A 72,089-nucleotide genomic window follows, 5' to 3' on the forward strand; every position below is an offset into this window, starting at 1 on the left:
CTCTACCTTTAAGAGTACCCCATAGTATCCTGGCAGATATGCTCCTCATGTACATATATACATATATATATATATATATACCCTTGTATATGTAGCTTATCTTGGGTCCCATCTCCATCACCTTTCTGCCACTGTTCTTTAATGTATAGAAAAAAGTACATAGAACTCATATTGCTCCATAGCAAAAGTATAATGCACACTCCATAGTCCTCTGTATAGTATAATGCATGTTGTGAATTCCGTTCTTGGGCTCCCTCCGGTGGTTGTAAATGGCACTTTTGTGAATTCTGCCCTTGGGCTCCCTCTGGTGGTTTTGAGTGGAACTGCCGCTCCTTGGGTTTAGCTTTAGCAGCTGCTTTCACTAATCGTCTCTCCTGGCTCTGCTATTTAACCTGGCTCTAGTCTTCAGCCTATGCCACTTGTCAATGTTCTCTGCTGGATTCACATCTCTGCCTGGATTCTCCTGGTTTTCCTGACCAGTTCTGCAAAGATAAGTTCTGGCTTTGCTCATTTCAGTCCACATGTTGTGGACTTATTGTTCTGTGCATTCTATTTTTGTCCAGCTTGTCATTATGGATTTTTTCTGTTAGCTGGAAGCTCTGGGAAGCAGATTTACCCTCCACACCTTTAGTCAGGTGTGGAGATTTTGTAAACTCTGTGTGGATTGTTTTGTAGTTTTTATACTGACCGTACAGTATCCTTTCCTGTCCTATCTATCAAGCTAGATTGGCCTCCTATGCTAAAATCTGATTTCATCTCTGCGTATGTTATTTCCCTCTCCTCTCACAGTCAATATTTGTGGGGGGCTATCTTTCCTTTGGGGATTTTCTCTGAGGCAAGATAGGTTTCCTGTTTCCATCTTTAGGGGAAGTTAGATCTTAGGCTGTGCCGAGGGGTCTAGGGAGCGTCAGGTACCCCCCACGGCTATTTCTAGTTGCGCTGCTAGGTTCAGGGTCTGCGGTCAGTACAGATACCACCTCCTTCAGAGCTTGTCTCATGTTGTTCTTAAACCACCAGATCATAACAAATGCACTCCCCATACTCAATACAGTATAATAAACCCTATAGTCCTCCATACAGTAGAATGAACAGCCCATAGCCCTCCCTATAGTATAGTGCACCCCCCTAGTCCTCCATAAAGTATAATGCACTCCCCATACTCCTCCATTTAGGATAATGCGCCCCCCATAATCCTCCATATGATATAATGCAGCTTCCATAATCCTCCATAAAGTATAATGTGCCCCTGAATCGCCCACCAGGGCCGTGGGGTACTCGGTACCGGGTCCAGTACTTTAACACTAGAAGTCCCAGAGAGAGGTCATTTAACATTTCTACCTTTGGAACCTTTGGAGCTCGAAATTTCTGGGACTTTTAGTGTTAAGGGGATGTCACTGTGAATGTGACCCGGTCTGTGGCCCTGGGCAGCCAAGCAAAAGGGATAGGTCTTTAAAGGGGTTTTGGAATAAAGTTTGTGTTCGTGACGCCTCCTGTGGTATTCGGTCACAGATAATCGACGCTGCTTAAAGGGGTCCTCTGGGGTGATGTTATGGCAGCTAGGATGGAATAACTTCCCACAGGTGAAGTATATCCCCAGGGCTCCCGGTGTGTAGATGGAGATGGTGAGTGGTGCAGTAAAAAACGGAGGACACAGGCTTGCAGTCTCTTTACCTGGTTTACTGAAGACTTCAGGCAGCCACAGTCCAGGGCACCAGATCACAGGCAGAGGCAGGTTCTGACCAGCTTGCGAGTTCAGAGTCTCCTTTACCAGGTGGAGTTAGAAGCCTTCCTACAAGTGGTGTGGTGTAGTCCTTTGCTTCCTTACGCCTCACACAAAGTCCTCACTGTTCTCTCTGTCCCCCTTAAAGGCTAGGACAATACTTGTAATGACAGGTAAGAAGAGTCTTTTTACAGGATCTCGATCACGACCCGGGCTCTATGCGTTACTGTGTCTTCAGGCATGTGGTGGACAGGTAACTTGCAATCAGCTGTCCCGCTGGTTTCTGCTGTGAGATGTAGAATACTGCACTACCTCGGTCTTCCAGCTACCGGTTTCAGGCGCTCTACAGGGAGGTAGCTCAGTTGCAGCTATTGTCCCCAGTTGTTCCCTCTCCTTTGCCTCGTTCTCCTACACGCTCACTACAAATCTGTTCGTCTTTCTGTGTTCCCTCTTTCTCCAGGAGCTGCAGCACTTCTTGGCTACATGGCCCCTTCAGTCCTTCCGACATTCAATGTCTGACTGCTTTCTCCTTCCTCTGTCGTCTGACAGGAACTAACTAAGTTTCCCTCCAGACCAGAATATATAGGGAAGCCACCCACAAACTGGATCACAGCTCCCCCATCTGGCCTGGAGTATGAACATGTTGTATGCTTGTGGTACCTGATAAAAGATCTTACCTCGCCTCCAAGCGTGACATCACTCTCCCTGTGAGGAAAGCAATGCCACTGTAACAACCAGGACCCTGGGGTGTTACACCCCCATAGTCCTCCATACAGTATAATGCATAGCTCATAGTCCTACATGTAGTATAATGCACAGCCCATCCTGGTATATATTCCCCAACCTGGTATACGTCCCCCATCCTGGTATATGGCCTTCATACAGGGATCCCATCCTGGTAATATGTCTCTTATCCTAGTGCATGTGCCTTCCCTAAATGACGCATCTCGCATGCACTAGTGCGGCTGTGTGCAGGTTCCTCTTCTAACCTCCGACAATCAGTTCTGATGAAGGTCTGAATAAAAGACCGAAAACATTCAACATTTCGATTGCAATAATAAAAGGAACTTTATTTCACCGTTCTTCAACTGGAATGCCAAGTTTGTTTGGTGTTATATACGGGCTGGATACCCTACTTGTGCACCATTTCCTCCTACTAGTAGTGTCGTATATTACTCCTCACCATCCTGGTAATATGTTGGAATCTGTCTGAAACATCTGGATAAGCAAAGTTGTAAAGAAAAATAAAAAAGACCTAACATAGTAAGGCGACTTGAAAAGTGGCACAAAAATTGTATGGAGAGTAAAGCACAAACACTAAAGCCAATAAAGGAGTTAAATTACTCCAGAAAACTAGAGGAGCAGCAATGGTGACTTTCAGAGGTTGGGAGATGACTTGCCCCATCCGTGGATGACACCATTGTTCGCTAGAATACCCCATGTTGTCATGTTCTTTCAAGAAGAGATGTATGTGTGGTTAGACCACCCTTCTGCCTCTGCCCCCCCACTGTTCTCATGAACTCAGTGATGGACAGGATTGTTTTTATGGATTTACCAAAAACATTCATTGTCTCAGTGATGCTATTGGTGGGCTCAGGTCAGGTTCCGGCACCAGAAGGTCTGATAGTTTTGTCTTTGGACTCATTTTTTATGTCCCATATTCTGCAGGTTGTTCAGCCAGCGATGTAGGATCAAAATGAAGACGAGGCGGAGGAGATCTCATGTCTCATTATGACCTCAGAATATATTTTTCTGTGTGTTAATAATTATGGGATTGTTTTCCTGCATTCCAGCTCTTTCCGAGGAGCTGCCAATGATGTTATTGTACTCACAAGGACGATGATTCTCACAGTGATACAATGTATCCAGCGCATTCCTAAAACAGAATAATCCTAATTTTGTATCTCTCTGAAGAAGTGTATAATTATACATATCTCATCACGACAAGGTGACACTTCTCTGATGGGTCCTATCATCTAATAAATGCCTCTCTTGTGCTATAAAGGTCTACAGTTATGTCACAGTACAGAGATAATACACACAGTGATGTCACAGTACAGAGATAATACACACAGTTATGTCACAGTACAGAGATAATATACACAGCGATGTCACAGTACAGAGATAATACACAGTGATGTCACAGTACAAAGATAATACACACAGTGATGTCACAGTACAGGGATAATACACACAGTGATGTCACAGTACAAAGATAATACACATAGTGATGTCACAGTACAAAGATAATACACACAGTGATGTCACAGTGCAGAGATAATACACAGTGATGTCACAGTACAAAGATAATACACACAGTGATGTCACAGTACAGGGATAATACACACAGTGATGTCACAGTACAAAGATAATACACATAGTGATGTCACAGTACAAAGATAATACACACAGTGATGTCACAGTACAGAGATAATACACAGTGATGTCACAGTACAAAGATAATACACACAGTGATGTCACAGTGCAGAGATAATACACACAGTGATGTCACAGTACAGAGATAATACACACAGTGATGTCACAGTACAGAGATAATACACATAGTAATCTGGATCACTGCGTTGAGAAACACATGATGGTGTCTCCGCGGTGTTGGATGTTTTTGATCTCCCCGATGTCATTCATCCTTATGTTTACAGTCCTTTTACTAGGCACTGCTCCTAACAGCCAGTTTCCTACTCCACACTGATGAGGGGCAAATACCCCGAAACAGCTGTCTGTGGATGGATACCATGTTTTGGCATAGGTGGTTTTCCTTTTTGGATGCTGCCCTTCCCGTGGTTGTTCCTTCCCGGTGAAAGACCTGGCTATTTATTGCTTGCATCGAGAAACACGTGATGGTGTCTCCGTGGCTTTTCTACATGCATTTGCATATTTCCCATAAGGGATGGGGGCAGTGTTCTGGATCACTGCGTTGAGAAACACGTGATGGTGTCTCCGCGGTGTTGGATGTTTTGATCTCCCCGAGGTCATTCATCCTTATGTTTATAATACACATAGTGATGTCACAGTACAAAGATAATACACACAGTGATGTCACAGTACAAAGATAATACACACAGTGATGTCACAGTACAGAGATAATACACACAGTGATGTCACAGTACAGAGATAATACACACAGTGATGTCACAGTACAAAGATAATGCACACAGTGATGTCACAGTACAGAGATAATACACACAGTGATGTCACAGTACAAAGATAATACACACAGTGATGTCACAGTACAGAGATAATACACACAGTGATGTCACAGTACAAAGATAATACACACAGTGATGTCACAGTACAGAGATAATACACACAGTGATGTCACAGTACAAAGATAATGCACACAGTGATGTCACAGTACAGAGATAATACACACAGTGATGTCACAGTACAAAGATAATACACACAGTGATGTCACAGTACAGAGATAATAAGCACAGTGATGCTACAATGATGGGATAATACACACAGTGATGTCACAGTACAGAGATAATACACACAGTGATGTCACAGTACAAAGATAATACACACAGTGATGTCACAGTACAGAGATAATACACACAGTGATGTCACAGTACAAAGATAATGCACACAGTGATGTCACAGTACAGAGATAATACACACAGTGATGTCACAGTACAAAGATAATACACACAGTGATGTCACAGTACAGAGATAATAAGCACAGTGATGCTACAATGATGGGATAATACACACAGTGATGTCACAGTACAGAGATAATAAGCACAGTGATGTCACAGTACAAAGATAATACACACAGTGATGTCACTTTACAGAGATAATACACACAGTGATGTCACAGTGCAGAGATAATAAGCACAGTGATGCTACAATGATGGGATAATACACACAGTGATGTCACAGTACAGAGATAATACACACAGTGATGTCACAGTACAAAGATAATACACACAGTGATGTCACAGTACAGAGATAATACACACAGTGATGTCACAGTACAGAGATAATACACACAGTGATGTCACAGTACAAAGATAATACACACAGTGATGTCACAGTACAAAGATAATGCACACAGTGATGTCACAGTACAGAGATAATACACACAGTGATGTCACAGTACAGAGATAATACACACAGTGATGTCACAGTACAAAGATAATGCACACAGTGATGTCACAGTACAGAGATAATACACACAGTGATGTCACAGTACAAAGATAATACACACAGTGATGTCACAGTACAGAGATAATAAGCACAGTGATGCTACAATGATGGGATAATACACACAGTGATGTCACAGTACAGAGATAATACACACAGTGATGTCACAGTACAAAGATAATACACACAGTGATGTCACAGTACAGAGATAATACACACAGTGATGTCACAGTACAAAGATAATGCACACAGTGATGTCACAGTACAGAGATAATACACACAGTGATGTCACAGTACAAAGATAATACACACAGTGATGTCACAGTACAGAGATAATAAGCACAGTGATGCTACAATGATGGGATAATACACACAGTGATGTCACAGTACAGAGATAATAAGCACAGTGATGTCACAGTACAAAGATAATACACACAGTGATGTCACTTTACAGAGATAATACACACAGTGATGTCACAGTGCAGAGATAATAAGCACAGTGATGCTACAATGATGGGATAATACACACAGTGATGTCACAGTACAGAGATAATACACACAGTGATGTCACAGTACAAAGATAATACACACAGTGATGTCACAGTACAGAGATAATACACACAGTGATGTCACAGTACAGAGATAATACACACAGTGATGTCACAGTACAAAGATAATACACACAGTGATGTCACAGTACAGAGATAATACACACAGTGATGTCACAGTACAGAGATAATACACACAGTGATGTCACAGTACAAAGATAATGCACACAGTGATGTCACAGTACAGAGATAATACACACAGTGATGTCACAGTACAAAGATAATACACACAGTGATGTCACAGTACAGAGATAATAAGCACAGTGATGCTACAATGATGGGATAATACACACAGTGATGTCACAGTACAGAGATAATAAGCACAGTGATGTCACAGTACAAAGATAATACACACAGTGATGTCACTTTACAGAGATAATACACACAGTGATGTCACAGTACAGAGATAATACACACAGTGATGTCACAGTACAGAGATAATAAGCACAGTGATGTCACAGTACAAAGATAATACACACAGTGATGTCACTTTACAGAGATAACACACACAGTGATGTCACAGTGCAGAGATAATAAGCACAGTGATGCTACAATGATGGGATAATACACACAGTGATGTCACTTTACAGAGATAATACACACAGTGATGTCACAGTGCAGAGATAATAAGCACAGTGATGCTACAATGATGGGATAATACACATATTCAGTGCTGGCATCAGTTTTTTTTTATCTTCCCTTACTTTCTGCACTGTATAGAAACGGCTCGTTGGGCCCTATAGTTGCTGCTACCTTGGAGGTTACACACCTGGACAAGATGGCTGGACGCCTTTCCAACCTTAGACCCATCCTCCCGAGTCCCTACTATCTTTATCCTGGACCACATCATGGGCCCCTCCCTTTCAAGGGCCCTATAGTTCTTGCAATGTCGGTGACCTTGACAATGTCAAAATGTCTGCTTGAAGGAAGGAAGGATCTGCTTACAACTTCCAAGAGCGCCTGGACTCATGGAACATTACAAGCATCATCTGCAGATAACCTCGTAACCTGTCGGACAGGTCCTTGATAAATGCGGAGAGGGGTCTCAGTGTCCCTCAGCTCAGCAGTTATCAAGGACACAACTTGGGGATTAAGACTTCCTGTAAGATAAGAGCAAGCGCTGTGACATCTGATTTATAACCATGTATCCTTAAGCATTATTTGTCTCTTTTTTGCTGAACTTTATATAAATTAACCTCTTAATGACCAAACACTTTTTAGTTTGGGTTTAACTTTTTTAACTTTTTTTTAGAGAATTTAATCTTTCCATCTATTATGGGTCAAATATTGATTTACAGGATAGTTACTTATAGGTGACACTAGAAACTTTGTTTTTTTCACTGGAGAAGAGCTCATTTGCATACCTTTATTCCCAGGGAGAATTGTCAACTTTCCATTTCACAGTCATCACTAACTGCACGTTATGGCAATGGTGGCAATGGTCATCAGCTTTTGGTTCCCACTAGTATTTGCTATATCTGCTGGTAGATATATGCATGGTCTAGAGGGCATACACCTTCCCAACCTCAAACCCAGCCTCCTGAGTTTCTTGATACTAAGCCTGTTTGGAGCACTGTCTTGCTCTTAAAGGGGTAGTTCACATGACCGCTGCAGCCAATCAGCAACCATTGATCAACTGCATCTCTCACTATTCGCTGTGGAGAGCTTGGGTAGGGTGATAGGCAGAAATAAGGGAGGAGATGTAGGGTGCAGGGTGGTGCAGAACTATAGAGAGCATGAATAGGGTGGTAGGTAGAGATGAGGAGGAGATGTAGTGTGGGGCATCACTGTGGAGAGCATGGGTAGGGTGGCAGACAGAGATCAGGAGATGTAGTGTGGGGCATCACTGTGGAGAGCATGGGTAGGGTGGCAGGCAGAGATCAGGAGATGTAGGGTTGGACATCACTGTGGGTAGCATGGGTAGGTTGGCAGGCAGAGATGATGAGATGTAGGGTGGGGCATCACTGTGGAGAGCATGGGTAGAGTGGCAGGCACAATTACTTTCTGAAAAACTCTCTGAATCTGCTGGCCCTCACGGAAACCTGGATTCAGGATTCTGACACTGTCTCTCCTGCTGCCATTACCCATGGTGGCTTACAATTCTCCCATTCCCCGAGACCAACAAACAGACCTGGTGGTGGAGTTGGCATACTCCTGTCCCCACAATGCACTTTCCAGGTCATCCCCTCAGTTCCATCACTCTCATTCCCTTCTTTTGAGGTCCACACCATCAGGCTCTTTCGCCCCCTCTCCCTCAGAGTAGCGGTCATATACCGGCCCCCAGGCTCACCCACCCGCTTCCTGGACCATTTCTCTGCCTGGCTGCCGCACTTCATGTCCTCAGAACTACCAACCCTTATCCTGGGAGACTTCAACATCCCCATTAACAGCCCCACTTCCACATCTGCATCCCAGCTTCTGTCACTAACCACTTCTCTCGGCCTCTCACAGTTCTCAACCTCTGAGACACACAAGGACGGTAACACCCTGGACCTGGTTTTTGCCCGGCTCTGCTCAATCTCCTACATAGATAACTCACCGCTTCCCCTCTCTGACCACAACATTCTCTCCTTCACACTCACATATCCTCGCTCACCCCAGCACCCTCCTACACACCATTCAGTCAGAAATCTACAAGCCATTAACCCTCTTACACTTTCAGACTCCCTACGCTTATCATTGTCCCCAATCTCTTCCTTTTCCTGTCCTGATCTGGCGGTACATCACTTCAATGACACTCTTAGAAGCACCCTTGACCAAGTAGCTCCCCTCACCCTCAGGACCTCCAAACACAGAATAAAACAGCCCTGGCTCACATCGCAAACCCGATTTCTCCAGCGATCCTCTAGGTGTGCTGAACGCTTATGGAGGAAAACACGCACACCAGAAGACTTCATACACTTCAAATTTATGTTAAGGACCTATAACTTTGCCCTTCACTTCGCTAAACAGACCTACTTTACCACTCTGATCTCCTCACTATCCAACAACCCCAAGAAACTTTTTGACACCTTTCACTCCCTCCTCAGGCCAAAAGCACAAGCCCCTATCACAGATATTTGTGCTGGTGACCTGGCCTCCCACTTTATAGAGAAAATAGACAATATCCGTCAGGAAATCCGCTCCCAACAACTAAGTTCAGTGACTCCCATCCCTCCCCTCATTGCCCCTGGCTCACTCTCCACATTCGATCCCATCACAGAAGAAGAAGTCTCCAAGCTCCTCTCCTCTTCTCGTCCGACTACATGCACTACCGACCCCATTCCCTCACATCTCCTCCAGTCTCTCTCTCCAGTTGTCACAAGTCACCTAACTACAATCTTTAATCTCTCCCTCTCCTCTGGCATTTTCCCCTCCTCCTTCAAACACTCTATCATTACTCCATTACTAAAGAAACCCACCCTCGACCCATCCTGCACAAACAACTACAGACCGGTCTCCAATCTCCCCTTCATCTCTAAACTCTTGGAGCGCCTGATATACTCCCGCCTTACCCGTTACCTCTCCACTCACTCCCTCCTAGACCCTTCACAGTCCGGTTTCCGCCCCCTACATTCGACAGAAACTGCACTCATCAAAGTGACCAATGACCTTCTGACAGCAAAACGTAATGGTGACCACTCTCTGCTCATTCTTCTCGACCTTTCTGCAGCTTTTGACACTGTTGACCACCCTCTCCTGCTCTCTAGGCTCCAGTCACTAGGCATTAAGGACACTGCTCTCTCCTGGTTCTCCTCCTATCTTTCTGACCGCTCCTTCAGTGTTCTGTTCTCTGGCTCCACTTCATCTCCTCTTCCTCTCACTGTTGGGGTACCTCAGGGCTCAGTCCTTGGCCCCCTTCTGTTCTCTCTCTACACGGCCCCAATTGGACAGACCATCAGCAGATTTGGCTTTCAGTACCATCTTTATGCCGACGACACACAACTATATACGTCATCCCCTGACCTTACCCCCGCTGTACTACAGAATGCCACTGACTGTCTGTCCGCAGTCTCCAACATCATGTCCGCTCTCTATCTGAAACTCAACCTCTCCAAAACTGAACTTCTTCTGCTCCCACCATCTACTAACCTCCCTAAATCTGACATTTCCCTCTCCGTGGGTGGCACCATAATAACACCCCGGCAGCAGGCGCGCTGTCTGGGTGTTATGTTTGACTCCGATCTCTCCTTCACCTCCCATATACAATCTCTTGCCCGCTCGTGCCGCTTACACCTAAAGAACATCTCTAGAATCCGCCCTTTTCTCACCATGGAGACAGCTAAAACCCTCACGGTCGCCCTGATCCACTCCCGCCTGGACTACTGTAACGCTCTATTAATTGGCCTCCCCCTCACTCGACTTTCCCCTCTCCAGTCCATCCTTAATGCAGCAGCCAGGGTCGTCCATCTGGCTAATCGTTACTCGGACGCGTCCGCTCTTCGCCAGTCGTTACACTGGCTGCCCATTCATTACAGGATACAATTCAAAGTACTTGTTCTCACCCACAAAGCTCTCCACAGTGCGGCACCCCCTTACATCTCCTCCCTCATTTCTGTCTATCAGCCTAACAGACCACTGCGCTCTGCAAATGACTTTCGGCTAACCTCTGCACTAATCCGTACCTCCCACTCCCGACTCCAAGACTTCTCCCGTGCTGCGCCAATCCTCTGGAATGCTCTACCCCAAGATATTAGGACCATCCATAATTTGCATAGTTTTAGGCGCTCGCTCAAAACACATTTGTTCAGAGCGGCCTATCACGTTCACTAATCAAAGTTATGTTATGTTTGTGTGTAGCCCATTCACTATCCCCATCTATTCCCCAACCCCTGAAGATGGCTGGACCATGATTGTAAATACATCATTGTAAATACACACCTGTACTTTGTATCTCCCCCACCTCATTGTAGATTGTAAGCTCTCACGAGCAGGGTCGTCTTATTTTGCTTTAATTATTGTATTGTTAACGTTGTTACTTATGACTTTTGTGTTTGAAACTGTTAAACTGTAAAGCGCTGCGGAATATGTTGGCGCTATATAAATAAAGATTATTATTATTATTATTATGAGGAGGAGATGTAGGGGGGCATCACTGTGGAGAGCATGGGTAGAGTGGCAGGCAGAGATGAGGAGGAGATGTAGGGTGGGGCATCACTGTGGAGAGCATGGGTAGGGTGGCAGGCAGAGATAAGTAGATGTAGTGTGTGGCATCACTGTGGAGAGCATGGGTAGGGTGGTAGGCAGAGATGAGGAGATGTAGGGTGGGGCATCACTGTGGAGAGCATGGGTAGGGTCACAGGCAGAGATAAGTAGATGTAGTGTGCGGCATCACTGTGGAGAGCATGGGTAGGGTGGCAGGCAGAGATGAGATGTAGGGGGGCATCACTGTGGAAAGCATGGGTAGGGTGGCAGGCAGAGATGGGATGTAGGGGGGCATCACTGTGGGTAGCATGGGTAGGGTGGTAGGCAGAGATGATGAGATGTAGGATGGGACATCACTGTGGAGAGCATGGGTAGGCTGGTAGGCAGAGATGAGGAGGAGATGTAGGGTGGGGCATCACTGTGGAGAGCATGGGTAGGGTGGTAGGCAGAGATGAGGAGGAGATGTAGGGTGGGGCATCACTGTGGAGAGCATGGGTAGGCTGGTAGGCAGAGATGAGGAGGAGATGTAGGGTGGGGCATCACTGTGGAGAGCATGGGTAGTGTGGTAGGCAGAGATGAGGAGGAGATGTAGGGTGGGGCATCACTGTGGAGAGCATGGGTAGGGTGGTAGGCAGAGATGAGGAGGAGATGTAGGGTGGGGCATCACTGTGGAGAGCATGGGTAGGCTGGTAGGCAGAGATGAGGAGGAGATGTAGGGTGGGGCATCACTGTGGAGAGCATGGGTAGTGTGGTAGGCAGAGATGAGGAGGAGATGTAGGGTGGGGCATCACTGTGGAGAGCATGGGTAAGGTGATAGACATAAACAAGGGAGGAGATATAGGGTTGTGCAGAACTATGATGGTGCAGAATCTCCATCTTTTTTCACCATGAACTTATCAGGTCTAAAATTTTGTGAAAAATAATACAGAAGCGCCAAATACCCAGCATAGAGTCATGAAGTCACATGATAAAATTTTGACTGCCTGCATCTACCACTAGAGGGAGCTCACCGCATACTGAGATGTCTGCACTAAGCTCCAAAGCTCCCTCTAGTGGTGACTGCAGGAAAACAGACGTGCATTTATCTCTAAGATCATGCAGGGGATTTGGAGCTTTGTATTAGATTAACTGCAACTATTATTTAAGCATATGATAGAAATAAAGGGTACAAAACGTTGGACTTTATAATGGCGGATTGTCCTTCAGTTTTCTAATAGAGTGGAAATTTTAAGAAATACTATAAAATACATTGTTTTAATTTGTTTCGTAGCTGTTTTGTTATTCTCTTCCTTTCCTGTAACAATCTTTTTTGTTTAAGTTCAGGGGGCACATTTCACTTCAAGGGTCTTGCATTACTTCATGAATCGGTGGTGTCTCCTCATTTCACACGATATAAACATAACACAACCTAAATCCACGGTCATCACCGCCAGTAATTGTCATATTAATTGCTTCTCTCCAATCAGTTGTAACAACTGAGGATTTAAAAGGTGCTGAAAAAGAAAAAGATGTCTGCCCCCTTAACCTCACGTGAGCTGTGGGGATGGGGACTGGCTGCAATAAATGGAACAAGATGTGCGGCTCTCGGCACTGCCAGAATAATCACTTTCAGATCGCTGAATGCGATAAGGTGCGAGATTTTCATCTCAATTAGATTTGGAAAGCAATCAGGAGGCTGCGGCGCGACGCTTCACTTTGCACGTATCAGGCCTTGCATTACTTTTAATTTTAGTTATAAGTTAAAGAGTATTACACCCATCATCCACATCTAAAAAAAAAATCTGTGAAAATAAAATCTCCAGGCTAAGGTGATCCAAGCCACTAATCCTAGCATTAACCCCTGATTGCCTAGCTGTGATAGAAAGATCTTCTATAATATGCTGATTGCAGGGTCCCCTCCTGATGGGACCTCAGCTGTAATCAGGGACTAAGTGTTTGACTTCTCTGCAGCACCCCCGCAGGTGAAAGGAAGTACTGCAATTTTGAGTATATCACACTGCAAGGATGATGTCGTGCCAAGCTGGGGTGTACATAGAAATCTTGCCCCCCCCCATCCAAAAAAAAAATATATATATCTGATATTCCCTTTTTTTTTTTTTTTTTTACAAAATGTCCTTATTTTTACTGCTACTATATCCAGATTCATAACTGTCAATTTTTCATGTCCTTCATGCTATAGAAGAAGCTGATGTAGCGGAAGGTTTGTAAAAACTCTGAGGCTTCTTCCTTCCTGCCATAAGTAGTTGGGGTAAGAATCTGGCAGCAGCCCCAGCTGAGGTCACTGGATTACCCCTCCTCACAAGCAGAACCACCTCAGTCATGTTATACTCAGGATTCCAATTTATTGCACATGAAACCAAAATTAATTCCAGATGTGGCTCGCCGGCCCCGGCAAGGTCATAGCCAAGTTGAGGCCCTCTGGCTGACCTATAATGACCCCAAAGGTGTCCTGTAAATGCAGAGGCTTCCCCCCAGCTGAGCAAAAATAAAAATGAGCTGTCAGACTAGATCAGTTGTGACTTTCTCCTGAGACGTTTTCAGAGTTGGGGTGCAGTTCCCCTTACATCCACTAGGGGTGCTTCATCACTGAGGTTTCCTATATAGTAACATTGCTACAATTAAAGAACCAATATTTTTCCTGTTCTTTGGCTGAAACTTTGCAAGACAAAAGCCACAAGGCAACTACGGGGAGGCAAAAATAAAAAAGAGGGCCATGGTGTTCAAATTTAGGCAAGATCTTGAATATCCACATTTTATTATCATTATCCATCATCATTAGCTCACTGCATACTGCTTTACATAGCCTCCAATGTGGGAAGCTGACTGTATATTGGTTACATATTGAACACTGAGCTGAATAATACCATACACTCCTCTGAGTGATGACTGTATAAATCCGTATATAGTGAGATCCCCCTAGTGGTGACTGTATAAATTTGTACACAGTGAGCTCTCCCCAGTGGTGGATGTGTAATGTATGTAGTGAGCTCCCCATAATGATGGTGGTATAAATCTGTATATAGTGAGCTCCCTCTAGTGATCACTGTATAAATCTGCATATAGTGAGCTCCCCTAGTGGTGGCTGTATAAATCTGTTTATAGTAACTTCCCCCTTGTGGTGAATGTACAAATCAGTACTCCACATTGAGATCCCCATAGTGATGGCTGTATAAATCTGTATGTAGAGAGCTCACCCTAGTGGTGGCTATATAAATCTGTATGTAGTGAGCTCCCCCTAGTGGTGGCTGTATGAATCCACATGTAGTGAGCTCCCCCTAGTGGTGGCTATAAAAATTTGCATGTAGTGAGCTCCCCCTAGTGGTGTCTGTATAAATCTGTATGCAGTCAGCTCCCCCTAGTGGTGGCTGTATATATCTGTATGCAGTGAGCTCCCCCCCCCCTAGTGGTAACTGTTAAATCTGTGTGTAGTGAGCTGCCAAAAGTGGTGGCTGCATACATTATTATGCAGTGAAGTCCGCTAAGGGCTGCCTGTATCAGTAACTGTCCCCAGTATAATAATAATATAAATAGCTGTAGAAATGTGTCTGCAGTGTGCTCCCTCTAGTATTGGTGGTATTAGTCTTCATGTTGTGGGCTCCCCTTAGTGATGGCTGTATTAGTCTTCATGTTGTAAGCTTCCCTAGTGATGGCTGCATTAGTCTTCATGTTGTGGGCTCCCCTTAGTGGTGGCCGTATTACTCTTCATGTTGTGGTCTCCCCCTCATGATGGCTGTATTAGTCTTCATGTTGTGGGCTCCCCTTAGTGGTGGGTGTATTAGTCTTCATGTTGTGAGCTCCCCTTAGTGGTGGCCGTATTAGTCTTCATGTTGTGGTCTCCCCCTCATGATGGCTGTATTAGTCTTCATGATGTGGGCTCCCCCTAGTGATGGCTGTATTAGTCTTCATATTGTGAGCTCCCCCTAGTGGTGGCTGTATTAGTCTTCATGTTGTGAGCTCCCCCTAGTGGTGGCTGTATTAGTCTTCATGTAGTGGTCTCCCCCTCAAGATGGCTGTATTAGTCTTCATGTTGTGGGCTCCCCCTAGTGATGGCTGTATTAGTCTTCATGTTGTGAGCTCCCCTAGTGATGGCTGTATTAGTCTTCATGTTGTGAGCTCCCCCTAGTGGTGGCTGTATTAGTCTTCATGTAGTGGTCTCCCCCTCATGATGGCTGTATTAGTCTTCATGTTGTGGGCTCCCCCTAGTGATGGCCGTATTAGTCTTCATGTTGTGAGCTCCCCTAGTGATGGCTGTATTATTCTTCATGTTGTGAGCTCCCCCTAGTGATGGCTGTATTAGTCTTCATGTTGTGAGCTCCCCCTAGTGATGGCTGTATTAGTCTTCATGTTGTTAGCTCCCCCTAGTGGTGGCTGTATTATTCTTCATGTTGTGAGCTCCCCATAGTGATGGCTGTATTAGTCTTCATGTTGTGAGCTCCCCTAGTGATGGCTGTATTATTCTTCATGTTGTGGGCTCCCCCTAGTGATGGCTGTATTAGTCTTCATGTTGTGGGCTCCCCCTAGTGATGGCTGTATTAGTCTTCATGTTGTGGGCTCCCCCTAGTGATGGCTGTATTAGTCTTCATGTTGTGAGCTCCCCTAGTGATGGCTGTATTATTCTTCATGTTGTTAGCTCCCCTAGTGATGGCTGTATTATTCTTCATGTTGTTAGCTCCCCTAGTGATGGCTGTATTAGTCTTCATGTTGTGAGCTCCCCCTAGTGATGGCTGTATTAGTCTTCATGTTGTGGGCTCCCCCTAGTGATGGCTGTATTAGCCTTCATGTTGTGGGCTCCCCCTAGTGATGGCTGTATTAGTCTTCATGTTGTGGGCTCCCCCATAGTGGTGGCTGTATTAGTCTTCATGTTGTGAGCTCCCCCATAGTGGTGGCTGTATTAGTCTTCATGTTATGAGCTCCCCATAATGATGGCTGTATTAGTCTTCATGTTATGAGCTCCCCCATAGTGGTGGCTGTATTAGTCTTCATGTTGTGGGCTCCCCCTAGTGATGGCTGTATTAGTCTTCATGTTGTGAGCTCCCCCATAGTGGTGGCTGTATTAGTCTTCATGTTGTGGGCTCCCCCCTAGTGATGGCTGTATTAGTCTTCATGTTGTGAGCTCCCCCATAGTGGTGGCTGTATTAGTCTTCATGTTGTGAGCTCCCCCATAGTGGTGGCTGTATTAGTCTTCATGTTGTGAGCTCCCCCATAGTGATGGCTGTATTATTCTTCATGTTGTTAGCTCCCCTAGTGATGGCTGTATTAGTCTTCATGTTGTGAGCTCCCCCTAGTGGTGGCTGTATTATTCTTCATGTTGTGAGCTCCCCCTAGTGATGGCTGTATTAGTCTTCATGTTGTGGGCTCCCCCTAGTGATGGCCGTATTAGTCTTCATGTTGTGGGCTCCCCTTAGTGGTGGCCGTATTACTCTTCATGTTGTGGTCTCCCCCTCATGATGGCTGTATTAGTCTTCATGTTGTGGGCTCCCCTTAGTGGTGGGTGTATTAGTCTTCATGTTGTGAGCTCCCCTTAGTGGTGGCCGTATTAGTCTTCATGTTGTGGTCTCCCCCTCATGATGGCTGTATTAGTCTTCATGATGTGGGCTCCCCCTAGTGATGGCTGTATTAGTCTTCATGTTGTGAGCTCCCCTAGTGATGGCTGTATTAGTCTTCATGTTGTGAGCTCCCCCTAGTGGTGGCTGTATTAGTCTTCATATTGTGAGCTCCCCCTAGTGGTGGCTGTATTAGTCTTCATGTTGTGAGCTCCCCCTAGTGGTGGCTGTATTAGTCTTCATGTAGTGGTCTCCCCCTCAAGATAACTGTATTAGTCTTCATGTTGTGGGCTCCCCCTAGTGATGGCTGTATTAGTCTTCATGTTGTGAGCTCCCCTAGTGATGGCTGTATTAGTCTTCATGTTGTGAGCTCCCCCTAGTGGTGGCTGTATTAGTCTTCATGTAGTGGTCTCCCCCTCATGATGGCTGTATTAGTCTTCATGTTGTGGGCTCCCCCTAGTGATGGCCGTATTAGTCTTCATGTTGTGAGCTCCCCTAGTGATGGCTGTATTATTCTTCATGTTGTGAGCTCCCCCTAGTGATGGCTGTATTATTCTTCATGTTGTGGGCTCCCCCTAGTGATGGCTGTATTAGTCTTCATGTTGTGGGCTCCCCCTAGTGATGGCTGTATTAGTCTTCATGTTGTGGGCTCCCCCTAGTGATGGCTGTATTAGTCTTCATGTTGTGGGCTCCCCCTAGTGATGGCTGTATTAGTCTTCATGTTGTGAGCTCCCCTAGTGATGGCTGTATTATTCTTCATGTTGTTAGCTCCCCTAGTGATGGCTGTATTATTCTTCATGTTGTTAGCTCCCCTAGTGATGGCTGTATTAGTCTTCATGTTGTGAGCTCCCCCTAGTGATGGCTGTATTAGTCTTCATGTTGTGGGCTCCCCCTAGTGATGGCTGTATTAGCCTTCATGTTGTGGGCTCCCCCTAGTGATGGCTGTATTAGTCTTCATGTTGTGGGCTCCCCCATAGTGGTGGCTGTATTAGTCTTCATGTTGTGAGCTCCCCCATAGTGGTGGCTGTATTAGTCTTCATGTTATGAGCTCCCCATAATGATGGCTGTATTAGTCTTCATGTTATGAGCTCCCCCATAGTGGTGGCTGTATTAGTCTTCATGTTGTGGGCTCCCCCTAGTGATGGCTGTATTAGTCTTCATGTTGTGAGCTCCCCCATAGTGGTGGCTGTATTAGTCTTCATGTTGTGGGCTCCCCCCTAGTGATGGCTGTATTAGTCTTCATGTTGTGAGCTCCCCCATAGTGGTGGCTGTATTAGTCTTCATGTTGTGGGCTCCCCCCTAGTGATGGCTGTATTAGTCTTCATGTTGTGAGCTCCCCCATAGTGGTGGCTGTATTAGTCTTCATGTTGTGAGCTCCCCCATAGTGGTGGCTGTATTAGTCTTCATGTTGTGAGCTCCCCCATAGTGATGGCTGTATTATTCTTCATGTTGTTAGCTCCCCTAGTGATGGCTGTATTAGTCTTCATGTTGTGAGCTCCCCCTAGTGGTGGCTGTATTATTCTTCATGTTGTGAGCTCCCCCTAGTGATGGCTGTATTAGTCTTCATGTTGTGGGCTCCCCCTAGTGATGGCCGTATTAGTCTTCATGTTGTGGGCTCCCCTTAGTGGTGGCCGTATTACTCTTCATGTTGTGGTCTCCCCCTCATGATGGCTGTATTAGTCTTCATGTTGTGGGCTCCCCTTAGTGGTGGGTGTATTAGTCTTCATGTTGTGAGCTCCCCTTAGTGGTGGCCGTATTAGTCTTCATGTTGTGGTCTCCCCCTCATGATGGCTGTATTAGTCTTCATGATGTGGGCTCCCCCTAGTGATGGCTGTATTAGTCTTCATGTTGTGAGCTCCCCTAGTGATGGCTGTATTAGTCTTCATGTTGTGAGCTCCCCCTAGTGGTGGCTGTATTAGTCTTCATATTGTGAGCTCCCCCTAGTGGTGGCTGTATTAGTCTTCATGTTGTGAGCTCCCCCTAGTGGTGGCTGTATTAGTCTTCATGTAGTGGTCTCCCCCTCAAGATAACTGTATTAGTCTTCATGTTGTGGGCTCCCCCTAGTGATGGCTGTATTAGTCTTCATGTTGTGAGCTCCCCTAGTGATGGCTGTATTAGTCTTCATGTTGTGAGCTCCCCCTAGTGGTGGCTGTATTAGTCTTCATGTAGTGGTCTCCCCCTCATGATGGCTGTATTAGTCTTCATGTTGTGGGCTCCCCCTAGTGATGGCCGTATTAGTCTTCATGTTGTGAGCTCCCCTAGTGATGGCTGTATTATTCTTCATGTTGTGAGCTCCCCCTAGTGATGGCTGTATTATTCTTCATGTTGTGGGCTCCCCCTAGTGATGGCTGTATTAGTCTTCATGTTGTGGGCTCCCCCTAGTGATGGCTGTATTAGTCTTCATGTTGTGGGCTCCCCCTAGTGATGGCTGTATTAGTCTTCATGTTGTGAGCTCCCCTAGTGATGGCTGTATTATTCTTCATGTTGTTAGCTCCCCTAGTGATGGCTGTATTATTCTTCATGTTGTTAGCTCCCCTAGTGATGGCTGTATTAGTCTTCATGTTGTGAGCTCCCCCTAGTGATGGCTGTATTAGTCTTCATGTTGTGGGCTCCCCCTAGTGATGGCTGTATTAGCCTTCATGTTGTGGGCTCCCCCTAGTGATGGCTGTATTAGTCTTCATGTTGTGGGCTCCCCCATAGTGGTGGCTGTATTAGTCTTCATGTTGTGAGCTCCCCCATAGTGGTGGCTGTATTAGTCTTCATGTTATGAGCTCCCCATAATGATGGCTGTATTAGTCTTCATGTTATGAGCTCCCCCATAGTGGTGGCTGTATTAGTCTTCATGTTGTGGGCTCCCCCCTAGTGATGGCTGTATTAGTCTTCATGTTGTGAGCTCCCCCATAGTGGTGGCTGTATTAGTCTTCATGTTGTGAGCTCCCCCATAGTGGTGGCTGTATTAGTCTTCATGTTGTGAGCTCCCCCATAGTGATGGCTGTATTATTCTTCATGTTGTTAGCTCCCCTAGTGATGGCTGTATTAGTCTTCATGTTGTGAGCTCCCCCTAGTGGTGGCTGTATTATTCTTCATGTTGTGAGCTCCCCCTAGTGATGGCTGTATTAGTCTTCATGTTGTGGGCTCCCCCTAGTGATGGCCGTATTAGTCTTCATGTTGTGGGCTCCCCTTAGTGGTGGCCGTATTACTCTTCATGTTGTGGTCTCCCCCTCATGATGGCTGTATTAGTCTTCATGTTGTGGGCTCCCCTTAGTGGTGGGTGTATTAGTCTTCATGTTGTGAGCTCCCCTTAGTGGTGGCCGTATTAGTCTTCATGTTGTGGTCTCCCCCTCATGATGGCTGTATTAGTCTTCATGATGTGGGCTCCCCCTAGTGATGGCTGTATTAGTCTTCATATTGTGAGCTCCCCCTAGTGGTGGCTGTATTAGTCTTCATGTTGTGAGCTCCCCCTAGTGGTGGCTGTATTAGTCTTCATGTAGTGGTCTCCCCCTCAAGATGGCTGTATTAGTCTTCATGTTGTGGGCTCCCCCTAGTGATGGCTGTATTAGTCTTCATGTTGTGAGCTCCCCTAGTGATGGCTGTATTAGTCTTCATGTTGTGAGCTCCCCCTAGTGGTGGCTGTATTAGTCTTCATGTAGTGGTCTCCCCCTCATGATGGCTGTATTAGTCTTCATGTTGTGGGCTCCCCCTAGTGATGGCCGTATTAGTCTTCATGTTGTGAGCTCCCCTAGTGATGGCTGTATTATTCTTCATGTTGTGAGCTCCCCCTAGTGATGGCTGTATTAGTCTTCATGTTGTGAGCTCCCCCTAGTGATGGCTGTATTAGTCTTCATGTTGTGAGCTCCCCCTAGTGGTGGCTGTATTATTCTTCATGTTGTGAGCTCCCCATAGTGATGGCTGTATTAGTCTTCATGTTGTGAGCTCCCCTAGTGATGGCTGTATTATTCTTCATGTTGTGGGCTCCCCCTAGTGATGGCTGTATTACTCTTCATGTTGTGGGCTCCCCCTAGTGATGGCTGTATTAGTCTTCATGTTGTGGGCTCCCCCTAGTGATGGCTGTATTAGTCTTCATGTTGTGAGCTCCCCTAGTGATGGCTGTATTATTCTTCATGTTGTTAGCTCCCCTAGTGATGGCTGTATTATTCTTCATGTTGTTAGCTCCCCTAGTGATGGCTGTATTAGTCTTCATGTTGTGAGCTCCCCCTAGTGATGGCTGTATTAGTCTTCATGTTGTGGGCTCCCCCTAGTGATGGCTGTATTAGCCTTCATGTTGTGGGCTCCCCCTAGTGATGGCTGTATTAGTCTTCATGTTGTGGGCTCCCCCATAGTGGTGGCTGTATTAGTCTTCATGTTGTGAGCTCCCCCATAGTGGTGGCTGTATTAGTCTTCATGTTATGAGCTCCCCATAATGATGGCTGTATTAGTCTTCATGTTATGAGCTCCCCCATAGTGGTGGCTGTATTAGTCTTCATGTTGTGGGCTCCCCCTAGTGATGGCTGTATTAGTCTTCATGTTGTGAGCTCCCCCATAGTGGTGGCTGTATTAGTCTTCATGTTGTGGGCTCCCCCCTAGTGATGGCTGTATTAGTCTTCATGTTGTGAGCTCCCCCATAGTGGTGGCTGTATTAGTCTTCATGTTGTGAGCTCCCCCATAGTGGTGGCTGTATTAGTCTTCATGTTGTGAGCTCCCCCATAGTGATGGCTGTATTATTCTTCATGTTGTTAGCTCCCCTAGTGATGGCTGTATTAGTCTTCATGTTGTGAGCTCCCCCTAGTGGTGGCTGTATTATTCTTCATGTTGTGAGCTCCCCCTAGTGATGGCTGTATTAGTCTTCATGTTGTGGGCTCCCCCTAGTGATGGCCGTATTAGTCTTCATGTTGTGGGCTCCCCCTAGTGATGGCTGTATTAGTCTTCATGTTGTGGGCTCCCCCATAGTGGTGGCTGTATTATTCTTCATGTTGTGAGCTCCCCCATAGTGGTGGCTGTATTAGTCTTCATGTTGTGGGCTCCAAATAGTGGTGGCTGTATTAGTCTTCATGTTATGAGCTCCCCATAATGATGGCTGTATTAGTCTTCATGTTATGAGCTCCCCCATAGTGGTGGCTGTGTTAGTCTTCATGTTGTGGGCTCCCCATAGTGGTGGCTGTATTAGTCTTCATGTTATGAGCTCCCCATAATGATGGCTGTATTAGTCTTCATGTTATCAGCTCCCCCATAGTGGTGGCTGTATTAGTCTTCATGTTGTGGGCTCCCCCATAGTGGTGGCTGTATTAGTCTTCATGTTGTGGGCTCCCCATAGTGGTGGCCGTATTAGTCTTCATGTTGTGAGCTCCCCCTAGTGGTGGCTGTATTAGTCTTCATGTTGTGAGCTCCCCCATAGTGGTGGCTGTATTAGTCTTCATGTTGTGGGCTCCCCCTAGTGATGGCTGTATTAGTCTTCATGTTGTGGGCTCCCCATAGTGGTGGCCGTATTAGTCTTCATGTTGTGAGCTCCCCCATAGTGGTGGCTGTATTAGTCTTCATGTTATGAGCTCCCCATAATGATGGCTGTATTAGTCTTCATGTTATGAGCTCCCCCATAGTGGTGGCTGTATTAGTCTTCATGTTGTGGGCTCCCCATAGTGGTGGCTGTATTAGTCTTCATGTTGTGGGCTCCCACATAGTGGTGGCTGTATTAGTCTTCATGTTGTGGGCTCCCCATAGTGGTGGCTGTATTAGTCTTCATGTTATGAGCTCCCCCATAGTGGTGGCTGTATTAGTCTTCATGTTGTGGGCTCCCCCTAGTGATGGCTGTATTAGTCTTCATGTTGTGAGCTCCCCTAGTGATGGCTGTATTATTCTTCATGTTGTTAGCTCCCCTAGTGATGGCTGTATTAGTCTTCATGTTGTGGGCTCCCCCTAGTGATGGCCGTATTAGTCTTCATGTTGTGGGCTCCCCCTAGTGATGGCTGTATTAGTCTTCATGTTGTGGGCTCCCCCTAGTGATGGCTGTATTATTCTTCATGTTGTGTGCTCCCCCATAGTGGTGGCTGTATTAGTCTTCATGTTGTGAGCTCCCCCATAGTGGTGGCTGTATTAGTCTTCATGTTGTGGGCTCCCCATAGTGGTGGCTGTATTAGTCTTCATGTTATGAGCTCCCCCATAGTGGTGGCTGTATTAGTCTTCATGTTATGAGCTCCCCCATAGTGGTGGCTGTATTAGTCTTCATGTTGTGAGCTCCCCCATAGTGGTGGCTGTATTAGTCTTCATGTTATCAGCTCCCCCATAGTGGTGGCTGTATTAGTCTTCATGTTGTGGGCTCCCCCATAGTGGTGGCTGTATTAGTCTTCATGTTGTGGGCTCCCCATAGTGGTGGCCGTATTAGTCTTCATGTTGTGAGCTCCCCCTAGTGGTGGCTGTATTAGTCTTCATGTTGTGAGCTCCCCCATAGTGGTGGCTGTATTAGTCTTCATGTTGTGGGCTCCCCATAGTGGTGGCTGTATTAGTCTTCATGTTATGAGCTCCCCATAATGATGGCTGTATTAGTCTTCATGTTATGAGCTCCCCCATAGTGGTGGCTGTATTAGTCTTCATGTTGTGGGCTCCCCCTAGTGATGGCTGTATTAGTCTTCATGTTGTGAGCTCCCCCATAGTGGTGGCTGTATTAGTCTTCATGTTGTGGGCTCCCCATAGTGGTGGCTGTATTAGTCTTCATGTTGTGGGCTCCCCATAGTGGTGGCTGTATTAGTCTTCATGTTATGAGCTCCCCATAATGATGGCTGTATTAGTCTTCATGTTATCAGCTCCCCCATAGTGGTGGCTGTATTAGTCTTCATGTTGTGGGCTCCCCCATAGTGGTGGCTGTATTAGTCTTCATGTTGTGGGCTCCCCATAGTGGTGGCCGTATTAGTCTTCATGTTGTGAGCTCCCCCTAGTGGTGGCTGTATTAGTCTTCATGTTGTGAGCTCCCCCATAGTGGTGGCTGTATTAGTCTTCATGTTGTGGGCTCCCCCTAGTGATGGCTGTATTAGTCTTCATGTTGTGGGCTCCCCATAGTGGTGGCCGTATTAGTCTTCATGTTGTGAGCTCCCCCTAGTGGTGGCTGTATTAGTCTTCATGTTGTGGGCTCCCCCATAGTGGTGGCTGTATTAGTCTTCATGTTGTGAGCTCTCCCATAGTGGTGGCTGTATTAGTCTTCATGTTGTGGGCTCCCCATAGTGGTGGCTGTATTAGTCTTCATGTTATGAGCTCCCCATAATGATGGCTGTATTAGTCTTCATGTTATGAGCTCCCCCATAGTGGTGGCTGTATTAGTCTTCATGTTGTGGGCTCCCCCATAGTGGTGGCTGTATTAGTCTTCATGTTGTGGGCTCCCCATAGTGGTGGCTGTATTAGTCTTCATGTTGTGAGCTCCCCCATAGTGGTGGCTGTATTAGTCTTCATGTTGTGGGCTCCCCCTAGTGATGGCTGTATTAGTCTTCATGTTGTGAGCTCCCCTAGTGATGGCTGTATTATTCTTCATGTTGTTAGCTCCCCTAGTGATGGCTGTATTAGTCTTCATGTTGTGAGCTCCCCCTAGTGGTGGCTGTATTATTCTTCATGTTGTGAGCTCCCCCTAGTGATGGCTGTATTAGTCTTCATGTTGTGGGCTCCCCCTAGTGATGGCCGTATTAGTCTTCATGTTGTGGGCTCCCCCTAGTGATGGCTGTATTAGTCTTCATGTTGTGGGCTCCCCCTAGTGATGGCTGTATTATTCTTCATGTTGTGTGCTCCCCCATAGTGGTGGCTGTATTAGTCTTCATGTTGTGAGCTCCCCCATAGTGGTGGCTGTATTAGTCTTCATGTTGTGGGCTCCCCATAGTGGTGGCTCTATTAGTCTTCATGTTGTGGGCTCCCCATAGTGGTGGCTGTATTAGTCTTCATGTTATGAGCTCCCCATAATGATGGCTGTATTAGTCTTCATGTTATGAGCTCCCCCATAGTGGTGGCTGTATTAGTCTTCATGTTGTGGGCTCCCCCTAGTGATGGCTGTATTAGTCTTCATGTTGTGAGCTCCCCCATAGTGGTGGCTGTATTAGTCTTCATGTTGTGGGCTCCCCATAGTGGTGGCTGTATTAGTCTTCATGTTGTGGGCTCCCCATAGTGGTGGCTGTATTAGTCTTCATGTTGTGGGCTCCCCATAGTGGTGGCTGCATTAGTCTTCATGTTGTGGGCTCCCCATAGTGGTGGCCGTATTAGTCTTCATGTTGTGAGCTCCCCCTAGTGGTGGCTGTATTAGTCTTCATGTTGTGGGCTCCCCATAGTGGTGGCTGCATTAGTCTTCATGTTGTGGGCTCCCCATAGTGGTGGCCGTATTAGTCTTCATGTTGTGAGCTCCCCCTGGTGGTGGCTGCATTAGTCTTCATGTTGTGGGCTCCCCATAGTGGTGGCCGTATTAGTCTTCATGTTGTGAGCTCCCCCTAGTGGTGGCTGTATTAGTCTTCATGTTGTGGGCTCCCCATAGTGGTGGCTGTATTAGTCTTCATGTTGTGAGCTCCCCATAGTGGTGGCTGTATTAGTCTTCATGTTGTGAGCTCCCCATAGTGGTGGCTGTATTAGTCTTCATGTTGTGAGCTCCCCCTAGTGGTGGCTGTATTAGTCTTCATGTTGTGGGCTCCCCATAGTGGTGGCTGTATTAGTCTTCATGTTGTGAGCTCCCCCTAGTGGTGGCTGTATTAGTCTTCATGTTGTGAGCTCCCCATAGTGGTGGCTGTATTAGTCTTCATGTTGTGAGCTCCCCATAGTGGTGGCCGTATTAGTCTTCATGTTGTGGGCTCCCCTAGTGATGGCTGTATTAGTCTTCATGTTGTGAGCTCCCCCTAGTGGTGGCTGTATTAGTCTTCATGTTGTGAGCTCCCCATAGTGGTGGCTGTATTAGTCTTCATGTTATGGGCTCCCCTAGTGATGGCTGTATTAGTCTTCATGTTGTGAGCTCCCCTAGTGATGGCTGTATTAGTCTTCATGTTGTGAGCTCCCCATAGTGGTGGCCGTATTAGTCTTCATGTTGTGGGCTCCCCTAGTGATGGCTGTATTAGTCTTCATGTTGTGAGCTCCCCCTAGTGATGGCTGTATTAGTCTTCATGTTGTGAGCTCCCCCTAGTGGTGGCTGTATTAGTCTTCATGTTGTGAGCTCCCCATAGTGGTGGCCGTATTAGTCTTCATGTTGTGAGCTCCCCCTAGTGGTGGCTGTATTAGTCTTCATGTTGTGAGCTCCCCCTAGTGGTGGCTGTATTAGTCTTCATGTTGTGAGCTCCCCATAGTGGTGGCCGTATTAGTCTTCATGTTGTGAGCTCCCCCTAGTGGTGGCTGTATTAGTCTTCATGTTGTGAGCTCCCCCCTAGTGGTGGCTGCCTACATTTGTATACTGCCTCTGGTTGTAGCTGCAGGCGGACACAATTTTAGCATGTAACTCTAGGTCCATACAGTGAATTTTGGAGTTCTGTATCCGTATAATGAAGCTACAGCTACTATTTCACTAGAAAACGTATACACTTTTGTAAAACATAGGCAAAAAAAATATTGTCTCAGTGGAGGACATTCACTTGGAAGCACGCTATTGCCTAAGGTAAGTAAGTATATGATATTTCCACATTGTGTTCAGGTATAAATAATTCATTCCAACTCCATGGTAATGTTTCCAGACACCGGAACAGTAGGAACTCTGCTTGTGTACATTCTGTACATTGTATCACTGTCTGTTCTAGAACATGCGCTGCTGGTTTACATAAAATCATTTTCTTTTCCTCTATGGGAGTAAGTGGAAGCTGCACATTAATAAAGTGTACTGGAACAATTTACTACAAAGCTGAAATATTATGACGTCTGCGCACACATGGCAGAACAGACACAGATCACTGTATACTTATATTAGTCTGGGGGTCTTCAGCATCCTGCAGGGCCTTAGTAATGTGACCAGATATTAGTAAATATGAGTGGTTGTCCTGTGATATGTTTGGGATTCATGTCCATTTGCTGTGATTTACTTTATATTAGTGCTGGACCTTTAGTTTTTGCTTCTAGTTATGACTTTTTATGTAAATGTTTCAGTGTTACATTTTTTGTATTGTAACTGTATTTACATTTTGTGCTGTAGCTCATCTGGGATAGGGGCACATGCTCCATCTGTTTGGACTTATGGGGATAACAATCACTTGGCGCAGCATATCCTGGCGTGAGCGCCGCTGTTGGATGGATATAACATTGTTATTATTATATTTATAGTTATTGAATGTAATTATTTGGAGAGTCAGTGATTGCTCTTTTGGAGCACGGGTAAGTAGATGGTAAATATGTGAAATATCCAATAAAGAGCAGCCTTATAAAATGAAAATCACGCAATACTACACATTTATCTACATAACGATGTAGGCGTGATTGCATTAAAAAAAGATAGTAAATAGCACATAGACCATATGTGTGAAACGTCTGCCAAGGGCTGTCACTGCAAAACTGCACTATGTACGGTATAAGTCAAAGAGAATCTGCCAGCAGGATTTCACACCGCAATCTATTGGTATGTGCATGTAGATCTTTCAAACACAAGTCCAGCGATACCTGTACATGGCCGCTCTGTTACTTCATTACTGAGAAATCAGCACTTGAATTAACATGCAAATGAAGGCTAAAGTGCTATTTGTAGATCTGAAGCCTCTGTTGCTCCAGCTCTATTCCTCTCCCAGCACCGCCACCTTCTGCTTGACTGATAGTTTCAACAAAGGAGCCAAAGCTCAGGCAGAAAGAAGCGGTGCTGAGCGGGGAACAGAGCTGGAGTGACAGAGGTTTCCGATATACAAATACCTTTCCAGCCTCATTTGCATATCAATTCAATTTGTCTAATATCACGGTAAAGGCCTACTCAAAAAGTGAATATACAGAATCCAAAATATCAGAAACTTAAAATAATTTTATTAATTACAATATTAATAGCAAGGAGAAACTGACAGCAAATATCATGAAAAATACCATAGTACAAAAAGATATTAAATACATAATTGGAGGCACGGATCCCATAACATATACATGTATGAATACCACCCCTAAATAATCCTCATAAAGTGCAAATTTAAAGACAGACTATAAAGACTGAATAAAGTGCATAAGTATTGTATAAGGGAGGATATAAATACCAATTTAACAGTGATCCGTAGCTCCCCAGGACTCCAGCTCCAACGTACGATTCGCCAGTGTGGCTTTTTCAAGGAGTATCATAGTAGTTATATTCTTGTACATAGGGGCAGTATTATAGTAGTTATATTCTTGTACATAGGAGCAGTATTATAGTAGTTATATTCTTGTACATAGGGGCAGTATTATAGTAGTTATATTCTTGTACATAGGAGCAGTATTATAGTAGTTATATTCTTGTACATGAGGCAGTATTATAGTAGATATATTCTTGTACATTGGGGCAGTATTATAGTAGTTATATTCTTGTACATAGGGGCAGTATTATAGTCGTTATATTCTTGTACATTGGGGCAGTATTATAGTAGTTATATTCTTGTACATAGGGGCAGTATTATAGTCATTATATTCTTGTACATTGGGGCAGTATTATAGTAGATATATTCTTGTACATAGGAGCAGTATTATAGTAGTTATATTCTTGTACATTGGGGCAGTATTATAGTAGTTATATTCTTGTACATAGGGGCAGTATTATAGTCGTTATATTCTTGTACATGAGGCAGTATTATAGTAGTTATATTCTTGTACATTGGGGCAGTATTATAGTAGTTATAATCTTGTACATAGGGGCAGTATTATAGTAGTTATATTCTTGTACAAGGGGGGCAGTATTATAGTAGTTATATTCTTGTACATAGGAGCAGTATTATAGTAGTTTTGTACATAAGGGACAGTATTATAGTAGTTATATTCTTGTACATAGGAGCAGTATTATAGTAGTTATATTCCTGTACATAGGGGCAGTATTATAGTAGTTATATTCCTGTACATAGGGGCAGTATTATAGTAGTTATATTCTTGTACATAGGGGCAGTATTATAGTAGTTATATTCTTGTACATAAGGGACAGTATTATAGTAGTTATATTCTTGTACATAGGAGCAGTATTATAGTCGTTATATTCTTGTACATAGGGGCAGTATTATAGTAGTTATATTCTTGTTCATAGGAGCAGTATTATAGTAGTTATATTCTTGTACATAGGGGCAGTATTATAGTAGTTATATTCTTGTACATAGGAGCAGTATTATAGTAGTTATATTCTTGTACATAGGGGCAGTATTATAGTAGTTATATTCTTGTACATAGGAGCAGTATTATAGTAGTTATATTCTTGTACATGAGGCAGTATTATAGTAGATATATTCTTGTACATTGGGGCAGTATTATAGTAGTTATATTCTTGTACATAGGGGCAGTATTATAGTCGTTATATTCTTGTACATTGGGGCAGTATTATAGTAGTTATATTCTTGTACATAGGGGCAGTATTATAGTCATTATATTCTTGTACATTGGGGCAGTATTATAGTAGATATATTCTTGTACATAGGAGCAGTATTATAGTAGTTATATTCTTGTACATTGGGGCAGTATTATAGTAGTTATATTCTTGTACATAGGGGCAGTATTATAGTCGTTATATTCTTGTACATGAGGCAGTATTATAGTAGTTATATTCTTGTACATTGGGGCAGTATTATAGTAGTTATAATCTTGTACATAGGGGCAGTATTATAGTAGTTATATTCTTGTACAAGGGGGGCAGTATTATAGTAGTTATATTCTTGTACATAGGAGCAGTATTATAGTAGTTTTGTACATAAGGGACAGTATTATAGTAGTTATATTCTTGTACATAGGAGCAGTATTATAGTAGTTATATTCCTGTACATAGGGGCAGTATTATAGTAGTTATATTCCTGTACATAGGGGCAGTATTATAGTAGTTATATTCTTGTACATAGGGGCAGTATTATAGTAGTTATATTCTTGTACATAAGGGACAGTATTATAGTAGTTATATTCTTGTACATAGGAGCAGTATTATAGTCGTTATATTCTTGTACATAGGGGCAGTATTATAGTAGTTATATTCTTGTTCATAGGAGCAGTATTATAGTAGTTATATTCTTGTACATAGGGGCAGTATTATAGTAGTTATATTCTTGTACATAGAGGCAGTATTATAGTCGTTATATTCTTGTACATAGGGGCAGTATTATAGTAGTTATATTCTTGTTCATAGGAGCAGTATTATAGTAGTTATATTCTTGTACATAGGGGGCAGTATTATAGTAGTTATATTCTTGTTCATAGGGGCAGTATTATAGTAGTTATATTCTTGTACATAAAGGCAATATTACAGTAGTAGTATCCTTTCACATATGGGCAGTATTATAGCAGTTATAGTATGTTCTAATACATAGAAAGCAGTATTATAGTTGTTACATACTTTACGTAAAGGTTAGTATGATAAAAGATATATTGCTGATAATTTTACTTTCTCGACCATAGACATTTGTTGAAAGCACATAGGCTTTCAGAATGTTGTAGAACTTGGCATGGTACTGTACCTTTATGAACCTTTATTTGCACCAACCCTCTTTAGAATACAGGACCGTCTGGATGGATATTTATGTATTTTATTTATGGCTATCTATTGGTGTAATGTTTTTAGTGCTTTCTTTGTTTTCTGAGACAATGTTGATCTCTGTCCAGTTTTCCCTGTGTGTTCATAGATGAGACCCTGGTGAGATTCCTTTTGCCTTTTGTGGGTGTCACAGTGTTGGCGCGAAGAACTGAAGATGCATTTTCTTTAGTTCTTCATAAGTCATTCCAGACACTGTTGAGGGTGTAAAGAATCCAAATAATTTCAGTTACTAAAAGTTTTCCACAGTGCCCTAATTTCTAAAACATTTACGCAGTGTAGCTTGACTTAAATAGTCTTTTTCTGATTTTTCTGATTTTATTTTTACGCTAGTTTCATGTTATCGGTGCATGTTGGAATCTGAGATAACAGCGACTCCCAGCAGATCTGCAGGATCATAGGTGTGATAGTAATGGGCAGATAAACTCCAGACATTTAACTTTAACATTACTTTGAATGTAAATAGAATGGAAATGTAAAATATTTACAAAATGTATTTGCATTTGTTTAAACATAGTAACATTGTATCCAATCACTGCTGCAGGTCTTATGGATGATTGAACACTGTTGAAGTAGATGTCACTGACCCTGACGGCTCAGCCATTTGGATCTTGAAAATCTGAATTGGTGCCCAAAACCAATAAAAAAGAGCAAATGCACAGGAAGAAGCTGCGCTCTCCAGTTTACTGATTGAACAGTGTTATTTCAGAACTGTATTATTGTATTATTTATATGCTGCATAGTACAGAATATGATATCAAACAATTACCTACCGTCAGCTTTGATTGCACAGAATCTATATGTGCAATCTTTCTGTAGCCGTGACACCAAGTACTATCATTTGTGGATGACTCCAGGGTCATGCGTGCCCTTGGCCGAAAAAGTCTAAGTTGGTCCCTCTTCGCTTTCGATTTTTTTCTCTTCGCCTTCCATAAACCCTACCTTTTTGTTTTTTTGGTCTACTTATACTTGGTTTTCTTTCATTATAAGCTGTAGTTTTCATCATTGACATTTTTACAATACGAATTTCGGATCTCTTTGTATACCATTTCTTTGGAAAGCGATCAGAAAACCGTGATTTTGCCATTAGGACATAGTGGGCTAAATATTAAAATATATAATCAATTTGGATGGTTACGCGCCACGAGATACCATATATGTAAATTTTTCAAAATTTATTAGACTTTGGGAAAAAAGGGGTTGATATGAACTTTTATATATTTAAAAAATGTATATTTTTCTTTTTTTTTTTCTACATTTTTAATTGGTCTCCTAGGAGACTTGCAATCACTTGATCACTTGTATAATACGCTGTAATAATACCTTTCTCTTAGGCTGGGTTCCCATTGCGTTATGGGACCGCGTTAAACGGACAGCGTTGCACGGCGAAATTAACGCCGTGCAACGCGGCCGTTAACGCGCCCATTCACGCTAATGGGAACGCGCTACACTAGCGCGTGCCATGTTCGGCACGTGCTAGCGACGCGCCGGAGATTCCTGGTGCGCCGCGGACGCTGCTTGCAGCGTCCGAGGCGCGCCCGTGGTCTGTTCCCCGCTCTCGCAGATCGGGGATCTGCGAGAGCGGGGACGTTACCGCGACCCCGAACGCGGCCCCATATAAAACATTGCGTTAGCGCAATCCGCTAGCGCTAAACGGATTGCACTAACGCAATGTGACCCTAGCCTTATGGAAGCCACACAAAAACAAATAACCCCGGTTTCCCTATTGTCTGGAAGTTCTCTGCTGTTTGACTTGTTAAGAAATTATGGTGGACAAATGGTGCTGGACTCACTCACCTGAAGCATGTGTACGTACATTACATAACTTATCCTGAGTTACATCCTGTATTATACCCCAGAGCTGCACTCACTATTCTGCTGGTGGAGTCACTGTGTACATACATTACATTACTGATCCTGAGTTACATCCTGTATTATACTCCAGAGCTGCACTCACTATTCTGCTGATGCAGTCACTGTGTACGTACATTACATAACTTATCCTGAGTTACATCCTGTATTATACCCCAGAGCTGCACTCACTATTCTGCTGGTGCAGTCACTGTGTACATACATTACATTACTGATCCTGAGTTACATCCTGTATTATACTCCAGAGCTGCACTCACTATTCTGCTGGTGCAGTCACTGTGTACATACATTACATAACTTATCCTGAGTTACATCCTGTATTATACCCCAGAGCTGCACTCACTATTCTGCTGGTGCAGTCACTGTGTACATACATTACATTACTGATCCTGAGTTACATTCTGTATTATACCCCAGAGCTGCACTCACTATTCTGCTGGTGCAGTTACTGTGTACATACATTACTGATCCTGAGTTACATCCTGTATTATACCCCAGAGCTGCACTCACTATTCTGCTGGTGCAGTCACTGTGCACATTCATTACATTACTGATCCTGTACTGATCCTGAGTTACATCCTGTATTAAATTCCAGAGCTGCACTCACTATTCTGCTGGTGCAGTCACTGTGTACATACATTACATTACTGATCCTGAGTTACATTCTGTATTATACTCCAGAGCTGCACTCACTATTCTGCTGGTGCAGTCACTGTGTACATACATTACTGATCCTGTACTGATCCTGAGTTACATCCTGTATTATACTCCAGAGCTGCACTCACTATTCTGCTGGTGCAGTCACTGTGTACATACATTACATTACTGATCCTATACTGATCCTGAGTTACATCCTGTATTATACTCCAGTGCTGCACTCACTATTCTGATGGTACAATCACTGTGTACATACATTACTACATTACATTACTGATCCTGGGTTACATCCTGCATTATACCCCAGAGCTGCATTCACTATTCTGCTGGTGCAGTCACTGTGTACATACATTACATTACTGATCCTGAGTTACATCCTGTATTATACTCCAGAGCTGCACTCACTATTCTGCTGGTGCAGTCATTGTGTACATACATTACATTACTGATCTTGAGTTACATCCTTTATTATACCCCAGAGCTGCACTCACTATTCCGCTGGTGCAGTCACTGTGTACATACATTACATTACTGATCCTGAGTTACATCCTGTATTATACTGCAGAGCTGCACTCACTATTCTGCTGGTGCAGTCACTGTGTACATACATTACATTACTGATCCTGAGTTACATCCTGTATTATACTCCAGAGCTGCACTCACTATTCTGCTGGTGCAGTCATTGTGTACATACATTACATTACTGATCCTGAGTTACATCCTTTATTATACCCCAGAGCTGTACTCACTATTCCGCTGGTGCAGTCATTGTGTACATACATTACAGATTGTGTACTGATCCTGGGTTACACCCTGCATTATACCCCAGAGCTGCACTCACTATTCTGCTTTTCCAGTCACTATCATCTGTGAGGCTGTGGCCTCTGATACAGCTAGGGGGCGCAATTTGTTCTCCCCAGAATGTGCATGCAGACGGATGAAGTCCATAGGTGTGCATTTGAGTCACGGATCTCCGGTCCGGGTTTTCCAGGTGGCTGAAGGCCACAGGTTTGTGTGTGTTTAAAAACCCTGCAGTAAGGGGTATGGGTGTGTCAGGCCGTGTCAGGTGTCTGGCCAGGAGAGGCCGGGTGCACGTCAGTGTCGGTCTGGTGTGTGCTGGTCTGCAGAGTGCATGGAGGCCAGCAGAGCCAGCACCCAGGGCAGCTGAATAGCCTGGCACCCGCAGCGTACACAGAGATGCAAGTTGTCCATGGTACTGGTCTCGGATGTGGACAGTCCTGTGCCCGGAGGTGGATGTCCTGTACCCGAAGGAGTCGGATGTGGACAGTCTTGTGCCCGGAGAAAGCCGCCGGAGTTTGACAGAAGATTTGTATTTAGTGATATTTTTCATAATTTTAGGGTATATTTCTCTGTAATCATTATAATCCCTGTCATCATTTTGACCAGAGTTATGAAAACACTGAATATCTGCAGATAAAGCACCGGGAAGGAGGCTGCAGCAGAGTAAAACTCTGAAATCTCGGCTATTATTGCAGCTTAGGACTTTGTGTAGAGAGCGGCCCGGGTCCCAGCCGCGGCCTCCATGCAGATGAGGATGATTGACAGGACTCGTGCTATGGAACATCTGGCGCAAAGATGTTGACTTTTCATAACACGAGCAGGGAGCGGGGGAGTGGGGGGCTCAAGCATCGCTTTATAGACATGAGCATTATTTATATGGATGTCACTGGAGGACGCGATTCAGCTAGAAGGAAACGCGCTGGCTCATAAGTCCGCTGACACTGAGAACCATCAGGATGGTGATTTACAGCTGTAAATACTTATTGTGATAAATAATATTAATGAGGTTGTATCAATTAGAACACTAATTTTCAATTTGCAGCTTCCCCCTTAAGGTACAGACTGAGCCTCCATTGCTCTCTGTTTTCACCAGGTTTAATTTGAGAGCATTTTCAATAAAAGGCTTCAGATAGAATCTCCCAGCATTCCCTGCTAGCTCAGCGTCTGCACAAATATCACTGTGCTGACTTATAATATAGCCTTGGAAATGTCATTTTTATTCCTGGTACTTATTGTACCAGCAGAGTAGTGAGTGCAGCTCTGGAGTATTATTATTATTATTTATTTTTATAGCGCCATTTATTCCATGGTGCTTTACATGTGAGGAGGGGTATACATATTAAAAACAAGTACAATAATCTTAAACAATACAAGTCACGACTGGTACAGGAGGAGAGAGGACCCTGCCCGCGAGGGATCACAATCTACAAGGGATGAGTGAGGATACAGTAGGTGAGGAGTATAATACAGGATGTAACTCAGGATCAGTAATGTAATGTATGTACACAGTGACTGCACCAGCAGAATAGTGAGTGCAGCTCTGGAGTATAATACAGGATGTAACTCAGGATCAGTAATGTATGTACACAGTGACTGCACCAGCAGAATAGTGAGTGCAGCTCTGGGGTATAATACAGGATGTAACTCAGGATCAGTAATGCAATGTATGTACACAGTGACTGCACCAGCAGAATAGTGAGTGCAGCTCTGGGGTATAATACAGGATGTAACTCAGGATCAGTAATGTAATGTATGTACACAGTGACTGCACCAGCAGAATAGTGAGTGCAGCTCTGGATTATAATACAGGATGTGACTCAGGATCAGTAATGTATGTACACAGTGACTGCACCAGCAGAATAGTGAGTGCAGCTCTGGGGTATAATACAGGATGTAACTCAGGATCAGTAATGTAATGTGTGTACACAGTGACTGCACCAGCAGAATAGTGAGTGCAGCTCTGGAGTATAATACAGGATGTAACTCAGGATCAGTAATGTACAGTATGTACACAGTGACTGCACCAGCAGAATAGTGAGTGCAGCTCTGGGGTATAATACAGGATGTAACTCAGGATCAGTAATGTAATGTATGTACACAGTGACTGCACCAGCAGTATAGTGAGTGCAGCTCTGGGGTGTAATACAGGATGTAACGCAGGATCAGTAATGTAATGTGTGTACACAGTGACTGCACCAGCAGAATAGTGAGTGCAGCTCTGGGGTATAATACAGGATGTAACTCAGGATCAGTAATGTAATGTATGTACACAGTGACTGCACCAGCAGAATAGTGAGTGCAGCTCTGGGGTATAATACAGGATGTAACTCAGGATCAGTAATGTAATGTATGTACACAGTGACTGCACCAGCAGAATAGTGAGTGCAGCTCTGGAGTATAATACAGGATGTAACTCAGGATCAGTAATGTAATGTATGTGCACAGTGACTGCACCAGCAGAATAGTGAGTGCAGCTCTGGGGTATAATACAGGAGGTAACTCAGGATCAGTAATGTAATGTATGTACACAGTGACTGCACCAGCAGTATAGTGAGTGCAGCTCTGGGGTATAATACAGGATGTAACTCAGGATCAGTAATGTAATGTATGTACACAGTGACTGCATCAGCAGAATAGTGAGTGCAGCTCTGGGGTATAATACAGGAGGTAACTCAGGATCAGTAATGTAATGTATGCACACAGTGACTGCACCAGCAGAATAGTGAGAGCAGCTCTGGGGTATAATACAGGATGTAACTCAGGATCAGTAATGTATGTACACAGTGACTGCACCAGCAGAATAGTGAGTGCAGCTCTGTGGTATAATACAGGATGTAACTCAGGATCAGTACAGGATAAGTAATGTAATGTATGTACAGAGTGACTGCAGCAGCAGAACAGTGAGTGCAGCTCTGGGGTATAATATAGGATGTAACTCAGGATCAGTAATGTAATGTATGTACACAGTGACTGCACCAGCAGAATAGTGAGTGCAGCTCTGGGGTAAAATACAGGATGTAACTCAGGATCAGTGTGGGATCAGTAACATAATGTGTGTACACAGTGATCTTTTAATATCCATTAATTCTTTATATAAGCTGTATGATGTAACGCGGTAGAGGGGACATCTTGGACTCACTCACCACCGCATTGCTGCATTGTGTCTGTCCTTCTTGGCAGGAGATGCAGCTCTGGGAATCATCATCTGGGTTGCACATGTTGACTGATCAGGGGCATCAGAGTGACCATAACTGAAGCTCCTGTGTGTTCAGGAGCGGAAACGTCCTCACAGATCGTCTATAAAGGTGGCTCAGAGCAATAGTATAATCCAGAGCCGAGACACCCGAGATGCATCATAAAAGATAATGTTACAGATATCAACTATAAAACGTCATCAAATGTCAAAGAGAATTGGATCCATGACTCCAGAGCACCTCCTGGACTCGGGGTCACCTGCAGGCACAATCTCACATCTAGTCCGGGCTACAGACCATAGAGGAATGTAATGGGGTGGTATAATGTGGCTCTCAAAACTGATGATTGCCCCCCAGCCTGTGTACTCATGTCCTGCGTGAGTCCGCCCTTACATTCTACTGCTCCTTTCTTCTACCTACTTATATACACTGCTCAAAAAATTAAGGGAACACTTAAACAACAGAATCTAACTCCAATTAAATCAAACTTCTGTGAAATCAAACTGTCCACTTAGGAAGCAACACTATTTGACAATCAATTTCACATGCTGTTGTGCAAATGGAATAGACAACAGATGGAAATTATTGGCAATTATCAAGACACCCTCAATTAAGGAGTGGTTCTACAGGTGGTGACCACAGACCACATCTCAGTACCAATGCTTTCTGGCTGATGTTTTGGTCACTTTTGAATGCTGGTTGTGCTTTCACACTCGCAGTAGCATGAGACGGACTCTACAACCCACACAAGTAGCTCAGGTAGTGCAGCTCATCCAGGATGGCACATCAATGCGAGCTGTGGCAAGAAGGTTTGCTCTGTCTGTCAGCGTAGTGTCCAGAGGCTGGAGGCGCTACCAGGAGACAGGCCAGTACACCAGGAGATGTCGAGAGAGCCGTAGGGGGGCAACAACCCAGGAGCAGGACCGCTACTTCAGCCTTTGTGCAAGGAGGAACAGGAGGAGCCCTGCCAGAGCCCTGCAAAATGACCTCCAGCAGGCCAAAAATGTGCATGTGTATGCCATTCGCCATAGAACACCCCCTCTGGGGATCATACTGGTTGTTAGCACATGGTGCTGTCCTCATCACGGACGCTGAGTATGCCATTCTCCATAGGACGCCCCCCTCTGGGGCTCCTACTGGTTCCCATGGTGCTGCCCTCGGCACGGACGCTGAGTATGCCATTCTCCATAGGACACCCCCTCTGGGGCTCCTACTGGTTCCTAGCACATGGTGCTGCCCTCAGCACGGACCCCGAGTATACCATTCTCCATAGGACACCCCCTCTGGGGCTCATGCTGGTTCCTAGCACATGTGCTGCCCTCGACCCGGACCCTGAGTATGCCATTCACTATAGGACACCTTCTCTGGGGCTCATGCTGGTTCCTAGCACATGGTGCTGACCTCGGCACTGACCCTGAGTATACCATTCACCATACGACACCCCCTCTGGGACTCATACTGGTTCCTAGCACATGGTGCTGACCTCGGCACTGACCCTGAGTATGCCATTCACCATAGGACACCCCCTCTGGGGATCATACTGGTTCCTAGCACATGGTGCTGACCTCGGCACTGACCCTGAGTATGCCATTCACCATAGGACACCCCCTCTGGGACTCATACTGGTTCCTAGCACATGGTGCTGCCCTCGGCCCGGACCCTGAGTATACCATTCACCATACGACACCCCCTCTGGGGCTCATACTGGTTCCTAGCACATGGTGCTGACCTCGGCACTGACCCTGAGTATGCCATTCACCATAGGACACCCCCTCTGGGGATCATACTGGTTCCTAGCACATGGTGCTGCCCTCGGCCCGGACCCTGAGTATACCATTCACCATACGACACCCCCTCTGGGGCTCATACTGGTTCCTAGCACATGGTGCTGACCTCGGCACTGACCCTGAGTATGCCATTCACCATAGGACACCCCCTCTGGGGATCATACTGGTTCCTAGCACATGGTGCTGCCCTCGGCCCGGACCCTGAGTATACCATTCACCATAGGACACCCCCTCTGGGGATCATACTGGTTCCTAGCACATGGTGCTGACCTCGGCACTGACCCTGAGTATACCATTCACCATACGACACCCCCTCTGGGGCTCATACTGGTTCCTAGCACATGGTGCTGACCTCGGCACTGACCCTGAGTATGCCATTCACCATAGGACACCCCCTCTGGGGCTCATACTGGTTCCTAGCACATGGTGCTGCCCTCGGCACGGACCCTGAATAAAATTTACAACATAAAATGTGGAAAATGCTGTGACTCATGTCACAGCATTTTCCACATTTTATGTTGTAAATTTTTAATTTTTTCCAAATCTGACTGAACTTAATCTCATGCACCGGATGGTTGGAGCCCGTAGTGTTATGGAACATTGAATAACAAAGTCTACTATTACAGTGTCACGAATCCTCTGCCAACAGAACATGGAGCGTGGACGACTACAATTCTCAATGCCAGCGCTGAGGCTTTTATTACAAAATTTGTAACACCCATAGGAGGCTATTGCCATAAAACCAGCACCTGCAGGTGACACGGGGGTTATGGCATTAACTCGTTGGCTGCACAAACTTCTGTGATGGAAAAGGGACCCCAAATAATGTGCAGGAAGACCCCGATATTTACCAGATCACAGAGTAAACCATGAAGGAAAGGGGAAACTTCATTAATAAGTGAAAGCCGCTGTGGTCACCACACACAGCAGGTGTCTTTGGAGGACATGGCCGGTTCAAGCCTTATACCCACGGTCCTTTCATTTTAAAAAGAATTGTGTAATACATCATTTCTCCAGTGGTGGCACTGCAGGGCAATAAAACCTCTGCAGACAGATTATTGGGGGTCTCAGCAGCAGGATACCCTGTGAGGGTTAAAAAATAAGAAAAAAACATTATACTTACCCTTCACCGCCTGTTTTGCCGCAACCCTGGTTCTCAGTGTCGATCTTCTTTTCTTCCATGACCCTTCCATTTATTCCATATGTAACCGCCCATACGACCGCCGGAGGCCAATCACAAGCGTCATATTGGCCCCATTGGAGAAACGGAAGAAAAGAAGACTGGAGACATGGAGGATCGGAGCTGCAGCGATAGACGGGGCGGCAGAACAGATGAGGAAGGTTTTGTTACTTTTTTTAAATTATTATTATTATTTATTTATATAGTACCATTGATTCCATTACATTACTTTATCCCTTTCATATCCCTTAATAGAATTCAGCAAACTGCACAACATCTGGAATAGAATTTTGAAAAATTCTGATTCTGGCCAATGTGAATTTTGGGGGAAATTCCTAATGAATCATTTCGCTCATCTCTATTAATAAGTTTTATCACTGTATAATAAAAGGTTCTCTAACTTTCCAGTGCACTTTGCATTTTCAGTCCTCACAATTGTCAGGATCTCTGCTTGCCTCCAACTTTTAAAATCTTCTGCCAGCAGCATAAGTCATCATCTGGACTTTCCTGCCTTGCTACAATGATCCAGGATTTTGCATTTTTCCCCCTCCAACAGAACCGATAGACCCAAGTCTCTTGACATCTTCCACAGTTGCTCACTGGAGGACCCTTGAGTACTGTACGACCCGACAAGAGACCTGTCAAAAGGGCGAATATATTGAAGCTACTACTGAGAAATGAAAAGGCAGGTGCAGGAGCGATCAGATCTGTGCCAATAAAGTGTGATTCATGGCGGCTTCACAAGAGTTTAACCACCGGGCAATGCGTTTTCCTGGAAATGACCGGCGAGCATTCATGGTGAATCAGTAAGAAGAGCGCAGGGCGAGCACCCGAGATACAATCCCCCTCCAATAAATACACCGCTGTATATAAGACTCATCAGTACCCGGAGTCATGCTCCATGGAGCGCTGCTTTCCTCCTCCACAACCCACGCGTCTCTTACTGCACTTGAGAAATCTTTCATTTTACTTTTAAAAAAATTGTTATGGATAATATTTAGTAGTCATGTCAGTTTTCTGTGAAATTTGGGTGACATCCGTTATGGCCACCACTGTAATGAAGGAGTCTGCACTTACCGGAGGCCAACTGCATCGCTCAAAGGTTGTCAATCACAAATTAAAGGGGTTGTTCAGCTGGAAAAAAAATATCTTTACATGTGTTTAAAATAGGAATATAAGCAACTAACTAATATACACTGCTCAAAAAAATAAAGGGAACACTTAAACAACAGAATCTAACTCCAAGTAAATCAAACTTCTGTGAAATCAAACTGTCCACTTAGGAAGCAACACTGACTGACAATCAATTTCACATGCTGTTGTGCAAATGGAATAGTCAACAGATGAAAATTATTGGCAATTATCAAGACACCCTCAATAAAGGAGTGGTTCTGCAGGTGGGGACCACAGACCACATCTCAGTACCAATGTTTTCTGGCTGATGTTTTGGTCACTTTTGAATGTTGGTTGTGCTTTCACACTCGTGGTAGCCTGAGACGGACTCTACAACCCACACAAGTGGCTCAGGTAGTGCAGCTCATTCAGGATGGCACATCAATGTGAGCTGTGGCAAGAAGGTTTGCTGTGTCTGTCAGCGTAGTGTCCAGAGGCTGGAGGCGCTATCAGGAGACAGGCCAGTACACCAGGAGACATGGAGGGGGCCATAGGAGGGCAAACACCCAGCAGCAGGACTGCAACCTCAGCCTTTGTGCAAGGAGGAACAGGAGGAGCACTGCCAGAACCCTGAAAATGACCTCCAGCAGGCCACAAATGTGCATGTGTCTGCACAAATGGTTAGAAACCAACTCCATGAGGATGGTCTGAGTGCCCGACATCCACAGATGGGAGTTGTGCTCACAGCCCAACACCATGCAGGACGCTTGGCATTTGCCACAGAGCACCAGGATTGGCAAATTCGCCACTGGCGCCCTGTGCTCTTCACAGATGAAAGCAGGTTCACACTGAACACATGTGAAAGATGTGACAGAGTCTGAAGATGCCGTGGAGAGTGATTTGCTGCCTGCAACATCCTTCAGCATTACCAGTTTGGTAGTAGGTCAGTAATGGTGTGGGGTGGCATTTCTTTGGAGGGCCGCACAGCCCTCCATGTGCTCGCCAGAGGTAGCCTGACTGCCATTAGGTACCGAGATGAGATCCTCAGACCCCTTGTGAGACCATATGCTGGTGCGGTTGGCCCTGGGTTCCTCCTAATGCAGGACAATGCCAGAGCTCATGTGGCTGGAGTGTGTCAGCAGTTCCTGCAAGATGAAGGCATTGAAGCTATGGACTGGCCCGCCCGTTCCCCAGACCTGAATCTGACTGAACACATCTGGGACATCATGTCTCACACCATCCACTAACATCATGTTGCATCACAGACTGGAGTTGGCCGATGCCTTAGTCCAGGTCTGGGAGGAGATCCCTAAGGAGACCATCTGCCGCCTCATCAAGAGCATGCCCATGCATTGTAGGGAGATCATACAGGCACGTGGAGGCCACACACACTACTGAGCATCATTTCCATATCTTGAGGCATTGCCACTGAAGTTGGATCAGCCTGTAACTTCATTTCCACTTTGATTTTGAGCATCATTCCAACTCTAGACCTCCGTGGGATATTAGTTATAATTTACGTTGATCATTTTTAGGTTTTATTGTTCTCAACACATTCCACTATGTAATGAATAAAGATTTACAACTGGAACAATTCATTCAGTGATATCTAGGATGTGGGATTTTAGTGTTCCCTTTATTTTTTTAAGCAGTGTACTTTATTTAAGAAAAAAGCCCTGATCTCAAGAGATTCGCTTCAGTCCATGGTTATTCAGCTTTACTTTTGGCTTTGAAAGTTTCCTGTATTGTCACCTGACCAGTGCTGTGTGAACAGTGTCCGACTGGACTGGCAAAGGTCCACCAGTAACATTGTTTTTCAGGGCCATCCATCCAGCTACATGCACAAATTTACTTTTGCTTCTGTGTAATATTAATTTGGCTAGCATGTTTTAATAAATTATTACATGATACCTTTTTCTGCAAATTGTGAATCAAGGACAATAGCACTGCTCAAAAGGATTCTCCTTTTCTCCTGTTGGCCAGTTAGAGCTTGTGTGTATAGGGGGCTGGATGACTGACTCATTTAAATGCTAAGCCAGCCCCCTTTGTGTAAAAAAGAAGGTATCTGTCTTCTTAAAAAAACTTCTTAACCCCTTCAATTACTCTATGTAACTGCAGACTTCTGAATCCTGACAGTGTGCAGTGTACACACAGACATGATTCACCGGCATTGAGCGAGCAATCACATGAACCGACTAGACGAATTTGGCTTTTCTCAATTCACTTCTATTGGGAGAAGCCAGGTAAGACTAGTTGACCTGTGACTATGTGCATGGAAATCGCATACTTGCGTTCATGTGACTGCTTGCTTGCGCCAGCAATACTAGTGAATGCTAACAGTGAGCATACCACGCACTGTCTGGATTCTGAAGTCTGCAGTCACATAGACTTTTAAAGTTTTTTAGTGTGGACTGAAAATAATCTAAAGAAAAAACTGAAATAAACTGTTAGAAATTCAGAAAAATCTAAAAGCTTCTAATCAGAAAATTAAAAAAAAAAAAGTTGTATCCGGTATCGGCAAAGTCCGTAAAAAGTCTGGTCTTTCAAAATGTAACATTATTTATCCTAAAAATATGGAAAAATATTAAGAAAAAACAAATACAAACACCAGAATTGCTTCTTTTTGTCACTTTGCCTCTCCAAAAAGTTGAATGAAAAGTTGTCAAGGTATGAGTGCCCTAAAATGGTACTAATGAGTAAGGCAGCTCAGTCGGCAAAAAAAAAAGCCTTCATACAGATCCATCAATGGAAAAACCTCCGGATTTATTTAATGATGACACTAATTGCTTTTAAAAAGTAATTATTTTTTTTATCAATTATATATTATTATATAAATAAATTACATATTACATGTTACAAATTATTTCTAATTAATTAATTAAACAATTAAAAACTACTGAACTATTAAAAATCTTTAACAGTGAGACATTATATGGTAAATTGAATGAAGTAATTGAAAAATAGAACTCCTTTCTCAAAAACCGAGCCCTCATGTGAGTCGATGAATAAAATAAAAAATAAAAACAGTAATGGAAATTGCAAGAAGAGAAGAGAAAAACAAAACTTGGCTCAGTTAGTAAGAGGTTAAGGACAACTTGACCAGAATCTGACGTACGATCTGATTACTGGGGATCTTGTTGGGGAAAACGCTCCACGAATATTTACTGGATAAACTGAAGTTTTTCTCATTGATTATTATTCCAAAAATTCTGGGAGTGTTCTCGTATTGTGCAATTCTTGAGGGAAAGTTATTTCTGTTGCAAGTTTTATGTTTCATGATATTACAGATCAATGTCACCAGGAAGGAGAAAACATTCTGCCAAGAGAAGATGGAAAAGCCTAAATAGTATATATAGGAGCCTCTATAATATGGGCTGTATTATATACCAGTCGGTATAATATGGGCTGTATTATATACCAGTCTCTACAATATTGGCTGTATTATATACCAGTCTCTATAATATTGGCTGTATTATATACCAGTCTCTATAATATGGGCTGTATTATACACCAGTCTCTATAATATGGGTGTATATTATATACCAGTCTCTATAATATGGGCCGTATTATATACCAGTCTGTATAATATGGGTTGTATTATATACCAGTCTCTACAATATGGGCTGTATTAAATACCAGTCGGTATAATATGGGTCTATATTATATACCAGTCTCTATAATATGGGCCGTATTATATACCAGTCTGTATAATATGGGTCTGTATTATATGCCAGTCTTTATAATATGGGCTGTATTATATACCAGTCTCTATAGCATGGGCTGTATTATATACCAGTCTCTATAATATGAGCTGTATTAAATACCAGTCTCTATAGTATGGGCTGTATTATACACCAGTCTCTATAATATGGGTGTATATTATATACCAGTCTCTATAATATGGGCCGTATTATACACCAGTCTCTATAATATGGGTGTATATTATATACCAGTCTCTATAATATGGGCCGTATTATATACCAGTCTGTATAATATGGGTTGTATTATATACCAGTCTCTACAATATGGGCTGTATTAAATACCAGTCGGTATAATATGGGTCTATATTATATACCAGTCTCTATAATATGGGCCGTATTATATACCAGTCTGTATAATATGGGTCTATATTATATACCAAAAAAAGAGGGGAAGTAACAAACCAAGGTTAAAATATAAGAAGTTTTATTCAATGTAGTTAAAAGACAAAAATGCGATTCAAATATATAATTATACACAAAACAAGGGGAAACAGGGCAAGGTGAACCCACAGCAATCCATACAAGTAAATATATATAAGGGAATGAAGAAAATGTGCTAACTCAATACACATGCACCAGCAGGCTCTGGATTACAGAGAAAAATGACCACAGAATAGTGCAATAGTAACCACTGGGATTGATCTCAAAGAATCATATAAGTAATATAATATATGTAATTATATTTAAACAAAAATGTCTATGAGTGACAAATGAGAGGAAATGTGCCTCCTGAAAACTGTTGAAGTAAACTGGATATAGAACCATATAATTATACCTATGCATGGTGCTAAAGTAGCAAAAAGGTAAAGGATAAAGTGTCAGTGCATGGTGCAAATAACGCTAGAGGCCATATACATCCATATGGGAGCCAAATCAGGCGGGTCATGAGCATAATGTCAACGTGGTATGCATACCTGCTGGAGGGAGGACTTGCCGTGGGACAGGATGAACCCCAGTATATAGGAGCCTCTATAATATGGGCTGTATTATATACCAGTCGGTATAATATGGGCTGTATTATATACCAGTCTTTACAATATTGGCTGTATTATATACCAGTCTCTATAATATTGGCTGTATTATATACCAGTCTCTATAATATGGGCTGTATTATACACCAGTCTCTATAATATGGGTGTATATTATATACCAGTCTCCATAATATGGGCCGTATTATATACCAGTCTGTATAATATGGGTTGTATTATATACCAGTCTCTACAATATGGGCTGTATTAAATACCAGTCGGTATAATATGGGTCTATATTATATACCAGTCTCTATAATATGGGCCGTATTATATACCAGTCTGTATAATATGGGTCTGTATTATATACCAGTCTTTATAATATGGGCTGTATTATATACCAGTCTCTATAGTATGGGCTGTATTATATACCAGTCTCTATAATATGAGCTGTATTAAATACCAGTCTCTATAGTATGGGCTGTATTATATACCAGTCTTTATAATATGAGCTGTATTAAATAACAGTCGGTATAATATGGATCTATATTATATACCAATCTCTATAATATGGGCTGTATTATACACCAGTCTCTATAATATGTGTCTATTTTATACACCAGTCTCTATAATATGTGTCTATATTATATACCAATCTCTATAATATGGATCTATATTACATACCAATCTCTATAATATGGGCTGTATTATACACCAGTCTCTATAATATGTGTCTATTTTATACACCAGTCTCTCTAATATGTGTCTATATTATATACCAATCTCTATAATATGGATCTATATTATATACCAATCTCTATAATATGGGCTGTATTATACACCAGTCTCTATAATATGTGTCTATATTATACACCAGTCTCTATAATATGTGTCTATATTATATACCAATCTCTATAATATGGGTCTATATTATATATCAGCGTCTATAATTTTGGCTGTATTATATAATACTAATGCTCAATGTTATCTGATTTGTCGTGCATCCAGGTCCAGTGTTCTCCTGTCCTGGATTTCTTCAGCTTTGCCAGTCCAGTTGGATACTGTTCACACAGCACTGGTCAGGTGACAATACAGGAAACTTTTAAAGCCAAAAGTGAAGCTGGATAACCATGGACTAAAGCGAATCTTTTGTATTTAGGGCTTTTTTTCTTAAATAAAGCATATTAGTTAGTTGCTTATATTCCTATTTTAAACACATGTAAAGATATTTTTTTTTCCAGCTGAACAACCCCTTTAATTTGTGATTGACAACCTTTGTGGGATCCAGTGGGCCTCTGCTCAGTGCATCTTCATTCATTACAGTGGTGGCCATAACGGATGTCACCCAAATTTCCCAGAAAACTAACATGACTATTAAATATTATTCATAACGATGCAGGTATAGATAGTACTGCCTCCTTGTCTCTTCCTGTAAATGATGTAGGTATAGATAGTACTGCCTCCTTGTCTCTTCCTGTAAATGATGTAGGTATAGATAGTACTGCTTCCTTGTCTCTTCCTGTAAATAATGCAGGTATAGATAATACTGCCTCCTTGTCTCTTCCTGTAAGTGATGTAGTTATAGATAGTACTACCTCCTTGTCTCTTCCTGTAAATGATGTAGTTATAGATAGTACTGCCTCCGTGTCTCTTTCTGTAAATGATCTATGTATAGAAAGTACTGCTTCCTTGTCTCTTCCTGTAAATGATGTAGTTATAGATAGTACTGCCTCCTTGTCTCTTTCTGTAAATGATGTAGGTATAGATAATACTGCCTCCTTGTTTCTACCAGTAAATGATGTAGTTATAGAAAGTACTGCTTCCTTGTCTCTTCCTGTAAATGATGCAGGTATAGATAATACTGCCTCCTTGTCTCTTCCTGTAAGTGATGTAGTTATAGATAGTACTGCCTCCTTGTCTCTTCCTGTAAATGATGTAGTTATAGATAGTACTGCCTCCTTGTCTCTTCCTGTAAATGATGTAGTTATAGATAGTACTGTCTCCTTGTCTCTTTCTGTAAATGATGTAGGTATAGATAGCACGGTCTCCTTGTTTCTACCAGTAAATGATGTAGGTATAGAGAGTACTACTTCCTTGTCTCTGCCTGTAAATGATGTAGTTATAGAAAGTACTGCTTCCTTGTCTCTGCCTGTAAGTGATGTAGGTATAGATAGTACTGCCTCCTTGTCTCTGCCTGTAAATGATGTAGGTTTAGATTGAACAGCCTCCTTGTATCTGCCTGTAAATGATGTAGGTTTAGATAGTAATTCATCTTTGTATCTTCCTGTAAATGATACATAGATAATACTGCCTCCTTGTCTCTTTCTGTAAATTATGTATGTATAGAAAATACTGCCTCCTTTTCTCTGCCTGTAAATTATGTAGATATAGAAATTACTGCCTCCTTGTCTCTTCCTATAAAAGATTTAGGTATAGAAAGTACTGCCTCCTTGACTCTTCTTGTAAATGATGCAGGTATAGATAATACTGCCTCATTGTATCTTCCTGTAAATGATGTAGGTATAGAATGTACTGCCTCCTTGACTCTACCTGTAAATGATGTAGGTATAGACACTACTGCCTCCTTGACTCTACCTGTAAATGCTGTAGGTATAGATAATACTGCCTTTTTGTCTCTTCCTGTAAATGATGTAGATATAGATAGTACTGTCTCCTTGTCTCTTCCTGTAAATAATGTAGGTATAAACAGTACTGCTTCCTTGTCTCTTCCTGTAAGTGATGTAGGTATAGATAGTACTGCCTTCTTGTCTTTTCCTGTAAATGATGTAGGTATAGATAGTATTACTTCCTTGTCTCTGCCTGTAAATGATGTGGGTATAGATAGTACTGCCTTCTTGTCTCTTCCTGTAAATGATGTAAGTATAGATAGTACTGCCTCCTTGTCTCTTCCTGTAAATAACGTAGGTATAGAGAGTACTGCTTCCTTGTCTCTTCCTGTAAGTGATGTAGGTATAGATAGTACTGCCTCCTTGTTTCTTCCTGTAAATGATGAAGGTATAGATAGTACTGCCTCCTTGTCTGTTCCTGTAAATAATGTAGGTATAGATAGTACTACCTCCTTGTCTCTTCCTGTAAATAATGTAGATATAGATAGTACTGCCTCCTTGTCTTTTCCTGTAAATTATGTAGGTATAGATAGTACTGCCTCCTTGTCTTTTCCTGTAAATGATGTAGGTATAGATAGTACTGTCTCCTTATCTCGTCCTGTAAATGATGTAGGCATAGATAGTACTGCCTTCTTGTCTCTTCTTGTAAATGATGTAGGTATAGATAGTACTGCCTCCTTATCTCTTCCTGTAAATGATGTAGGTATAGATAGTACTGCCTCCTTATCTCTTCCTGTAAATGATGTAGGTATAGATAGTACTGCCTCCTTATCTCTTCCTGTAAATGATGTATGTATAGATAGTACTGCCACCTTGTCTCTTCCTGTAAATGATGTATGTATAGATAGTACTGCCTCCTTGTCTCTTCCTGTAAATGATGTATGTATAGATAGTACTGCCTCCTTGTCTCTTCCTGTAAATGATGTAGGTATAGATAGTACTGCTTCCTTGTCTCTGCCTGTAAATGATGTAGGTATAGATAGTACTGCCTCCTTGTCTCTTCCTGTAAATGATGTAGGTATAGATAGTACTGCTTCCTTGTCTCTGCCTGTAAATGATGTAGGTATAGATCATACTGCCTCCTTATCTCTTCCTGTAAATGATGTAGGTATAGATAATACTGCCTCCTTGTCTCTGCCTGTAAATGATGTAGGTATAGATCATACTGCCTCCTTGTCTCTTCCTGTAAATGATGTAGGTATAGATAATACTGCCTCCTTATCTCTTCCTGTAAATGATGTAGGCATATATAGTACTGCCTCCTTGTCTCTTCCTGTAAATGATGTATGTATAGAAAGTACTGCTTCCTTGTCTCTTCCTGTAAATGATGTATGTATAGATAGTACTGCCTCCTTGTCTCTTCCTGTAAATGATATAGGTATAGATAGTACTGCTTTCTTGTCTCTGCCTGTAAATGATGTAGGTATAGATCATACTGCCTCCTTATCTCTTCCTGTAAATGATGTATGTATAGATAGTACTGCCTTCTTGTCTCTTCCTGTAAATGATGTAGGTATAGATAGTACTGCCTCCTTGTCTCTTTCTGTAAATGATGTATGTATACAAAGTACTGCCTCCTTATCTCTTCCTGTAAATGATGTATGTATAGATAGTACTGCCTCCTTATCTCTTCCTGTAAATGATGTATGTATAGATAGTACTGCCTCCTTGTCTCTTCCTGTAAATGATGTAGGTATAGATAGTACTGCCTCCTTGTCTCTGTCTGTAAATGATGTAGGTATAGATAGTACTGCCTCCTTGTCTCTGCCTGTAAATGATGTAGGTATAGATAGTACTGCTTCCTTGTCTCTGCCTGTAAATGATGCAGGAGAGCTATTTTACCCCTAGAGACTTTCCCGCACTGTATGGAGGCAGCATGGTCTCTGTATGGGCTCTGTACACACGGCGCTGCGGTGTATATGACGCCTTAGCTTTAGGCTCATATCTGTAGATTTCATTCTTGTTGCTTACATGTATTTTGTAATGCGTCTGCCAAATAATTTCTCACCTTCTAATATGGACTGTGCTACAAATAGCAGCTGTCAATGTATAAATGAGCACAAAATACAGTCCGGTCATACACCAGGCCTGTGATATACTGGAGACTGGGATCGGCACCTTGTACACATCAGATCATTCGGGCTCGCAGCTCGTAACTTAGCTCCCTAGACACAATGGACATTCTGTTCCAGGTAAACACCCTTCAGGGGCTCGGTGAATGGCGGCTTCTCTCCCAGAAGCCGATCCTGTAATTTATCAGTGTAATTAGCCGTAACTAACAGTCACTATAATGTAAATATGAGGCTCAGAGAAGCGGCTCCTGTCACCGGGGCAGAGGGACACCGTTTATTGCATTAAACTATTTCACCTTTCTATAAAACTTTAAAAATGTTGCTAAAGTAATGACTGCATGAAAAGAAAATGCCTAAAAATATAATAAATGTAATACAGTAATAATGCACATTTTACTATCACATTGCTGCTTCATGTAATAAGTACACTACCCATGACTTACGCATCGGGATAATTAGGAATGTTAACAGTGAATTTTCACATTTGATCATCTTGTCTTTTCCAGGACTGACATTCTGATCTGATGCTATATATTTCATTATTGTTTTTATATTGATTAGAGTGTCATTGCGACATCACCGAACCTCCACCATGCTTCACTGTAGAAATCACTGAGCCCCCGCCATGCTTCACTAAAGACATCACCAAGCCTCCGACATGCTTCACTTTAGATATCACCGAGCCACTATCATGCTTCACTGTAGAAATCACCAAGCCACCATCATGCTTCACTGTAATTATCACTGAGCCCATGCCATGCTTCACTCCAGACATCACCAAGCCCCCGCCATGCTTCACTCCAGACATCACCAAGCCTCCGACATGCTTCACTGTAGATATCACCGAGCCACTATCATGCTTCACTGTAGAAATCACCAAGCCACCATCATGCTTCACTGTAATTATCACTGAGCCCATGCCATGCTTCACTCCAGACATCACCAAGCCCCCGCCATGCTTCACTCCAGACATCACCAAGCCTCCGACATGCTTCACTGTAGATATCACCGAGCCACTATCATGCTTCACCGTAGTAATCACCAAGCCACCATCATGCTTCACTGTAATTATCACTGAGCCCATGCCATGCTTCACTGTAGATATCACCAAGCTCCTGCCATGCTTCTGCAGCACCCCCAGGTAACCGGTTTCTGCAGTGATGTTGCCTTCCCTTCTGGGAGGGTGATGTCACACTTGGAGACAAGGGAGATTCTAGCTGTCAGGTAGGGCACTCGCCAGGGGCTGACTGGCAAATTTTGGCCTGGGGGGCAAGCACACAGCAGTGGCCCATGAGGAGCGGCTCATCCTTAAAGGGGTTGTCGGATATAATGCTACATGTCTACAGTCACTATGTGTGAATCCTCATATCGTGCGCACTGTGCGTTATGAGGATTCTCTGGTGCCGGCAACAGGTGGTCTTGTGACCACAATCATGCAATATATATATTCCCAGCCACATTTCGACTAGACGGTTTTGGGCCTTGTTCAATACAGTTGCATTCGCCATGCAAGTCTTGTCGGCATGTGACCGCATGTATGCCAATCACAAACTTGCAGCCAGACACATGCCAAATAACCACAGCTCTGCGAGCAATGTGAGATGCACAAGTCTGCAGTCACATAGAATGACACAGAGTGAATGCACCAATGACACATACACACACAGCCCCACTGTATAATGACACATACGCACAGCCATAATGTATGACACGCACGGCACCACTGTAAAATGACACACACACACACACACACACAGCCCCACTATATAATGACATACACGCACGCAGCTCACACACACGCAGCTCTGACACAAATGCATCACACATGCAGCCATCACACACACACGCAACTCTGACACAAATGCATCACACACACGCAGCCATCACATACACAGGCAGCCATCACACACACAGGCAGCCAGGGGTGGATTAAGGGTTGCCAGGGCCCCGGGCTGTTCAGACACTGTGGGCCCCCTCGGTCATGTGACGGGGGTCATGTGACGGGGGTCACGATATACCTGAACCAGATTATTCCAGGAAAATGGCCGGGCCCTACTCTACTGTAACCTATTAAATTTTTGTTAAAATATGCAATACAATTTAGGAATATTTTGACCAATATCACATACAAGGAACAAATACCACTGCACCATGACCAGACCACAAATTACAACCACAGTGATCGCATAATATCACATACAAGGAACAAATACCACCGCACCATGCCAACACCACATATTACCACCACTTGGTGACCAAATAGCACACACAAGGGACAAATACCACAACACCATTTCCAGACCACATATTACCACCACATAGTGACTAAATAGTACAATACTGATCAGTAATAAAAAAAAAAAAAAACATAATACTATCACCATAAGTGCCAGTATTCACAGGAGATCTGTACTTAGTATGCAGTGTCTGTGTAGAGGTAATACAGAGATCACTGGTGACATTATACACAGGACCTCTGTATATAATGTATAGGTAATACAGTGATCACTGGTGACATTATACACAGGAGCTCTGTATATAATGTGTAGGTTATACAGTGATCACTGGTGACATTGTACACAGGACCTCTGTATATAGTATACAGTGTATAGTGTCAGTGTATAGGTAACACTGACTCACCAGTGATGTCTCTAGGTGAACTCCTTCATCTTTCATCCAGCACAGACTGCCATCATTTCTTCCAGCCAGGACTCGTTTCTGCAAGAAATAACACAGTTATCTCGAGCTCCGCTTGCAGAACACATTACTTAATTTTTCACAACTTCTACACAACACCACATGAAGAAAAAAAGGCGACATAGTGTCACTCTGCACAGTAACAGGCCTGCCCCCCCCCCCCATTTAAAACAGTATACTAAAAAAAATAAAATAAATACATCACTGCAGTAATAATATCCCTTAATTAGCCCCTATGGTAATAATCCCCATCCTGGCCCCGTATATCTAATTCCTGGCTCCAGCCATATGTTCTCCCATCCTGCCCTCATGAGTATCCATTCTACTCCAGTGGCGTAGGAAGGGGGTGCGGGGGGGGCGGTCCGCCCCGGGCGGCACAATGCGGGGGGCGGCCGGCGCTGCAGGAGAAGAAGATAAAAAAAAAAAAAGACGCCCCTTTAAATCTTCGGGCGGCGCCGTCCGCCGCCACGACCAGGGCCAGCTCCCCCCACCCCCGGACCCCGCCCCCCGCTCTATACTCACCTCTCCTGGTTCCTGCGGCGCCGGCAGCTACAGCGTCCTCTGACTCTGCGACGTCTCAGAGCAGAGGGCGCGATGACGTCACTACTGTGCGCGCCGCTCTGCCTCTCTGTCCTGAGCGTCGCAGAGCCGGAGAGACGCTGACTGCACCGGACCTGCGCTGGGAATGGGAGAGGTGAGGATTTTACTTTTTTTTTTTTTTTCTTTATGTCTGACTGTCTGGGGCTGGGGCAATGCTGGACACACTGGGGCAATACTGGAGACCATGGGGCAGATTGCTGGACACACTGGGGCAGTACTGGAGACCATGGGGCAGAATGCTGGACACACTGGGGCAATACTGGAGACCATGGGGCAGATTGCTGGACACACTGGGGCAGTACTGGAGACCATGGGGCAGAATGCTGGACACACTGGGGCAATACAGGAGACCATGGGGCAGATTGCTGGACACACTGGGGCAATACAGGAGACTATGGGGCAGATTGCTGGACACACTGGGGCAATACAGGAGACCATGGGGCAGATTGCTGGACACACTGGGGCAATACAGGAGACCATGGGGCAGATTGCTGGACACACTGGGGCAATACAGGAGACTATGGGGCAGATTGCTGGTCACACTGGGGCAATACTGGAGACCATGGGGCAGAATGCTGGACACACTGGGGCAATACAGGAGACTATGGGGCAGATTGCTGGACACACTGGGGCAATACAGGAGACCATGGGGCAGATTGCTGGACACACTGGGGCAATACAGGAGACTATGGGGCAGATTGCTGGTCACACTGGGGCAATACTGGAGACCATGGGGCAGAATGCTGGACACACTGGGGCAATACTGGAGACCATGGGGCAGAATGCTGGACACACTGGGGCAATACTGGAGACCATGGGGCAGAATGCTGGACACACTGGGGCAATACAGGAGACCATGGGGCAGATTGCTGGACACACTGGGGCAATATTGGAGACCATGGGGCAGAATGCTGGACACACTGGGGCAGTACAGGAGACTATGGGGCAGAATGCTGGACACACTGAATACTGGAGACCATGGGGCAGATTTCAGGACACATTTAGGCAATGCTGGAGACCCTGGGGCAGACTTCTGGACACACTGGGGCAATGCTGGACACTGGGGCAGATTGCTGGACACACTGGGGGTAATATACTGGACACACTGGGGCAATGCTGGACACTGGGGGTAATATGCTGGACACACTGGGGCAGACTGCTGGACACACTGGGGAAAGGCTGGACACTGGGGCAGATTTCTGGACACACTGAGGGCAGATTGCTGGACACACTGGGGGTAATATGCTGGACATACTGGGGCAGATTGCTGGACACACTAGGGGTAATATGCTGGACACACTGGGGCAGATTGCTGGACAACATGGGGGTAATATGCTGGACACACTGGGGCAGATTGCTGGACAACATGGGGGTAATATGCTGGACACACTGGGGGCAGGACTTGAGGCATGGGCAGAATGTAGATACGGGGCATGATTGGAGACACGGGGCAGGATTGGATCATGGGGCAGGACGGATACGATGGAGGCTGGTGGGGCAGGATGGGGAGATCATATGGGGTAGAATGGATACTCATGAGGGCAGGATACGACAACATATGGCTGGAGCCAGGAATGAGAAACGGGGCCAGGGTGGGGAATATTATTACCATAGGGGATAATTAAGGGATATTATTACTGCAGTGATGTATTTATTTTATTTTTTGAGTATACTGTTTTAAATGGGGGGGCGGTCCTGTTACTGTGCAGAGTGACACTATATCACCTTTTTTTCTTCATGTGGTGTAATGTAGAAGTTGTGAAAAATTAAGTAATGTGTTCTGCAAGCGGAGCTCGAGATAACTGTGTTATTTCCTGCAGAAACGAGTCCTGGCTGGAAGGAATGATGGCGGTCTGTGCTGGATGAAAGATGAAGGACTTCACCTAGAGACGTCACTGGTGAGTCAGTGTTACCTATACACTGACACTATACACTGTATACTATATAGAGGTCCTGTGTATAATGTCACCAGTGATCTCTGTATTACCTCTACACAGACACTGCATACTAAGTACAGATCTCCTGTGAATACTGGCACTTATGGTGATAGTATTGTGGTTTTTTTTTTATTACTGATCAGTATTGTAGTATTCAGTCACTATGTGGTGGTAATATGTGGTCTGGAAATGGTGCGGTGGTATTTGTCCCTTGTATGTAGTATTATTCGGTCACTATGTGGCCTGGTCATGGTGTGGTGGTATTAAGTCACAGGTGTGGCATGTGGGGGTGACACCATTAGGCCCAGTTTAAGTTCTACAAAACAGGAAAACCATTTTTGGTAACCTTTGTGTGTATTGAGCTGGGGGGGGGGGGCGCCAAACTCGGGATCAGCCCCGGGCGGCAAAAGCTCTAGCTACGCCTCTGTTCTACTCCATATGATCTCCCCATCCTGCCCCATGATCCAATCCTGCCCCATGTCTTTCATTCTGCCCCGTGTCTCCAATCATGCCCCGTATCTACATTCTGCCCATGCCTCCAGTCCTGCCCCCAGTGTGTCCAGCAATCTGCTCCAGTGTGTCCAGCATTACTCCAGTGTGTCCAGCAATCAACAAACTGAGTTCTCACCTTACCAGCGCTCCAGGCGGCGAGCTCCCTCCAGCAGCGCGCATTCGCCGGCGACTGACAATGACGTCAGCGACGTGTGCGCTGCGCGTGCGCCTGCGGCCGACTTCAGCTGCCAGCCTCCAATTGGCTGGCGGCTGTTGTTGATAACTATATCAATAGGAAACCGCCACAGCGCCGGTAGGGGCCCGGTGAGCAGATGAGACGGGGCCCGATGCGGGCCCCCACTCTCTGCCAACCGGGCCCATATATGATACGCCAGTCAGGGCACAGGCAGTAATGCCCTGATGGTGGCGGGCAATCTGTGCGGTAGCCCAGGCCCCCCCCCCCACACCACACCACTTGGCCCTGGGCTACCGCCTATATTGACCCTCTTATAATCCGCCCCTGTTCACGCAGACATCACACACATGCATGCAGCCATCACACACATGCATGAAGCCATCACACACATGCATGCAGCCATCACACACATGCATGCAGCCATCACACACATGCATGCAGCCATCACACACACATGCATGCAGCCATCACACACATGCAGCCATCACAGACATGCATGCAGCCATCACACACATGCATGAAGCCATCACACACATGCATGCAGCCATCACACACATGCATGCAGCCATCACACACATGCATGCAGCCATCACACACATGCAACCATCACACACATGCATGCAGCCATCACACACATGCATGCAGCCATCACACACATGCATGCAGCCATCACACACATGCATGCAACCATCACACACATGCATGCAGCCATCACACACATGCATGCAGCCATCACACACATGCATGCAGCCATCACACACATGCATGCAGCCATCACACACACATGCATGCATGCAACCATCACACACACATGCATGCAGCCATCACACATGCAGCCATCACACACATGCAGCCATCACACACATGCATGCAGCCATCACACACATGCATGAAGCCATCACACACATGCATGCAGCCATCACACACATGCATGCAGCCATCACACACATGCATGCAGCCATCACACACACATGCATGCAGCCATCACACACATGCAGCCATCACACACATGCAGCCATCACAGACATGCACGCAGCCATCACACACATGCATGAAGCCATCACACACATGCATGCAGCCATCACACATGCATGCAGCCATCACACACATGCATGCAGCCATCACACACATGCAACCATCACACACATGCATGCAGCCATCACACACATGCATGCAGCCATCACACACATGCAACCATCACACACATGCATGCAGCCATCACACACACATGCATGCAGCCATCACACACATGCATGCAGCCATCACACACATGCATGCAACCATCACACACATGCATGCAGCCATCACACACATGCATGCAGCCATCACACACATGCATGCAACCATCACACACATGCATGCAGCCATCACACACATGCATGCAGCCATCACATACACAACACACCAGATACCAGGCTCATACACACATCACACACTCTCCTCTATGGTGCAGGGGCGGCTGATGTCCATGTGCAGCTCTTCAGTTTCTCCTGCTCACAGCTCTGCACTGTCCGGCACCTCCCCCGTCTCTCCTTCTCTGCCGGGATAACAGATAAGAGCAGGAGAAGCTGGAGCTCCATGCACACACAGGCCGGTATGCTGAGTCTGACCTTTCATCTTGATTGCTGCTGGCTCTCTCCCTCAGAGTGGCAGCGCCGCACAGGAGCCTGCTCCTCACATACCCCTGCAGCCTACATGTCGGCTGCTGGCGGGATGACGCCACCGCGCACTACAGGTGGCGCTATGTCTTGCAATCACTGCTACTGCTAGTCCTCCAGCGGCCCTGTGCAGCTGCTTAGGCACCGGCCCGGGGGGCATATGCATTCCTGCCACCTGGGCCAGTCCGCGCCTGGCACTCGCATTCAGCACGATCTGAATCTAGGCCAGGAGGGGGAGCTCAGGACCCGGATTCAGAGGAGCTTCCTTACACTTTATGTATCCTGGTCTGGAGGAGGAGGAGCCAGTCAGTCTGAGGGAGTCTGAGAGAGACAGTGGAGGGAGACAGTTGGTCTCCAGGAGTGAGAAGGACGTCTGGAGCAGACGTGAGGGCCGAGCAGCCACGAGGGAGCTGCTATCCCTGGAAAGAGAAGCAGAAGGAGAGTTGAATTGTGGAGGAGCTTAGAGGAAAGAAGCATAGAGGAGGAAAGGGCTCAAAGGGGAACAGCGGGAGGAGTCCCTCAGAGTCAGAGAGCAGAAGCCGGGTACCGGGAGCCCGAGGTCGTGTTGTTCTCCAGGACGCGCAACAGAACCGGAGGGCAAAGTACTGTATGTCAATTGCCTGTAACAAGTCTGAGGTGAAGCAGTGACCATGAGAGCCGGGTCATCTAAGAGATCCTATAAACAGGCTCAAACTGCCTATCGTACAGACATCTGTCTTAGGACAGGAGAGAGGGGACTTGCACTGAGCTTCAAGCAGCAGGGACCTAATTAACTAAACGGCGCTAGCAGGAAAGGCTTAAGGACCTCACCTGGTAAAGGGATATCTTATTGCCTCCAAACCGGCTGGACCACAGCTATCCTGCACTTGGTACCCTGGACTGAGGAGTACTACTACCATCAGTAAACCAGGTAAAGACTTGCAAACCTGTGTCCTCGTTCTTTGTGCATTTATCGGCTTACACCATCTATCTAGGAAGCCCTGGGGACCCCGTTTCACCTGTGGGAAGCATCACCATCTTGCTGCATATCATTACCCCAGAGAACCCCTTTAAACTGCGTCTGTCCCTACTGACCGAATACCACCGGTGGCGTCACGAACATAGACATTACAAATCCCTTTAAAGACCTTTCCCACGGACTGGGTCGCAGCCACCATGACCTCCCCTCTAAGACCGGACTCGGTACTGAGTACCCCAAGGCCCTGGAGGGGCGCTCCACTTCACTGTAGTAATCACCAAGTCACCATAATGCTTCACTGTAGAAATCACTGAGCCCCTGCAATGCTTCACTATAGACATCACCAAGCCCCCGACATGCTTCACTATAGATATCACCAAGCCCCCGACATGCTTCACTATAGATATCACCAAGCCCCCGACATGCTTCACTATAGATATCACCAAGCCCCTGCCATGCTTCACTATAGATATCACCAAGCCCCTGGCATGCTTCACTATAGACATCACCAAGCCCCTGCCATGCTTCACTATAGATATCACCAAGCCCCCGCCATGCTTCACTGTAGATATCACCAAGCCCCCGACATGCTTCACTATAGACATCACCAAGCCCCCGCCATGCTTCACTGTAGATATCACCAAGCCCCCGACATGCTTCACTATAGACATCACCAAGCCCCCGACATGCTTCACTATAGATATCACCAAGCCCCCGCCATGCTTCACTATAGATATCACCAAGCCCCTGCCATGCTTCACTATAGACATCACCAAGCCCCTGCCATGCTTCACTATAGACATCACCAAGCCCCTGCCATGCTTCACTGTAGATATCACCAAGCCCCTGCCATGCTTCACTGTAGATATCACCAAGCCCCTGCCATGCTTCACTATAGACATCACCAAGCCCCTGCCATGCTTCACTATAGACATCACCAAGCCCCTGCCATGCTTCACTATAGATATCACCAAGCCCCCGACATGCTTCACTATAGATATCACCAAGCCCCTGCCATGCTTCACTATAGACATCACCAAGCCCCTGCCATGCTTCACTATAGATATCACCAAGCCCCCGACATGCTTCACTATAGATATCACCAAGCCCCTGCCATGCTTCACTATAGACATCACCAAGCCCCTGCCATGCTTCACTGTAGATATCACCAAGCCCCTGCCATGCTTCACTATAGACATCACCAAGCCCCCGCCATGCTTCACTATAGACATCACCAAGCCCCCGCCATGCTTCACTATAGATATCACCAAGCCCCTGCCATGCTTCACTGTAGATATCACCAAGCCCCTGCCATGCTTCACTGTAGATATCACCAAGCCCCCGCCATGCTTCACTATAGACATCACCAAGCCCCCGCCATGCTTCACTATAGACATCACCAAGCCCCCGCCATGCTTCACTATAGATATCACCAAGCCCCTGCCATGCTTCACTGTAGATATCACCAAGCCCCTGCCATGCTTCACTGTAGATATCACCAAGCCCCTGCCATGCTTCACTATAGACATCACCAAGCCCCTGCCATGCTTCACTATAGACATCACCAAGCCCCTGCCATGCTTCACTATAGACATCACCAAGCCCCTGCCATGCTTCACTATAGACATCACCAAGCCCCTGGCATGCTTCACTATAGACATCACCAAGCCCCTGCCATGCTTCACTATAGACATCACCAAGCCCCCGCCATGCTTCACTATAGACATCACCAAGCCCCCGCCATGCTTCACTATAGATATCACCAAGCCCCCGCCATGCTTCACTGTAGATATCACCAAGCCCCCGACATGCTTCACTATAGACATCACCAAGCCCCTGCCATGCTTCACTATAGACATCACCAAGCCCCTGCCATGCTTCACTATAGACATCACCAAGCCCCCGACATGCTTCACTATAGACATCACCAAGCCCCCGACATGCTTCACTATAGACATCACCAAGCCCCTGCCATGCTTCACTATAGACATCACCAAGCCCCCGACATGCTTCACTATAGACATCACCAAGCCCCTGCCATGCTTCACTATAGATATCACCAAGCCCCTGCCATGCTTCACTATAGACATCACCAAGCTCCTGCCATGCTTCACTGTAGAAATCAGAGCCACCGCCATGAGTCAATGTAAAAGTCACCAAGCCACCGCCATGCTTCACTGCAGTTATCACTGAGTCTCCACCCTGCGTCACTGTAGTGTGCTCACTTATTATGTGTAACACAGTCCCTTAGTATATAGTGTACTCACTTATTATGTCTAACACAGTCCCTTAGTATATAGTGTACTCACTTATTATGTGTAACACAGTCCCTTAGTATATAGTGTACTCACTTATTATGTCTAACACAGTCCCTTAGTATATAGTGTACTCACTTATTATGTTTAACACCATGCTTAGTTACATAGTTTCCTCTTTTTTTATGTATAACACCGTTCATTTTTGCCAGAGCTGTACATGACTGCCATTCTCTTAGTTTGCCGATGATGGGAGGATTGATGATTTACGATCCTCCGCCAGTTAATGGCAGACACCAGACTTCCGACCTGGAGGAGTTTATGTACAGAAGTCCTCACATTTCATCACATTAGTTCTTCAAAGCGGCAAAACTTTTATCGTTCAAACTACAAATCACCTGCAGATTCATCAGGATGACAAAGAAAGGAAAATATATACAAAACCTCAGGCTCCTTATATAGAACATTAGCGGACATCACATGTAACAGGAGGCCCAGGCTGCACAACATGGGGATCATTACCTCTAATTGGAGCCGCCACTAATTATCCTCATTCGTTGGCCACCAACAAATTCCTATAATTCACTGTAATCACACAGGGATGTGACTATGGGGGAAACGTACATAAGCGGGAGAGACGTGGAGAGAGATGAGGGTCTGAGCAGAGGGGGAACAATATGTGTCCAGGACAGGTAACCATAGACTGGAGTCTCTAGCTTACACAATGGTTGGAGTTCAGCTCTGAAGCACAAAATGAAGTAAAGAAAGCAAAGTTTGCATTTGGTTAAGGAGGCACTTTAAGTTAGGTTCATATATACTGTATGTGTTGTGTATTCAGGCTGATGATCTGCAGGCGCGGCCCCTGGAATTATCGTCCCCTCCCCCACACGGGGGGCCCCCAGGGGAAATATCTCAGGTAAAGCCTCTTTGACATCTATTAGCATTATTAATGCCTTATTAAAGTTATTGATTTCATTCCCAGCTTTACAAACCAAGATAAGATTCTGGGAGGGGGAGGGGATCACACCGGAATGTATAGAGGACGTACAAGGGTCCGGACTGAAAAATGTTGTTTTCCAGCTCAGAATAATAAAGAACTTTCTATGCTACAGGTTCATTATTACATAGATCTGAGAAACCAGGGGAACAGACAACAGTCATTGCAAGAGTCAGACAGGCTGTGATCCAGCTTTTCCAGGCTCCAGAATGGCAAAGGGTCTAGTTACCCTTGCGGAATGAAGTGATGCCCCCTCCTGAGGTATGGAGGAACGCAGAGGGGAGATTTCCTTATTGTTCGATGGACTTTTATTAATGAAGTTGGAAACTTTTTGTATAGTGGGCAGCACGGTGGCGCAGTGGTTAGCACAGCAGCCTTGCAGCGCTGGGGTCCTGGGTTCTAATCCCACCCAGGACAACATCTGCAAAGAGTTTGTATGTTCTCTCCGTGTTTGCGTGGGTTTCCTCCGGGCACTCCGGTTTCCTCCCACATTCCAAAGACATACTGATAGGGATTCTAGATTGTGAGCCCCATCGGGGACAGTGATAATGTGTGCAAACTGTAAAGCGCTGCGGAATATGTTAGCGCTATATAAAAATAAAGATTATTATTATTATTATTAACTTTAAAATTAAACATTAATGAAAAATTACAAAACGCAAAGAAGAAACAAAGTTGCTTTTGTTTATTTGTGTTTGTAAATAAAAGGATCATTCCCGACGTTACTGCTGTGAATGTGTCTGACCGATGGGACTCCCACCAATCCCGAAAACAGGGCTTTAATGTGTCCTATTGGAGCAGAGAGATGGCTGCGCATGCGCTACACCAATCCATTCCTTGCCTATGGGATAGCTCAGCTTTTCCCACCACATGTGCGACATTTTACAGGCCAATAGCTCCTCATAGTGCACAATTCCCCTTGCCTTGGGTAGCGGGCCCTTACCTCTTGGGCCCCCGCGCACGTCTGCACAGGTTGCACCAATAGTACCTCCGCTCCCGCCCATCTGTTACTTGCCGTAATGGCGGATATATCGGTTGTCACCAGGTTCACACATATATCATTCCTAGGTCAATGGGCAGCTAGAGGAGGGAGGTTTCCTGGGAATATTTTGGAACATTTTCGATGGGTCACTCCCCCCCCCTCTGTATTTTCAGGGAGCGCAGGAAAGATACCATTCCGCCATCGCTCCTCCTCGATTAACATTAATGGTATCTGTTCCGCACTGGGAACTTTACAGCTGCAGAGGGGTCCATAATGTAATCCCCTAGAAATGTCAATGAATCAAGCGGTGCCCTTTTGGGGCTTATTAGCGCCCGCGCCCTCCCTGTATAAAGGAAGTGGAGCCTCGCTTGTCTCATTACGCCCAGAGATGTAAGCCATTTTTCACGTGCCAGTATATGGCGGAATACGTTGTGAGCCCCCCCTGTCTTATAATATGGAATGTCGAAATGTTATCCAAAACCCCAAACCATCGCGGACTCGGCAAATAAAAAGCACATGTGCTCACTATTCCGCGAGTCGGGGATCGTGCCAGGTTAACCCTTGTGCGTCCATAGCGCTTATGGTGAGTACAGATGTAGCAGAGCTGAACGGCACTCTTGGTGCTTAGAGGGTTTTCTGCAGTGCAAGAGCGTGCAAAGTGACAAACTCAGCTCTTCTACATCCGCATGGTATTTGGCAGAAAGTGTATTGACCGCCCTCCGTGCACTTCCAGCCCAATTTGCATATGGCTTCCATACTCGATTTCTCATGACTGGCACATCGGATCTTTGCAAACTTTTGGTACAGTGGGTGAAATTTAATGGCCTTTAATGTGCCAAAATTGGGGCAAATTGTTATTGTGCACATCCTTTCCAGCCCATGACTGGAGTCAATTTGGGTTTACGCAGCAGAGAAAGCAGGAAATATGCCAAATTTATGAAACGTTATAATAATTGCGTTTTTTTTGTTTCCTATCATTCCAACTTATCTGATATTGAAACTCTTATATGAAATTCCAGAGTTTTCCTGCAAAATACGGTCTCAAAGTTGATCTGTCCACCAGATTAAACAATATAAACTACATACATTATTAACTATATCTATTTGACCTGATGATGCCGGTGTACTTACTGTGAAAATTCACATTAGAATTGCTGTTTAATGCTATGTTAAAATGTCCATGCCTGATATTAAAACGAGCTCTTGCTGGACTCTTGAAATGCTCATTACCATAGCAGGATTATAAAACCATTCTGCTATGGGTTTTCAAAGTAAGTACACTAGCCTCATCAGGTCAACAAGATCTATTTAAAAAGGGTGTCCACATAGAACAGGTTACCAATATCAGATTGGTGTGGGTCTGTCCCCCGTTATGACTCATTAAATGCTCATTATAATAAAAGGACTATAAATCTATTCTAATATGAGTATTCAAAGTAAGCTTCATCAGGCAGCAAGATCTATTTAGAGGGGGTCTCCCCTTAGGACAGGTTATCAATATCAAATTGATGTGGGTCCTTCCATCAGCACCAACTCATAAAATGCTCATTATAATATTAGGATTATACAACTATTCTAACATGAGTTTTCAAAGTAAGTACACTAGCCTCATCAGATCAACATGATCTATTTAAATGGGGAGTCCACTTAGGTCAGGTTATCAATATCAGGTTATCTGCGTAAACATCACAGCTCCATACGCCACTTAGTGGTCACAACCTGCAGGTCAGCTCCTATTCACTTGCGTTAATGATAATAATATTATAATAAATCAGTTTCTTCTCAATCTCCAAACTTTTCCCTGAACTTTCTGTATGGCTGGTATATTTACAAGCGGAGCAATGTCGGTGGACGCACAGTGTGTCCCTGCCAGGCCGGGGAGACAGCGAGATTCCCGGTGGTCTCTCCCCCAGCTGCTTTCTCTCTTCAACAGACAATGAAATGCGTTTTATTACATTGTTTCTCTGATTTGTCCTGAAAATGCCCAGAAACCAAAATATTCATTCATTGCAAGGACACAAATGGCACCAAATGTTCACAAGGGGAAATAATGAGGAATGGCTGACTGTGGGGTCCGTCACATAATTAAACCGCTGTGTGCAGAATGGCGTCACACCGTCCCGCTCGACAACCTGACAATATCCCAATGGCAATATGGCATATGCTTCAGCCGCTCTACAGATACCCCGGCCCACGTTCTGCACACAATGTGAACAAGCAGAGCTGCAGCGTTTAGCGTAGAGGAGCGGTACAGCTATAGTTCACCTCAATGAAAATAGGAGCTAAGCTAGAATTATAATTGTGACAAAAGGGAGACCTGCAGTGTAAGGCCGGTTTCACACGTCAGTGGCTCCGGTACGTGAGGTGACAGTTTCCTCACGTACCGGAGACACTGACTCACGTAGACACATTGAAATCAATGTGTCACTGCACATGTCAGCGTGTTTTCACGGAGACATGTCAGTGTTCGTGGGAGCGCATGGATTACATGGACCCATTAAAGTCAATGGGTCCGTGTAAAACACGTACCGCACACGGATGCTGTCCGTGTGCCGTGCAGAAGACAACGCTACTGTAAGCGCTGTCCCCCCCACGTGGTGCTGAAGCGGCCATTCATATCTTCTCTCCAGCAGCGTTCGCTGGAAAGAAGATATGAAAAATCCTTTTCTTTTTGGTCCTCGTGTTTAAAATAAAGATCCATGTCCCCAACCCCCTCCCACCCCCTGTGCGCCCCCCCCTCTGGTAATAAAATACTCACCCGCTCCCTCGCAGCTTCCTCTCAGCGCCAGCTTCTCCTGTATGAGCGGTCACGTGGTGCCGCCGATTACAGTCATGAATGTGCGGCTCCACCTCCCATAGGGGTGGAGCCGTATATTCATTACTGTAATGGGCGGCACCACGTGACCGCTCATACAGGAGAAGGTGCGGCGAGGACAGGACGCTGCGAGGGAGCCGGGTGAGTATTTTAGTAACAGCGGGGGGGGCGGGGACGCACAGGGGTTGGGAGGGGGTAGGGACAGGGATCTTTATTTTAAACACGAGGACAAAAAAAAGAATTTTTCATATCTTCTCTCCAGCGAACGCTGCTGGAGAGCAGATATGAATGGCGGCTTCAGCACCAGATGCAGGGGACAGCACTTATCTCTAGCGCTGTCTCCTGCATGCTCCAAGTGGTACCCAGTTGGCACACGGGCGGCACACGGGTGCTGCACGTGTGCCACACGGATGGCCTACGTGAGCTCACGGAGACACGGACACGGATAATTCCGGTACCGATTTTTCCGGTACCGGAATTATCTGGACGTGTGAGATTGGCCTAAAGCAGAGAGGATGGACTGGGGTGGATTTCAGACTACCTTAGATACAACCCATAAGTGACTGCTGGAAAGTTTCCCTGCAGAGTCCCTTGTTGCCAGAAAGTTTTGCTGCAGGGTTACAATGTTGCCAGAAAGTTTTGCTGCAGAGTTGTAGTTTCCATAACATTTTGCTCAACCCAAGAGAGCAGGCCCCAACCACGGATCTCCGTGCTGACGATCTGGCCAATTACTTCAAAGAAAAAATTGACCACATTCGACAGGAAATCATCTCCCAATCTCTTCATACCATGCACTGTCCTCCCTCCCCCACTGCATCTAGTTCACTCTCTGACTTTGAAGCAGTTACAGAAGAAGAAGTAAGCAGGCTCCTTGCATCTTCTCGCCCGACCACTTGCACCAGTGACCCCATTCCGTCACATCTCCTCCAGTCCCTTTCCCCAGCTGTCACCTCTCACCTAACAAAAATATTCAACCTTTCCCTCACTTCCGGTATTTTTCCCTCCTCATTTAAGCATGCCATCATACATCCATTACTTAAAAAACCATCCCTCAATCAAAACTGTGCCGCTAATTATAGACCTGTCTCTAATCTTCCCTTCATCTCTAAACTCCTCGAACGCCTGGTCCACTCCCGTCTTACCCGCTATCTCTCAGATAACTCTCTTCTCGACCCTCTTCAATCTGGCTTCCGCTCTTTACACTCTACTGAAACTGCCCTCACTAAAGTCTCTAATGACCTACTAACAGCTAAATCTAATGGTCACTACTCCATGCTAATTCTCTTGGATCTCTCTGCAGCATTCGACACTGTGGATCATCAGCTCCTCCTCACTATGCTCCGCTCCATCGGCCTCAAGGACACCGTTCTCTCCTGGTTCTCCTCCTATCTCTCTGACCGATCCTTCACTGTATGTTTTGCTGGTTCCTCCTCCTCTCACCTTCCCCTTACTGTTGGGGTTCCTCAAGGATCAGTCCTAGGCCCCCTCCTCTTCTCTTTGTATACTGCCCCTATTGGACAAACAATCAGTAGATTTGGTTTCCAGTACCATCTCTATGCTGACGACACCCAATTATACACCTCTTCTCCTGATATCACACCGACCTTTTTAGAAAACACCAGTGATTGTCTTACCGCTGTCTCTAACATCATGTCCTCCCTCTATCTGAAACTAAACCTGTCAAAAACTGAACTCCTCGTGTTCTCTCCCTCTATTAACCTACCTTTGCCTGACATTGCCATCTCCGTGTGCGGTTCCACCATTACTCCAAAGCAACATGCCCGCTGCATTGGGGTCATACTTGATTCCGAGCTTTCATTCACCTCCCACATCCGATCACTGGCTCGCTCTTCTTACCTGCATCTCAAAAACATTTCTAGAATTCGCCCTTTTCTTACTTTCGACTCTGCAAAAACTCTGACTGTTTCACTTATTCATTCTCGTCTGGACTATTGTAACTCTCTACTAATCGGCCTCCCTCTTACCAAACTTTCCCCTCTCCAATCCATCCTGAATGCTGCTGCCAGGATCATATTCCTCACCAACCGTTACACCGATGCCTCTACCTTGTGCCAGTCATTACACTGGCTACCCATCCACTCCAGAATCCAGTGCAAAACTACTACCCTCATCCACAAAGCACTCCATGGCTCAGCACCACGCTACATCTCCTCTCTGGTCTCGGTCTACCACCCTACCCGTGCCCTCCGCTCCGCTAATGACCTCAGGTTAGCATCCTCAATAATCAGAACCTCCCACTCCCGTCTCCAAGACTTTACATGTGCTGCGCCGATTCTTTGGAATGCACTACCTAGGTTAATACGATTAATCCGCAATCCCCACAGTTTTAAGCGTACCCTAAAAACGCATTTGTTCAGACTGGCCTACCGCCTCAATGCATTAACCTAACGATCCCTGTGTGGCCTATTTATAAAAAAAAAAAAAAAAAATCAGGTTCCTCGCATTATGTTCTCATTCACTTTAGGCAGTTAATAGCCCTCTGTGTCTGTACTGCTACATACTTAGGCAGTTAACTGGTTCATGCAGCTTTACATGAACACCTGAGCCTTACACTATGGCTGGTCCGAACAACTAAAGCAATTGTTACCATCCACCTCTCGTGTCTCACCTTTTCCTCATAGTTTGTAAGCTTGCGAGCAGGACCCTCATTCCTCCTGGTATCTGTTTTGAACTGTATTTCTGTTATGCTGTAATGTCTATTGTCTGTACAAGTCCCCTCTATAATTTGTAAAGCGCTGCGGAATATGTTGGCGCTATATAAATAAAAATTATTATTATTATTATTATTATTATTATTATTTGCTGCAGAGTTACATTGTTGCCAGAAAGTTTTGCTGCAGTTATATTGTTGCCAGAAAGTTTTGCTGCAGTTATATTGTTGCCAGAAAGTTTTGCTGCAGTTACATTGTTGCCAGAAAGTTTTGCTGCAGAGTTGTAGTTTCCTTAAAGTTTCTCTGCAGAGTTACATTGTTGCCAGAACGTTTTGCTGCAGAGTTGTAGTTTCCTTAAAGTTTTGCTGCAGAGTTACATTGTTGCCATTTCTGGGTGGAGCGGATCAGATCTCCACCAGAATGACTTCCTATGTGGACGGTCAGCTCCAGATCCTTCTCATCATATGTGGAACCACAGAAGCTGAGCGGCTGCACATCGGTTTCCTTATCTCTCTATTACACTCTGTAGTAATTGATGGCGGCCGAGATTTGTGGTTTCGTTTGAGGTTTTGGGAGCAGATTTTATCATGTCAATCTCAGAACAGGAAAACCACTGACTGTAGACCTCCATTCCTTCCTGGCATCCCATGAAATGGTTAAATTACACATGGAGTCGGCAGTTTTACCGTTTTATCAGAACCTGGAAAATCTTGGATGTGAACTTATCAATGTGAGGTCTATGGGGGAAGTCATTAAAGCTTGTGTGCAACTTTTCTGGTGACTTTTTGCTACTCTTTAGTCCTTTTACAGCAGCTTTCTGTTGGAGTGAGATTGATTTCAAAGTATCCGGATCCAGACTCCTACTAAGCAATGCAGCTCCAATAAAATTACTGATCACAGTTGAGGCTTAATAGAGAGGCGATGCAGGGTAAATCAATGAAAATGGATGTAACAAAAACTATGTGAGACTCTATCGAAATTGAGATTATTTATGATTCTTTTATTAGTGTTTTTTTTTCTGATAGAGGGATACAAATGTCCTGTACAAGCTTAGTTACAGAAATAAAAGTGTCCACTAGAGGGAGCTCACTGTATACAGATGCAGACAGCACTGGTTTGCAGCGAGCGCCACCAAGTGGTGGGAAAGTAAATAGCAAATGGCTCCTGCCCATAGTAGTTGCACCCTTTGCCTCCAGGCCAATGGATGGAGGTGATCATAGCGAGAGGTAGTGCATTGGTGGCATATCTCCATGTAGTCCAACAGCCAAGGGATGATGTGCCATAAATGCAACAGTCCCTGCTGAGGACTCTGTTCAGCTTCAGGCTTAAATAAAAAAGACAACTTTTGCAATATTTGTTTTGACGCAGTCTTATTCCTTCACATCGGGATCCCACTTTAACATTCTCATGAAGTTGGATGCGTCAATTAAATACCTCCTCCATCGGGCTGTATATGATGCCTGAGAATCTGAGAACCCCGACCCCCGAGTTTACATATATGCAAATTCCCCAGATCGCTATCAGGGGGTTACAGGGCATTTAGCTGCAGTTGTCAGCGGCTTCTCTCAGTCACAATCTGTTACATTTGTCGGATTTTCTATGGACACAAGTAATTTGTGAAGGTTTACAATGTATCAGATAACAGGGGGGGCTGATAGGGGTCTCTGGCCCCTACTGGGTAATAGGGTCATCATTGTAACGCAATCTTGCCCATCCGATCCTGGTCCAGCGGGGGATTATTAGATTTTGGATTCTATAATTACAAGGACACAGAGATGATTTGATTTAAAGGGTTAACACAGCTGGTAACAGTTAAAGGTTTCTCAGTGCACGGACCTCGTGTCATTTTTAGTTCCAATGTTCTACACTGATTCATTTTTTTAAGATATTTGTGGTATCAGAGTACCAGTTCTCTGATACAGTTTTCCAAATCTTCTGAACAGAGGCACAATTTTATCATTTAACTCTACTTCCCTGCAGCTATCAATAGTGTGAGCTAACTACATACAAATTATACAGCCACCACTAGGGGGAGCTCACTACATAGAAATGTATACAGCCACCACTAGCGGGAGCTCACTACATAGAAATGTATACAGCCACCACTAGGGGGAGCTCACTACATAGAACTTTATACAGCCACCACTAGGAGGAGCTCACTGCATAGAAATTTACACAGCCACCTCTAGGGGGAGCACACTACATAGAAATGTATACAGCCACCACTAGGGGGAGCTCACTACATAGAAATGTATACAGCCACCACTAGCGGGAGCTCACTACATAGAAATGTATACAGCCACCACTAGGAGGAGCTCACTGCATAGAAATTTACACAGCCACCTCTAGGGGGAGCACACTACATAGAAATGTATACAGCCACCACTAGGGGGAGCTCACTACATAGAACTTTATACAGCCACCACTAGGAGGAGCTCACTGCATAGAAATTTACACAGCCACCTCTAGGGGGAGCACACTACATAGAAATGTATACAGCCACCACTAGGGGGAGCTCACTACATATAAATGTACACAGTCACCAGTCACCACTAGGGAGAGCTCACTACATACAGATTTATACAGTCTCCACTAGGGGGAGCTCACTACATACAGATTTACACAGTCACCTCTAGGGGGAGCTCACTACATACAGATTTATACAGACACCACTAGAGGGAGCTCACTACATACAGATTTACACAGTCAGCTCTAGGGGGAGCTCACTACATACAGATTTATACAGACACCACTAGAGGGAGCTCACTACATACAGATTTACACAGTCACCTCTAGGGGGAGATCACTACTTACAGATTTACACAGTCACCTCTAGGGGCAGCTCACTTGACAGATTGGGCACATTGAGTTTCCTCAAGATTTTCTTTTTAGGTGGTTTAGCGATACTAACAATCAGATGACTGACAGTATTCGACAATCCCGCAAAGTTCGCCCAAGAATAATGGCAGATTATGAAATATATCAGCAGAG

Source organism: Ranitomeya imitator, chromosome 8 (assembly GCF_032444005.1).
Source record: "Ranitomeya imitator isolate aRanImi1 chromosome 8, aRanImi1.pri, whole genome shotgun sequence".
Taxonomy (NCBI): Eukaryota; Metazoa; Chordata; class Amphibia; order Anura; family Dendrobatidae; genus Ranitomeya; species Ranitomeya imitator.